General features: G+C 35.8%; 3 protein-coding genes and 1 pseudogene across 3 annotated transcripts; 1 reads left to right on the top strand and 3 right to left on the bottom strand.

Moving 5' to 3' along the window:
- Positions 1–1,923: 1,923 nt before the first annotated feature.
- LOC128871547 (uncharacterized) lies at positions 1,924–3,810 on the bottom strand (annotated as a pseudogene).
- Positions 3,811–9,395: 5,585 nt separating this feature from the next.
- Positions 9,396–11,407, top strand: LOC128858668 (tigger transposable element-derived protein 4-like). Its single transcript, XM_054095121.1, has 2 exons — positions 9,396–11,034; positions 11,092–11,407. Exons 1-2 carry the CDS (start codon positions 9,756–9,758, stop codon positions 11,316–11,318), a joined length of 1,506 nt encoding a protein of 501 aa, XP_053951096.1. The 5' UTR covers positions 9,396–9,755; the 3' UTR covers positions 11,319–11,407.
- Positions 11,408–27,197: 15,790 nt separating this feature from the next.
- Positions 27,198–32,354, bottom strand: LOC128871554 (uncharacterized). The gene is made up of 4 exons (XM_054113404.1): positions 32,312–32,354; positions 31,774–32,113; positions 29,097–29,415; positions 27,198–28,526 (listed from the first exon to the last, which is right to left on the bottom strand). The coding sequence occupies exons 1-4, from the start codon at positions 32,352–32,354 to the stop codon at positions 27,312–27,314; spliced, it is 1,917 nt and encodes a 638-aa protein (XP_053969379.1). The 3' UTR covers positions 27,198–27,311.
- A 9,216-nt stretch (positions 32,355–41,570) lies between these two features.
- On the bottom strand, positions 41,571–48,309 carry LOC128854859 (uncharacterized). The gene is made up of 3 exons (XM_054089288.1): positions 47,815–48,309; positions 45,116–45,434; positions 41,571–44,051 (listed from the first exon to the last, which is right to left on the bottom strand). The coding sequence occupies exons 1-3, from the start codon at positions 48,231–48,233 to the stop codon at positions 42,837–42,839; spliced, it is 1,953 nt and encodes a 650-aa protein (XP_053945263.1). The 5' UTR covers positions 48,234–48,309; the 3' UTR covers positions 41,571–42,836.
- Between the last annotated feature and the right edge of the window lie 23,780 nt (positions 48,310–72,089).

Below are 72,089 nucleotides of genomic sequence, written 5' to 3' on the forward strand. Positions count from 1 at the left end.
TGTTGGCAAGAGAGATTCTACGTTGGATTTCAAGGCTGACATTGTTATCGGTGTTAATGCTGGTTCCTAAATAGACGAAGTCTTTTACAACCTCGAAATTATAACTGTCAACAGTGACGTGGGTGCCGATACGCGAGTGCGCCGACTGTTTGTTTGAAGACAGGAGGTACTTCGTTTTGTCCTCGTTCACCACCAGACCCATTCGCTTTGCCTTTCTATCCAGTTTGGAGAAGGCAGAACTAACAGCGTGGTTGTTAAGGCCGATGATATCGATATCATCGGCATACGCCAACAATTGTACGCTCTTATAAAATATTGTGCCTGAGCGATTAAGTTCTGCGGCTCGTACGATGCTCTCCAACATCAAGTTAAAAAAGTCACACGACAGCGAGTCACCCTGTCTGAAACCTCGTTTGGTATCAAACGGCTCGGAGAGGTCCTTCCCAATTCTGACGGCGCTGCTGGTGTTGAGCAACGTCATCTTACATAGCCGTATTAGTTTTGCGGGGATACCAAATTCAGACATCGCGGCATACAGGTAACTCCTTTCCGTACTGTCGAATCACACTTTCACACAATACGCTTGCTAGAAACTTATAGGCGATATTTAGAAGACTAATCCCGTGGTAATTGGCACAAATTGCAGGATCGCCCTTCTTATGGATTGGGCAGAGCACACTTAAATTCCAATCGGCAGGCATGCTTTCATCCGACCATATTTTGCATAGAAGCTGATGCATGCACCTTACAAGCTCCTCGCCGCCATGTTTGAATAGCTCAGCCGGCAGTCCGTCGGCGCCCGCGGCTTTATTGTTCTTTAGCCGCGTTATCGCTATTCTCACCTCGTCATGATCGGGTAGCGTAACGAAAATTCCGTCGTCAACGATTGGGGTATCGGGATCGGGCACACAAGGAAGGCTTAGGAGAATAAAAAGAATGAACGAATACCAAAACCAAAATCGGAGCCTGTGTTGGTAAAGCCGGTATACTCTCGCTATTGAAAGCCCAGAAAAGCTGCAGAATTGAGAAAAGCTATAAGCCAAAGCAACAAAAAAAAAAAAAACAGATGGGAAGAGCCAAGAAACGATCTAAACAGTAACCCATGGGGGTTGGGCTACAAAATCGTTATGAAAAAGCTAGGAGCCAAATCCCCTGCAGCTGATATGGGAACCGATGTGGTAAGCAAAATAGTAGACGTACTCTTCCCAATATACTGTGTTGAGAGGCAAGAACTCGAATATGAAGCAACGGAAGCTGTCCTATTCACAGAAGAAGAACTAATAGATGCTACAAAAGCAATGAAATGCAATAAAGAGCCAGACCCTAATGACATAGTTGCGGAAATATCGAAACTATTGGCAATCGAAGTCCTCTTTTGCTGCTAGACATCTACAACGGATGCCCAAAAGAACGAATTTTTCCAGAAATATGGAAAAAACAAAAACTAGTAATAATCAGTATGGTAAAGGGAGACCCAACATTAGCGTCCGCTTATAGACCGCTTTGTATGCTGGATAGCGCAGGAAAACTATTTGAGAAATTGATAAAGCGTATGCTTAGCGAAGCTGTAGAGAACAGTGGCGGCCTGTCTGACAGGCAGCATGGTTTTAGAAGTGGTAGACCTACCTTAGGAACCATCCACGATGTAATAGCTAGCGTAGAGCATGCTCAGTCAGGTAATCGATACTTCAAACACTTAGTATTACTTTCCACTCTGGATATTAGAAATGCTTTCAACAGTTTAAGTTGGGTCGACGTAATTGAAGCCCTAAAGGTAAAATTCAAGATCCCGAATAATCTACTGATGATTATTCGTAGCTATCTAAGCAAGAGTCCATGTATATTTTGTGACTTTATTTTATTAGATGTGGATATGTGTATACTACATACGTATGTACACCGCTGGGCTATAAGTTTCATCCCATTAATGGGCGTTCTAACTAATCTTTTAATAAATCATGTTTCGCAAATACAAAATTTCTTCGCCGTTTTCAAATCGATGCAATCGGCGGTGGTAGCATACGAATCAAGACGAGATATATCTTCCACATTTGTAGTGATTGTATTTGAAATCTTATCATAAACAGCTGTTGCTTGAAATTTTGGCTCCTTAGGATTTGCTTCGAAGGTTATTCTGTATGTTGATTGATTCGTTAATTCATACATTTTGATTTCTACCTTCTCCAGGCTCTTTAACTCGAGAAGACTACACTTACTACTGATATTTCTATCATATAAATATTGATTAATTTCATCGACCACCAAAACAGTTACGTAGGTCGCAGTAGCGTCGGTGCTGGGTAACATTTCGTATGGTATGCAAGTACACCAATGTTCGGTGATACCAGCATCAATGCAGGTACGATTCTCTGGTATTTCATGAAGAATACTTAAACCCCTCACTGTGTCATTAAGGTAAGAGAATTCAATTTCTTGGTCGGTCTCTTCGAGTATATGCTTCAGCGTTGCATAGATATCATAGGGTGAAGTTAAACGGTGTTGATTTATTTCCAAAGCGTTCACGAAATCTGGATATTCGTTTCGGTACCATGATGGTAACGATATAAACATCATCGGTAGTCGTTCTTCTAAGAATCCAGATTTTAATGCAAGCAATTCTCCCCACCGCATGCCATGATCAGCAAAGAATATTACAATTGAACGTTCCAGTATGCCACCACTCTCCATTTTCGTGAGATATTCTAACATTTTCATATCCATTGTTGCTGTGGTATCAAAGGAGTTATGACTAAATGAATTTGCCCAGAATAGTCAGAAGAGCGGATCTTCAGGAAAGACATTCGCAAATTGTAATGCGTAATCAAAAATGTATTCGCCTTGATGTGTACGGCCTACGCAATATTCTAAGCCCGCCTTCTTCTTCACTTTCATTTGTATTGTAATTGCCATTATCATGGGCCGTAAATAATAATCCGTTGGTGGTTGCTGGAACCCTTTTTTGAAATAATTAAATGTACTCATTGAGTATATATCTTCGGCATATGCTGTTTTGTATCCAAACTGCTTAAAATTATTCCAAATTAGATTACAAATAGGTTTATTCAGACCACCTACGGATTCGGGGTTACATTTGTCTGTAGCTGTTGTTGAATTATATGATGCCATCAGAGCCATTAAATTTGGAAATGTGTTATCACCAATCTACTTGTAATAAAAGCAAATGAAATAAATAGCAGGAAATTAATAAGAGTATAAATTGAAAGTGAGAAAGTACTATAGGTATATAAAAATAATATTAAAAAAAATGAACAAAACAATTTTTAACGTAAGAAAAAAATTTAATGTTTGTAAAAAATATGATTTTGAGTAATAGAAATGTTTATTTTGACCTTTAGTTGTCTATTGTACTTATAAATTACTGCAGGTGTCTAGTTCACAAGTCGTTTTCCACCTGAACTGCCATTCTTAATATTCGATATAAAGTATAATATATTATTCCAATCACAAACTTACTTTATTATATCCTTGCATTTCGAACCATCGGTTATTTTGCATGTATTTAAATGTCTCCGGCATGGTACGGCGTAAGTTTATACGCGAAACGCTATCAATGCCCAATAGTAATACACTGGGTTTCCTCTTCTTCAAGTGGGATGATGTGGCGGGTACGTTGTTAGAGTTGCTTGAATTAAGTTCTGGTTGTTGTATGAACGGAAAGGCATCTTTCTGGATTATTTGCTCTTTATTGTTGTCCAAATAACATTCTGTTATTATATAGTCTATGTGTTGTGGTATCTTGAAATCCTGGTGAAATATACTGCAAGGAAGGAGGCTAAAATTATAAGACATAATTAATGGTTAATTAAGTATGCTTTTGCAAAAGGCGGCCTTATAAAGTAGTAGATGTTTTTTTGAATATAACTAATTTTTCGTCTTAGGACCAAGATTCCGGTATTTTACTTCCAATCAAATGGCGAAAGAACTGAAAATATCTGACCGTAAAAAATTATCTCAAAGTCAAGCCTTAGAAGATCCAAAAGACGCATGATCTCACACCAAAGCGCAAAACAAGTCAGACTTGAGAAAGCGAAGGAGTTGCCTCGATGGCTGAAAGCTGTCCATTTCCGAACATTGTGTTTTCTGACCCAAAACTATAGGGTTTACTTGACCGACCGTTCATACGAGAATTTGAATCTTCGATTAGCCGCCAGGAGGCAGGACCCGCCACAGGTAATGGTTTGGGCCGCTGTAACAACGGATGGGCGCTCTCCAATCATTTTCAATGAGCCTGGCGTCAAGTTAAATGCGAAATATTATCAGGAAAGTATTTTGGAGGGTGCTTTGAAGCTGTGGGCACCAAAACATTTCCGTGGCAGACCATAGACGTTTCAACAGGAACTCAAATTCACTAGGCGCGCATCCGATCGAGTATTCTCTTTGGTCCATTTGGAGGGCAAGGTGCGAAAAGATTCACCAGTCTCGAGGCGCTGAAAAAAGCCATTGTCCGCGAGTGGGCCAAAATACGTGCAAGTCACGTTCGGGCAGCTTGCGCTTCGTTTCTGGACCATCTCAAGTCCATAGTCACGGCAAAGGGTGATCTTATCGATCAAAAGTAAATTGATTCGTAATTTTGTATTATTTTTACACATTTTTTACTTTGAATTGAATAAAAGTAATTTTCCAAGCTAAATTTGTGGCCTTTTTAATTAATTACACTTCGAGTGTCGGGCCCTATAGGGTTTTGTGCTCAACGTTCAACTCTTAAAATTATTGATATAGTAACAGTTGTTTCGTGCCAAGCAATGTGAGTAACATGAGTGAATGACCATCCAATTCATATCAATATGTAGGGGCATATTGTACATGTATTCATTTCTGACTTCAAACAGCACAAAGCGGAGTTAGTATATCTCTCCTCCGTTCTTAAGTTTTTCTGTATTGAAAACTACGGATTTTATATAGTGTTAGTTTTTTATTACTCTAGCACCAATAAACTTTGTTACTCTGATGTGGGTACCGACACATGAGGGGCACGAAAGGAATGAAATTGAGGACTCTTTAGCGAAAAAGAGTGCAAACACTCCCTTCATAGGTCCTGAAACTTTCTGCGGGGTAAATAATACCTTCAAGAATGCCGTTCTACGTGAGCGGGAACAACGATGCCTAATCGAGTATTGAAGAGCGCAGCCGGGCATTGGGGAATCAAAAAGATTCATTCATCCAGAACATATAAAGGTAGAGGCAATCCTAAACCTGAGCAGAAATAACATAAATCTTTACATTGAACTATTAACAGGACATGAAAAAAATATTGGTGTGGTAGGAAAAGATTCTTGTAAACTCTGTAAAGAGGCATAAGAGAAAACAGAACATGTTCTATGAGACTGCCAGCAGTCGAATGGCATTGAACTTGTTAGAATATCTACAATCTTTCAATTGAAGCTTGTTTAAACACATTTCATTTGATGACTCTACTAATCTTAATATTGAAGTGAAATTTGTGATTAGTTGCTATTTTGTAATAAAATTCAGGTGGCAACGCTATCAATAGATTGTTCTTATAACGTTTTTTTATAACTTTTGTTTTTTTTAATACAAATAAGTGGCACCATCCAGTTAAAATGACTGATAGCTTTTCCACCGGTATATAAAATGCTAAAATCGGGGTAGTAGTTTTTGAGTGATACTCTTTCGAATACATTTTTTATATTTTTATACATATATCGTGTATTAGCTGCAAAAAACAAAAAAATTCAGATATGCATAAATAGGCATTTATTTAGTTAGGTGCATATTTGTTGTATTACTCGGGTTAAGTCACCTGATCGCCTTAAACTGAATTTTCGCACACGTAACCATTAGATGGCTTATGATGTTTCCAATGTGGCCAAGTTATTGGTACACCAAATGCTAAATGTTGAATTTTTCCGTGTCCATTTAAAAATGAAAAAATAAATAATTTATTCAATTTGTGTTGTGATGTTATTCCTTCAAGGCACAGAATGATTTTTTATAACGTTTCAATCCTTTAACGACCTTGGAATTGGCCAAGAAAAAAGCCTAGAAGCTTCCATACATCCAGTAACTGATCTACACAAATTTCCGCCCCAAACTACGTTTTGCTCGTTTGGGGACACTTTTATAAAATCTCACTATCTTTATGATGTCCTCAATCGTCTACCAGGGGTATCAGCCCGATTAAACAATCTGTTACATTCTTGCTTTGGTCCAAAGTAGCTTCTCCGTATGACACAGTCGTACTTAACTTCGTTTTTCACACAAAATTTGATACAGGTTCTTTGATTCATCTTTTTGAATGGGTAAAAATCGAAGACGACCCGAAACACGTGCAAGCAAAGCAGCTGCCAACAATTAACTGAACATTCAAAATGGCCGAACTCGTCGGCATGAGTGAGAGACATGAGTACCAACATATCGCCACAAAAAAATCGAGATTCGAATATACGTAACCTGCGAAAATTCAAAATTCGCGATACTTTTTGAATACACCTCGTACATACATATAAACGCCCAATATTCTGTATTCTTCCATTATATGTGGCTTTCGTTGTTAGTCTACAAGTTAAGGATCAATAACTGCAGTATATTTGCCATGACAACTCCAGCACTTATTTTATTTAAATAAAACTATCAATTCTGATTACACAAATGATGGGGACTATCAAGTTTGAGGAGCATTTACGGATAAATACATAAATACAATGAATTTTTCATATTCAAATATTTATGCTTCCATTTCGTGTTCTCTACACCTTAATTCTCCGATATTCCAATATTACACTGGAGTGGTTACATCAATTCAGTAACCAGAGCGTCGGGAAAAATTCCGCTGATATCCGCTCATTGTATGCTGACATACAATACTCGGACTGAACTACGAAATTTGTGAATGTAAAAGTTCACAAAGAATAAATTAAATAAACATTGATGTGAATTAACAATGATAGTTGTATCTGTAACCAGTTTTTCGAAATTGAAAATAGTTAATTCAGATATTGGTCTTAAATGCCGAACGTAGTTGTTGTTACTATATTTCATCGATTGAAGTAAACTCCCAAAGATCAAAAGCACCAGGTGAGAGATAAAGATTGAGGATGAGAGTTTAAAGTTAAGGGTATAGAGAGCGAGGAGCTACTTTACATTTCTTAAAGAAGAAAGAGGAAAGCCTGCCAAACTCATTTTTCCTTGATAGGCAAATACCATTAATGAAATCCAACTGTAAGCCTCTTCTATTCGCCATTTCCCCGCTCGCTGTCTCTAACTTGACGAAAAATTTGCATGCGAAAGCAGCAACAAAGTTATCGAGTAAGATTCACCGGTAGCGAGTATGGCTATAGCTCGTTAGACCGCACTGCCTTACCAGCACATGTAATTTAAGGCAGCTCTCTTCCCCCGTTGCCGACATATGTTCATTTGCTTCATCTATTCGCTACTTGCTAAGTCTTGGCGAAAAAAGAGGCCTTGTGCCTCTAACACCGCTCTGACGTTGTCAAAAAGCATTACTAATAAAATTGGATTTAAAATCGCTGAAAGATTTAATGAGTTCGATTAGTAAGCAGAACATTTTTCAATGAAATTCATGCACATTAGGACATTTCAACACTCTTTCTTAGACTCTGTATAATTCCAAAGGCTTTGAGGTTAGTCTTCAGCCCTTTCGACGTGGAATTTTTTCCTGTGTCTTGAAACATTTTTGTATGCTCTTATTTATATTGTATTCGTTGAGAAAATATCTGGTTTAAATTTCAAATGAAACCTTTTTAATAACTTAATTTGAAAAATTAAATATGAAAAGGCAAAAACCAATTTGCATCGGAAGTTTCCTATTGCTGCAAATGAAGTTGTTTCCTACAAAACACCCTAGATTTTGTTCTTGTAGCCCATACAAATCAGCTTCCTATGTAATCAAACCTGCGTATCAAAAAAATTGCCGAAATATTTAACCAGTGATAGAATGACATTAACTTGCATGATATTTTCTTCTTTACGAACAATATTACGAGCTCAAAAGGCTTTGAGCTAAATTTGAGTGTCTTCTGACCAATTTTTTTCTAAACACGTGTCAACAGAACTTTAGGAATCTCGACCGCATTCTCCACATTTATGTTAGCGAGCAGCCAATCTTTATGTTTTCTCCTCTTCCTCTGATACCTTCGAAATTCTTCAATAACACTGCATAAATATCTTCCTCCTCATCTCCACTTTCTTCGTCACTAGAGGCATTCCAATGTTCAAAAATCTTCCAATGCTTTCCTTTGTCAAACCCTTATCTTCTGGTCTCATATCTAGACGTAAGTAAATCTATTAGCATAATTGACAAATTATTACAAAGTTGTCTCAAGCAACTTAACAACTTTCACAATTACTCACTCGATATTTATTTGTCAATGTGGAACTTTCATTCAGTAAATATTTTGTTTGCACTTTGCTTTAAACTATTTTATATGGACACTTTTAATTATTGTTGCATAAAAACAAAAAAAAAAAAAAAAATATTAACACACGTTTGGGCAAATGCAAATAACTTTTCTAATTGCCTGATAAATAAGCTTAAAGTAACTATAAGTATATTTTTATAAATGCATAAACTTACTGTTTTCAATACTGCTAGCAAATATCCAAACGAAAAAGCTCTAAGGCAACTTTGGGGTCGAAGGGGTTGATTCAGCTTCATACCAGGTAGTACAGTCGGTTAGATTCTTCGGGCGGAAGTTAACCTTAATTTACACTCTCAAGTACCGAGGCACTTAAGTCGTTTTTTTCAATACCATGAGAACCATTTCGCTGCTGATGCTATGAAATTAATATAAGAGTATCAGTCCCGATTCTCTCCGTTAAGAAAATGATACCATCTTCTCTCAGTAAACGATTGACAGCCCAACGTATACCATGACTAACTTTTTATTCAAATGACGCAGTTTTCCGCAGTGGATAAGTTTTAGATCTCGACGCTTAAAGGCTGCTGTCTTTCTTGGTCCAGCGTCACGTCATGTGGAGTGCGCCCCTCATCTTTTTATAACGGTATTGCTAGATTTGTGCTTTTGTTTTTGACGTGATAACGTCTTATAATTCGATTTAGCCGGCTGCACGCACGAAAAAATGTGTCGTTACCTTGCTCAATCGTCGTTACCTTGCATGAACTGCAAGCGAAAGCGCGGAACGGTATCATCATCATCCTTACCGAATTTATAATTAGTGATGACTAGTTGTTAATAATACCTGTTGTTTTAATGTTATTATTATTCATTTTTTTTATTATATATGAAGGAAAAAATGTATGGCAATATTTACCACATACCTTATAAGATATGTTGTATACTAATATATGTATATAAACATGCATATACATATGCAATTTTCAAACTAAAAGAATAAATCTATATACAGTCGAACTTCTCTACAGTGAACTTCCATATAATGAAGCTCTCCTTATAATGAACTGGTTTCGAAGACACTGCTTTTTCGTTCTACTTTCGGTGTATTTTTGTCTCCTTATAATGAATTTCTATATAGTGAAGTTTTCTATATAATGAACAAATTTTACAGCTGGAAATTCAAGCGTCCTAAGTTTTTGTCTCCATATAGTGAATTTTTTCAAAAGTTTTCTGTTGCAAAAAATTACAGTTAGATGTGGACAAACTGTAATGAGGGGAATCCCGAAATTAAAACAGAAAAAGCTGAGCTATTACAGTTTTATTCAGTGATTGAAGTTAAAATGACGCATCGAAGCAGCATTTCGCTTGAAAAAAAGTTATTAATGATTAACAAAGTTAATGAAGGAAAAAAAAAAAAAAGATATTGCCAATGAATTCGGAGTTCTTCCCAGCACTTTATCAAATATTTTAAAAAATAAGGAAGTGATTTTAAAAAATGCGGCGGATTTGGCAGTAAATACCAAACGCAAAAGACTTCGACCTTGTCATTTTGAGGATATTGACGAAGCAATGCTGAAATGGTTACTCGTTGCACGTGGTAAGAATCTCCCTTTATGTGGACCATTATTGAAGCAAAAGGCCAAAGATTTTGCAGAAGCACTAGGACACCACGAATTTGAGGCAAGTACAGGTTGGTTAGACAAGTTCAAAAGTCGGCATGGCGTTATTCAAAAGACATTATGTGGGGAAAGTGCTGACGCCAACATAGAAAACCGTGATGAATGGGTAACGAACGTCTTACCGAAATTAATTGAAAATTACAACATTAACGACATTTTTAATGCCGACGAGACTGCTTTGTTTTTCAAATGCTTGCCAACTAAAACACTGGCATTCAAAAATGAAAAATGCTTTGGTGGGAAGCAAAGCAAGGAGAGAATAACTGTCCTGGTGGGAAGCAATATGACTGGATCAGAAAAGCTAAAATTGCTGGTAATCGGAAAGGCCAAAAATCCGAGGAGCTTCAAGGGAATAAAATCTTTAGGTGTCGATTATGAGTTTAACAAAAAAGCATGGATGACCAGTGAGATTTTTACGAAACGGATTGTAAAACTCGACAAAAAATTTTGTGATCAAAACAGAAAGGTGTTGTTTTTTGTTGATAACTGCACTGCCCACCCTAAAGATGTAAGAGACAAGTTGAGAAACATTCATCTCGCTTATTTTCCTCCCAACATGACTTCGTTACTGCAACCAATGGATCAAGGCATTCGCTCCAATATGAAACAACATTACAGAAAACGAATTTTAACGAATATATTGACTCAAGTGGATGAGGGAAATTCTGTTATGGCCATAGACTTGCTGCAAGCAGTTCGAAATCTTAGCAATGTATGGAATGTCTATGTTAAACCAGAAACAATTGCCAACTGTTTTAAAAAGGCTGGATTTTCAAAAGATGCTATGCAGATTCCATTTGAGCATTGGGCTGAAGAGGACCTTCTTTCAATATCAGATTTGGCTGCTTTACAGTCTTCATTTAAAAAAGTAGCAAATATCGAAGCATCGTTTGATGACTACGTAAATGTTGATAATGGTGTGCAGACTTCGGACAACCCATCCGAAGAAGATATTCTCAACAGCATTTTTGAAAGTCGCGGAGTTCCAGCTGAACCTGGTAAGCATTTATCTTTTTATAGTCAAACAAAAATTTAATATGTAAATATTATTTCAGATAACGATGAATACGATTTGACCGTTGAAAAATTGGCAGAAACTGAGGAGGCATTACCTACGTTGATACAAGCTGCTTCATCCATTAGCGTAATTAGAACCTTTGTGGAAATGAGGAGTGACGTGTCGATTAATGTTTTCAACTCTCTACATGATTTGGAAGCTTTTATTGAAAATGAAAAATGGAAGGCTGTAATTCAAACCAAACTCACTGATTATTTTAAATAAAATTACATAAAAAATCAATGTTTCTTTATAATGAAGTTTCTATATAGTGAAGTGATTTTCAGGTCCCGTGCGAATTCACTATATGGAAGTTCGACTGTATAAAGATGCATACAAAAAACAAATGGACAAATCAAATGTAAGAATCTATTCTGTACGCAAGCAAATGTAAGCTAAGTGCTTGAACTGCAAGCGTGAAACGAACGACAAAGAGCACAATCGGCCCCCGCGGTTGGCAACGTTCGACATCTGGCTCTGTTCTACTTGATTGAGCATATATATGTATGTATATGCGCATGTGTATATAAATTCACATATTTGTATTTGCATATGCCTTCTTCCTGTGTGCATGGTAATGAACCATTTCTCTGTTGAGAATAGGACGATGATAGAAAAAGTAGGAAATGAAAGCGAGTGTTTCGAGTGTAATTGCAAATAATAAAAAACAATAAATCTGAAATAAAGTAACATAAACACTTTAAATGTACTTAAATAAACTAGACTATTTAAATACTAAATTTTTTTTAATGGAGTTTAGCTTCATTATTTTTCGTAAATCGCTTTGTTATTTTTTTATACTCGTACATTTGATTCGATACCTCAAATTTAGTACAAACTGGAGAAATTTTTTGTTCTTAAAATACCAGAGCATGTTGGAATTTCTAATGTATTTTTTGTATTCAAATTGGTTCTTTCCATATGTGTTATAGCGGTTGAGTGCAAAGGACAGCAAATGAGGAAACGCTGCACCTCCATCGCCTCTTCTTGTCTTAAAAATTTACTATCAAAATATCTCAATACCAGTGGCATAAGGTTATTTTAGACTAGCAAAATTGATGTGTCGTAATTCGCGCCATCCATCACAACTGCCTGTAATTCTTTATTGCTTAAGCGACTATGAATGAAAGATATATTAATTTATTCGTTAAAATTTGAAATTTTGGAAATGTTTTAATATATTTTACAAGGCAATTTAAAACAACTGTAAGCTTGTATAAAAAACTGGAATTTACTACTCAAGTTGTGATTCTGACAACATTGGCTTATAATTAAAAATGACAAACAAACCATCCTGTTTTTTTGAAAAACTCTTCTCTTTATGCACCTGAGATGTTAAATTTACATTGTGATGAGTAGGGGTAGGTAAAAAATGCAAGAGCATGCCTTCCTACCTTGTATTTTAATCATACCCATACAAGGTTAATAAGAAAGTCGTCTTTTATATTTTGTGCCCAGTAATAAAAACATGGTAAAATAATTATGAAAGTGACTTTATTGTTTTTCAAAAAATTCTCCTTGGAAGACATCTCTGCATGAGCAAATTTTCAAAGCTATTTTGCCACTCAGAAGGGGATACCTTCAAAACGAGCGGTATAAAAGGTTCAACAGCTTCTTCAGGCATTAAAAACTTTACCCTCTCATTTTATTTTTGATATTCGGGGACAAAAAGAAACAATTAGGTGCCAAACCAGGCCTGTAAGATGGATTACTCATTAATACGATTCTTAAAGTGTTCAAAAACTCTCTTTTGTGTCTAGATTCGTCCTCGGCGGTTGGTTGTCCTTTATTCTACAAAAACATCTGGCAAACAAATGGTTGTGCATCACTTTGAATTAGCTGTTAAAACTTTTGTTTAATTAAGTTCGTCTTGAAACAACCATAATGTCGATTGCTGTTTTGTTTCCCTCTCATATATATAAATCCAAGATTCGTCACCTTTGACGATGCCATAACAGGGCTTGAACCACCGCGGCTGAATTTCTTGAATATTAAAAATATAGACTAATCGATAGGAGTTATTTTCTGGGCAATTGTCAAATTATGCGGTATCCAACGAGAACAAATTTTCTTGTCGACCAAATGTTCATGCAATTTTGATGCTGATCCCACTAATGCCTAAAGATGCCTCTATCTGGCACGCCATCGAATGCTTCTGGCACAACAACCACGTTTGAACAGCCTTCATGAAATTCATCGTGCAAGGATCTGCAGCCACGTTGGCCACCAGCGTTTCACAGCGGCTAAGTGTAGCACCTCAACTCCAAAAGTTGAAGTAAGTAGATCAATGCATTCTTGTCTCGATAATCCAAGTCGAAAATCGTAAAAATCACCGCACGAAAATGTTCACGAGTTAATTCCATCTTTTGGGCGAGATGAATTTTTCAACTCACTGAAAAAAGAACAAATAAAGCTCTGAAAACGTTATATGTATGTAAGCTTATGCTAAAAAAACACCAAACTTTTCGATAAAAATATTGAATTACAGCTCACCACAGGTAGTGTTGCAAAGGCGCAAAATAAAAGGCGAAGTGAATAAGTCTCATTTGTTAAAGCATATTTTGAGACAAATGCTCGATTTCTCTTATAAAAAAAAGTGGAATCATTTTCACTTTAAAGGCGTTATGTTTCTTTGACATCATTTTTTGCATATTTCTTCATTAAATTTCAAATTTCGTGGTGAATACAATGTTTGATATGGGCAATACCTATTTCTAAAATCCCAATTTATGTTTAAAAAACTGGAAGCGACAGGTCTATAATTAAAAGCTAATTAAAACTTAAATGCAGGTCGAGTCTGCAAAAATTGATTCTCAAGAACTCGTCTCTATTTTACTGAAAAATAAAGGCTTTGATATATTGACAAATATTAAAAATCTGACTGTACTCTTATCATCTTTGAAGCATGCACACGAATGCACATTTTCTATGTATTCGCATGTTTTTCACAATAATTGCCATTCTTTTTCTTTTGGTAAAATGGCGTAATATTTCGTTATGAACACAAAAATTCTATAAATACTAAAAATGTTGCAGACATTTTACGTGGCACAATAATCATCAAATTTTGTTTTTGAATAACTTTCTTATTAAATAAAAAACGACTGGTTTTGAGCGATGGACATCTTTAATTTGACCCGTACGCGTTCTCTTTCTTGCCTCTTTGTATGTTGCAGCTGTCTAGTTCGCAGGTGTCAAATATGATTGACGTACGACGCCATTTGCAAAAACTATAAATCTTCCGATATGATTTATAAATTATAGGACTATGAATAAGTTCGTGCGGTTTTACAACAGATGGCGTAACTTGATTATTATTCCATCGATCCACATTTCCAAACATTCATTGGAGAGCTACTGTCGTAAGGCACAAACGTCAGTATAAGTTTTTTATTTGAAGCGTAAACAACAATATTTTTACCACACTTGAAAATGTCGAATTTCGTGCCAAATAATGTGTTTTTGCGGGGAATTCTTCTTCATTATTTTAATATGAAGAAAAAAGCAGCCGAAAGTCATCGTATCTTGGTGGAAGTTTATGGTGAGCATGCTCTATCTGAGCGAACGTGCCAAAAGTGGTTTGCACGCTTTAAAAGTGGTGATTTTGGCTTGGAAGACGAAGAACGCGAGGGTGCGCCGCCAAAGTTCATGGATACCGAATTGGAGGAATTGCTCGATCAAGATCCGGCTCAAACGCAAGAAGAGGTTGCAAAAACTTTGGGAGTTGATCAATCAACCATTTCCAAACGTTTAAAAGCCATGGGAATGATCCGAAAGGTAGGCCATTGGGTGCCGTATGAATTGAAGCCAAGAGACGTTGAACGCCGTTTTATGGCATGCGAACAACTGCTTCAACGGCACAAAAGAAAGGGTTTTTTGCATCGAATTGTGACTGGCGATGAAAAGTGGGTCCATTACGACAATCCAAAACGTCGGGCAACGTATGGATACCCTGGCCATGCTTCAACATCGACGTCGGCGCAGAATATTCATGGCCTGAAGGTTATGCTGTGTATCTGGTGGGACCAGCTGGGTGTTGTGTATTATGAGCTACTGAAACCGAATGAAACGATTACGGGGGATGTCTACCGACGACAATTGATGCGTTTGAGCCGAGCACTGCGAGAAAAACGGCCGCAATACGCCGATAGACACGACAAAGTTATTTTGCAACATGACAATGCTCGGCCACATGTTGCACAAGTGGTCAAAACATACTTAGAAACGCTCAAATGGGATGTCCTACCCCACCCGCCGTATAGTCCAGACCTTGCGCCATCCGATTACTATCTCTTCCGATCGATGCAACATGGCCTGGCTGACCAGCACTTCCGTAATTACGATGAAGTCAAAAAATGGATCGATTCGTGGATTGCGGCAAAACCGACCGAATTTTTCACAAAGGGAATCCGTGAATTGCCAGAAAGATGGGAAAAAGTAGTAGTAAGCGATGGACAATATTTTGAATATTAAATTTGTAACCATTTTACGTCAATAAAGTTTCAAATTTCGAAAAAAACCGCACGAACTTATTCATAGTCCTATATATATTGAAAAAAATTTGTGTGCTTATAATTTTACACCCCATTGCAATTGAGAGAAAATCGTCGGGCTACGAATTAAGTGGGCTACTGAGACATCTCCAGTAGAGAAGAAACAAGCTGTCAAAGGCTTAAGAGTTTTCAAAGATTTCAAACTTTGAAGACTCTTTTGAAATCCCATTTAACGAAAAAAGACCTCTTACACGATCTTGAAAAATGCTTAGAAGCAAATGTTGGAAAACTTATAAGGCCGATAAATATGGCTTTACATAACGTGGACAAAAACTAAAAAAAAAGTACTTTTTAAATTTTTATTTCACGTATGTTTCGTTCATTTGATAGCATATCAAGCACTAAATAATATATAAACACATATTTAGATAGTGGCTTGCCATTTATTACTTAATTATATATCATCTTTTAATTATTATGCTAAAATCATAGACAGCTTGCTCGAGCAGGAATATTTTTGTAGTATTTACTTATGTATATTGAAAGCCTCTTTTCATAATTTCTATGTGCCTTTAATTAGACTGCCGCCGTAGCCGAATGGTTGGTGCGTGATTACCATTCGGAATTCAGAGAGAACGTTGTTCGTATCTCGGTGAAAGGCCAAAATGAAGAAAAAGTTTTTTCTAATAGCGGTCAACCCTCGGCAGGCAATGGCAAACCTCCAAGTGTATTTCAGCCATGAAAAAGCTCCTCATAAAAAATATCTGTCGATCGAAGTCGGCTGTAGGTCCCTCCATTTGTGGAACAACATCAAGACGCACACCAAAAATAGGAGGAGTTGCTCCGCTAAACACTCAGAAATGGTGTAAGCGCCAATTATGTAAGTTAAGGTGCTCCCTTCAGGGAGCACCAAAAAATTAAAGTTGGGGGCCAACCACTTGGCCCCTTTTCCATACTTACTCCTATTTTGCAGCAAGTGAAAATACGTTGTGCTTTTCTTCAGTCCAGAACTAAGAGTGTCTTGACAATTTATTCTTATGCTTAAGCTAAGCTAATTCTTAATCTAACATATTGCTGACATAGCGGTTCACACGGTGCAGCGGCGGTTATATACTAACGCTGCTGCGCATGTGTCATCTGATACGCATTGCTAGCGAATCGCAGTCAGGTAGCTGCCTTAATTTGCTGACATAGCGGTTCACACGGTGCAGCGGCGGTTATATACTAACGCTGCTGCGCATGTGTCATCTGATACGCATTGCTAGCGTATTGCAGTCAGGTAGCTGCCTTAACTCCTCCCCCTTTAAAGATCTGCGTCCCGCAGATGACAGCGTTGTAGCCGGGGGGCTTCAGTTGTGGCGGAGGAAGCAGGAAATTGGTGAATTTCAGCCACACTAACAATTCTGGGTATATCTACTCCTGAGGTGATTTTCCGCCAGATCATATAGCAGGCTGATGCTAAAATTATAAGGACAATTCCGTCCGTTGCCCAAGAGAGGTGAAAATTCCAGGAAAGCTTCTTAAGTTGATTTATGTTGTCCAGACTGAGTCCATGAATGTAGGATAAGCTAACCTTTAAGCCATCATTTGTGACATTTGACAAAACAGATGGTAGTAGTTGTGAAGTTCTAGCAATCGTGCTCGAAAATGTTTGATTGCCCACATGCACCGTCTCGTTATTAATGCGAATGAGGAAGGTGCCGTTTAGCGTTGCCGTTTGGTTTTTGCCCCACACTATTCCTTGAAAATTAGTCAAGAATATTGTATTTTCCTCGATGAGTTCTATAGTAGTGCCCTTATCGGGCTCGAACTGGCAACGGGCATTGCCTCCTTTGATCAACCTTGGCAAACAACTATTCTCTGGTAGTTTTTCTATTGAACTTCTGTCACAGATAGTGGAATTGTTAATGGAGAAACAGTTTGTCGTCACGCCATAAGTTTCATCTCGGTTGATAAGGACTTTTCTGTACTCAAGAACTACGCGCCTGCCATCCAATGCTGTAGGTCTAGCTAACAGAAGCCGGTATTGTTCAGGTTTGACTTTTGGCACCGAAAGTACATAGAGAAGAAGGGTGCCGTTGGAGTAAAAGGATGGGCTTGCGTATTCTGCGGCTTCAACCAGGTTCTGATATGGTAAGGCATTCTCTTCGAAAAGTATTCTTTCTATTTCCTCTCTATCCAATAGGTTTGTATCAACAATTCCGGATTTCGCCATTTGAGCTGCACGTACGATTTCTGATACTTGCTCTTTTAGAAGTAGAACCTTATTGAATATGATTGCGCCCCAACCTTCTGCATTAATATTTCTGCCAAGGGCGTTCGTGTATTCTACCATGTCGTTTGTCATCTGGATTACTTCTTGCGTCGCATTAAATAACTTTTTGTTTATGACGTATTGGTTATTGTCATTCGTCATCAATTCGTTTTGGTTTTTAACGATATAATCCCAATCTGCGGCATCAGGGGATCCCGCAATCCATTTCCATGCGGATCCAATCCAATTGATGGATCGTGTTTTTCTTGTTTTTTCTCCTGTCAATTCAATGAGGCGCAGACGTGTTTGGTTCAATTGGAAGTCGATGAGTGATTTGGCTGCTTCCTTTCCGATCCTCTTCTTGGACAGAGTTGTTAATTCTGCCAACACGGTGTCGAAATATTTTAGGTCAATAGCGTGGATTAATTTAAAATGACCGCTGATGACATAGCCGCTACCGTGCTCCACCGTAACAATTGGGGATTCATATTGAAAAATGCTGAATCCTATTGAGGCGGGGATTAGCATTAACCTATCTTGCGATGAAATTTAAAGTTTACAGATATTCTTAATAATTTCTTTGTTCTAAAACTATTGTAGTGTTTTAAACTTCTAGGCAATTTTAATATATTCTATTTTGTTTTAAATTTTAGTTTTACTTTATAGTTTTGTGTATTAATAAATTAATTAAAATTTTTGTGTATTAATAATAGTTAAGAAGGAAAACAAAAAAAAATTTCAATTATAATTTTTTCTTTCTTTAAAGTGCCATTCTTTTTCTGAAAAGCTCTCTATTCATTTCATCATTCCCATGAGGAGTCGAACCCCGATATTCAAAGAATATCCACCAATTTTATGGGTTGAGAGAATTATTTTTATTGTATTTATTTTTTATTTCAACGTGGCAAAAAATATTTGTATTTTTTTTTTTTTTTTTTTTTTTTTTTTTTTCATCATTCCCATGAGGAGTGGAACCCCGATATTCAAAGAATATCCACCAATTTTATGGGTTGAGAGAGTTATTTTTATTGTATTTATTTTTTATTTCAACGTGGCAAAAAATATTTGTATTTTGTATTTTGTATTTTTTTTTTTTGTTTTAAAGTGCCATTCGTTTTCTTAAATGCTCTCTATTAATTTCAACATTCCCATGAGGAGTCGAACCCCGATATTCAAAGAATATCCACCAATTTTATGGGTTGAGAGAGTTATTCTTATTGTATTTATTTTTTATTTCAACGTGCCAAAAAATATTTGTATTTTTAATTTTTATGTGCCTTTTAAAGTGCCATTTTTATATATTGTATATATATAGGTATTTTTTTTTTTTTTTGTTTTTTTTTTGTTTTTGTTTATATATATTTTTCACTCATTCACTCTTCCTTATGAGGAGTCGAACCCCGATATTCAAATAATATCCACCAATTTTATGGATTGGAAGAGAGCTGCTTTTCTTTGTACTGTGCCTCCCCCCATAAAAAGAATGAAGAATTCTTATCCTTTGGTCTTTAATTGGCATTTGTGAATCTTTCGCCCCTCGCTTGTTTGTATAGTAACTCTATTATCCTTACTCACGGTTGCTTTTTTATACAAGGGTTTTTGTTTCCCTTTTATCTGTTTATCCCTTATGTACACCTTATCCCCTACTCCATATTTCTTGGGTGGTTTCCTGTTTCTGTTCAGTCTGAGATTTCGCTGCTCTTGGTTTTTCTTAATTTGTGCTCGTATCTCTCTGTGAATCCTTTTTCTAAAGTCAGTAAAGCCCTGATAATTAATTCTAGCAGACCGATTGAAGAATATGTCGCTAGGTTTTCGCTTAGTGACAGAATGAATTGTGGTGTTATACCGATCTACTGCAATATACAGCAATTCCTTTGGGTTAACATTTTTTAATTCCTGTCGCAGACAGCGGTATATTTCGAGGATCGTTGAGTGCAGCTTTTCTACTTGTCCGTTTACTTCACTTCTCTGAATAGGCGTCTGGTAAACGGTTATACCTAGCCCCTTGATATAATTGGTCACCACCGGACTCATGAATCCTCTTTCATTGTCGGTTACCACCATCCTTGGAGCTGTGAAGTAATGAAGTAATTTCGCAAATTTGGTACGAAGAGTGATAGCCGAACGGTCCTTGATATGGAAAAACTTAGCGAATTTACTGAATTTGTCTATGCATGAAAGGAATTTCTCGCCCTGTAACTCAAAGATATCTATATTACGTGAATTATTTCGCAAGGAAATTTCGGCACTGGAGTCTCTTTTAGCGGTGGGACTGGTGGATGCCTGTCGTATTTATTTAATGAGCAGATTTGACACCGAGTAACGTGTGCTCGTAGTAAGCTCCCCATTTTTGGGAAGTAATAATTTTCCAGGATTTGTTCCCTCATTTCCTTGGCATTCCTATGAACTCTACTATGTTCCCCTTCTATGATGCTGACCACTCTATCGTCGTTTGCTACATCCTCAACTATTCTTTGTGTTAGCCTTATTTTGTAATATAAAAAATTTCGTAAGTATAGGTCTTGGAGCAATTGCATGCGAGACTCTGGAATTTTTATTCCATTGATTACCGATGGATTTAAGCGTTCTTTCAGCACTTCGGTGAGTGTATTGCTGTTCAAATTTGGAAGGGTTACGTAGTGCCTGGTATACCCTGGATAGGGATTTTCTGTGCATATCAAATCACCTCCTTCCCTGAGAATTATTTGATTCCTAAATACATTGATTGGAGCTTCTACATGAGGGATGAGGTCTGATGCATCCTGATCTGCACTATGGATGGTGCCTGCTTCGCTTGCTGTAACGGTGGAAGAATCGCCAACACTATCGATTCTCAGGCTACCATTTCCCTCGCTAGCAGTTTCAGTTGTAGAATCATCCTGAGGGCAATTTGTAGCAGTCGTGTGGTTGATTTGTCCTCGTATCCTTGACAAGGCGTCAGCCACGTAATTTGATTTACCCGGAGTGTAAATCAATTCGTGGTTATATTCCTCTATACGAGATTTCCACCGTTTTAGTTTCGCGTTATGGTTCCTATTCCCAAGAGCGAAGGTAAGGGGCTGATGGTCTGTAAAGATTCGAATCTTCATAGCCCCATACAGGTATGAGCGCAAGTTATCCAGCGCCCATACAATAGCCAACATTTCTTTTTCGTTGGTGGCGTAATTTTCCTCGCATTTATTAAGGGATCGGGAAATGTAGGCAATTGGCCTATCTTTGCCGTGTTCCCCTTGAGAGAGGACGGCTCCTATGGCATATTCTGACGCGTCTGTCGTTAAATTGAATGGTTTCTCGAAATCGGGAAATGCAAGAACTTCAGACGAGGTGAGAAGTTCCTTCAGACTATTAAAAGCTCTTAAAGCCGGATTGTCTAGTGTTATTAAAACTTTGCTTGACTGATTCGCTTTTACCTGTGCATTTTCTCCACGGGTTAGGTTGGTAAGTGGCTTAGCTAGTTTGGCATAGTCTTTAATGAATTTGCGGTAATACGAAGTCATACCTAAGAAACTCTTTAATTCCTTCAAGGATTCTGGGGGCGGTAGGTCGATAATTGCTTTGACTTTGGATTGATCCGGGCGAATTCCCTCAGAAGTGATAATGTAACCTAGAAACTCGACCTCGGTTTTTACGAACTTCGTTTTTTCCAAATTTACTCGTAAATTAGATTCATTTAATCTCTCAAATACCTTGGCGACATTTTCGACATGTTCCTTAAGGTCTTTTCCAAATACGACGATGTCGTCAATATAAACGTAACATATCTTTCCAATAAATTCTTTTAGCACGTCGTCGATCATACGTTGAAAAATTGCTGGGGCATTTTTCAGCCCAAAAGGAAGTCGCAAAAACTCGTATTTCCCGTTCATGGTTGAGAAAGCTGTTTTTTGAATATCAGATTCCTTCATCAGGATTTGATGAAAACCCGATGTTAAATCAATTGTGGTGAAGAACTTCGCATTTCCTAAATTTGCCAATGTTGCGTTAATGTCCGGAATTGGATAAGCATCTGAGATTGTCACTGCATTTAATCTCTTAAAGTCCACTACCATCCTATATTGTTTTTCACCATTGGGTTTGGGTTTTTTAGGGACAACCCATATTGGGGAGTTATAGGGGCTTTTGGAAGGGCGGATAATGCCTTCCGCCAGTAATTCGGCTACTTGTTTTTCCACTTCACTTCTCATATTGATAGGATAGGGGTAACTCTTTGTGTAAATGGGGTCATTAGTTGAGGTGTTTATCTCGGCCTTAACCGAAGTCTTTGCACTAATATTGTCGCTTAAGGGCTCAAACAGTTCAGAGTATTTTTCAAGCAAGGAGTTTACTAATTCGATTGCGTTGTCCGGTATGTCCGTTGTCCGCAATAGGTGGAGACTGTTTACTACCTTATTCCTAAGTGTTATTTTTTTCCCCGGCCTAATGGTTAAAATATGATTTTTCCTGTCTATGACTGCGCCAAGTTGTTTCAGGGTATCGTCCCCAATAATGCCGTCAAATGACTCGAGGCCTGGGAGTACATAGAAGGTCAGTATGTCCTCGTTTCCCACACACTTAAATAATTTCGCTCTTACTGCTTTTTTTATTGTCAGAGGTCCTGCTACTGTTTGAACATTAAAAGGCGATTCGATTAATTTGGTGTTGGTTTGCGGATTTTCTTTTATATAGTTCATGTTGGAGCCTGTGTCTATTAAGAAGTTAAGTTGTTTGTTATTTGTGGCCACATACGTAAAATATGGCACACTTGACAGGATTTCCGTCTTCTCACCTATATGAAATAAGCAGGAAGACCCTCTGTTAAAAAATTTTCCTCGGTCTCATCGTGTTGTTCGAGTTTTTCCTCACATTGAGCCCCCCCAGGGCTTGCTTCTAAGTTGAAAAGCTTCTGTTGTTTGGGCAGTCCCCCGGCTGACGAAGATGGTCCCCTTTTATCAGCATTTCATTTCCTCGGGCGGTTCATATAATTGGCCTGTCGTGTCTGAACCGTGCCATCCACTTCCATTTTAACTACCGGATTTTCTGAGTTATTGACTCCGCCAGCTCTCCATTGCATGTTATTATTATTCACCTGGAAATGACCCGAGCCAAATGGTTTGTTTGCCCAATTGTTATAAAAACGTGTCCTGGGTGGAATTGGGGGTCGCTGATTTGAAGCGGACATGGTATTCCTTGGAACCACTACCTTATTAAAGGTGTTAGCGTGGATAAGGGTATTCCTCATTGTCAAATTTTGTATATCGAGGCAGGCTGAGTATGCCTCTGGCAACGATCGCGGCTTTTGTATAATTAACATCTTCGAGAGTTCAGGATTCAGGCCACGAATAAATACGTCCAACGCCCGATTCCTATAAGTTCCTATTAGGACATTTACTGTTTCCTCAGAGTACTCGTCCGTTTTAATTTTATTGACTATGAGTGACAACTGATGGTTAACAGTTGCATAAAACTCGTCAAGTTTCGAACCCTTTTGCGTCAATTGGTTTAATTGATGTTCAAGGGTTCGGATATCCCTCTTGTCAGCGTAATGAAGTGACAGCACTCTTTTTACCTCCAACCAATCGTTATTGAAAATATTGTGTGACACCAGGGCGGCATCGGCCCTACCCCTAATTTTTTGCCTTATATGCTGCACTATTGACCTATACAATGGTTTTCCTTTAATTGTCTCATAATCTCTAAGAATTGACTCTACATTGTTGAGCCAGGAAATGTATTGTGAGGGGTTCCCTTCAAAAACTTGAATTTCCTTTACACAGTCGGGGAGTCTGCCTATTTCTCTAAGCTCTTCCTCCGTCATCGGAGCCCTAGCAATAACCGTGGGCCTTACTTCTTCGGCAGGACTCAATTGGGCAAAGTCAAATATCTTCTCTGCCAGTTTTTGTTCTATGAGCGAGATCGACCGCCCCAATTCACCGTTTGAGCCCTCCAATGCTCCTAATCGATTATGGAAATTTTTTAGTTGATCGAGGATAGCGTTAACCGCCCCATTTAATTCAGTAATTGACTTCTTCAGGTCCTCCATTTTTTAATTCTTTACCTAAACCTTAAGGCACAGTACAATAGAAAAAAGAATGAATAAATTTGAGTGTTACCTTGTTTTTCTTTTTTATTTTTTTCTGTTTTATCGGCACGGCACGGCACGGATTTGTTTTTTGCTTAATATCGACTTTGCTTCCTTACAGAATTTTTTCCATTCGGATTGTTTCGGTTCTTTCTTCCGTTTTGGTTTTCCTTTTGTTTTCTTCTCTCCTATAGATGAGAGTAAATGAGTTTTTATCTTGTATAACTCTCTACTATTGTTTTAGTTGTTCAATATTCTTGTTAATGAATAAAATGTTTTTTTATTTTTTTATGTTTTTATTATAATTTTTTTTTTTTTTTTTTTTTTTTTTTTTTTTTTTTTTAGGAAAGCAAAGTCTTATGTTTTGTTTTTTGTTTTTTTTTTTTTTTATTATTAGGTCACGGAAGGGCTATGTTATCCTTTTTAGTCACCCGCAATCAGATTGCGGACAACCTACTAAGGCACAGCTTGCTTCACCCAGCTTGGCCCCATTGCAATCTCCAATGTGGAAGGTGTAGCATGACTACTATTGCGGGCACACAAGACTGTAACCGATCGACATTATAGTCGCAGGAGTCCGTCCTAGTAGGCGTAGGCATACGGCCTCCTGTGGCAATTCTAATGTCACCGAGCGCAGACGAAAAATCGCTGTGGTGCAGTAACAAGTAATACTTTATTTATTTTCTTTTTACCTCGTGAGTAAATTGCCAGGAGGGTCCCCCCGCGGGTGGTGAATCGCTGAGCAATATTACTCCGAGTTTTATATTTATTTATTTGTTTTATTTCATTGACAATTTTAGCAATTTTCCTTTCGTCGTCGTGAGTAAATTGCCAGGAGGGTCCCCCCGTAGGTGGTGAATCGCTGAGCAATATACTCCGAGTTTCACATTTATTTATCGCAGTAGTGCAGTTATAAGTAATATTTTCTTTTATTTAATTCACAAATTTTAGCAGTTCCCTTTCATCCTCGTAAGTAAATTGCCAGGAGGGTCCCCCCGTAGGTGGTGAATCGCTGAGCAATATACTTCGAGTTTTATATTTATTTTATAATTATTTTTTTTATTCGAAAGAGAAAGAAACCTACTTTCACCAAGCATTCACCCTTCACTGCACCTCACAAAATTATCGTCGCACTCCGCTCCATTTTGCCGGATATTCCCTTATTAAACAGGGGAATCCTTTGTGAAGCCCGCATTGCGGCTGTTATTTTGCACAAGTGCGGCTTCACATTGCGGAAGGGCATTTTCAAGTGTTCGTGATTTTTCGTTTTGCGCCGTGAATCGTCGAAGTTTTTTGTTTAACACTTAATTTGATTTAATTTGAATTTATTTCAATTCAGTTTTAATTTCCATTTAGTTATCTTCTATTATTGTTTAATTTTCACTCGAGTTGTTTTTTTTTATTTTTACCATAGTTTTAATTTTAGTTATATTTACTTTATTTGTTTAATTCTATTCAATTCTAATTTTAAATTTATATTCACTTTTTATTTCATATCATTATATTTTATTTTAGTTTATTTAACTTTAATTTCATTTTTTAATTTATCTGAACTTAATTTATTTTGTGTTAATTTACATTAAAAAATTTACTTTAGCTAGGATCCCAATTTTAGTTTCCTGTCTAATTTCAATTTGGTTTTAATTATAATTTGATTTATTTTATTTTATAAGATTTAATTTTATTTTCCATTTTATTTTATTTCATCATATTTTTTTTATAACACGGCGCACTCACTTTTTCAATTTCACTTTTTGCCACTTCCTTTACACCACAAGGATTCCTTTGCGGATCCTTTACACTACAAGGATTCCTTTGCGGAGATCCTTGTTAGGTACCCCATCTTTTGAAAAAAAGAGGGGTCCCTGCTCGGGCGCCAGTTAAGGTGCTCCCTTCAGGGAGCACCAAAAAATTAAAGTTGGGGGCCAACCACTTGGCCCCTTTTCCATACTTACTCCTATTTTGCAGCAAGTGAAAATACGTTGTGCTTTTCTTCAGTCCAGAACTAAGAGTGTCTTGACAATTTATTCTTATGCTTAAGCTAAGCTAATTCTTAATCTAACATATTGCTGACATAGCGGTTCACACGGTGCAGCGGCGGTTATATACTAACGCTGCTGCGCATGTGTCATCTGATACGCATTGCTAGCGTATTGCAGTCAGGTAGCTGCCTTAACTTGTATATAAAGAGTTTTCCAATAACAGGTGTTATCTATCGCTATCGAGAGATGATTGATTTTTTATGGCCGGAATTGGATGGTATTTATCTGAACGTTTATTTCCAAAAATACGGCGCTACCTGCCGTACAAGCAATGAAACCATTGATCTTTTACGGGAAAAGTTTCCGGACCGTGTTATTTCTCGAAGAGGTGATCACAATTGTCCACCGAGATCTTGTGATTTAACACCTTGTGACTTTTTTCTTTGGGGCCACGTGAAAGAGGAGGTCTACGCCAACAGCCCAGGGTCAATTCAAGACCTCGAAGATGGAATTCGTGAGCCTATCGTGAGCCTATAAAGGGTACTGTCCTGTAAGCGTGGTCGTGGTGGTCGTTTGCCTGATGTTATTTGACACTATTAACAGCATACCTTCCTCTTTAATGAACTAAACATCCGATCATTTATATTAAAAAATAGCAATTTTCTTTGAATATCAAAATAACACCTATTATTGGAAAACCCTTTATATATATGTGTCTTTAACTTCGTTGTCGTTAGGTAAAAAGTGGCATTGCGACTCTTCTTATTTCTACTGCTCTCGATATACTCGTATAAATAGCGGCAGCCAAGTGATATTTTTTCATTGGTGGAAGTTGTGAGTATAAAGACAATAATTTCCATGCAGCCAATTCATACTAAATGCAACAAAAAGTGGTGACTTCGTGATCTCGATTTCGTTTAAATTTTGTATATGCGCTAATTTCATGCTCAAATTGGCAGAAATGGAATTACAAAATTTTCAGAGATGTTATTGAGATTAAAAAAATCAGAAAATAGTAAAACATTTGAAAACAAATCCTTTCCGAACCTTCGATCGAGCTCATCCTTTGGCATCTAATACTATCGTTATTAGGGATGTCTGTTTTCTCAAAACCAGATTTGTTTAAACAATTTTTCACTGTCTGTGAACTCAATGTGAGTGAAAACTAAGCAGTTTTGAGACAATTTCTAGGTGCAAGTTGAATCCTGATTTAAAGCTTAATTTAGTTTAAGCGTCCAATCTTACAGAGTTAGCTTAAAAATTCGCCTTAGCTAAACTTACAGTGAAAAACTAGCTTAAGAAGCGCCTTTGACCCAACCCAAAAGTCAATCATTTCATGAAATCATAATCTGGTGTCCGGCGAAAGATCGTTGCCTCGATTTCTTTATTAGTCCATTCCACTAATGGGTGCTCAAATTACTAACTAATCTTTTAAGATTTCATATTTGCACAAATGCAAAATTTCTTCGCCTCTTTCGAATCGATGCAGTCGGCGGTGGTAGCATACGAATCCAGACGGGATATTTCTCCCACATTTGTAGTGATTGTATTTGAAGTCTTATCATAAACAGCTGTTGCTTGAAATTTTGGCTTCTTCGGATTCGCTTCGAAGGTTATTCTGTATGCTGATTGATTCGATAATTCATACATTTTGATTTCTACCTTCTTGAGGCTCTTTAACTCTAGAAGACTACACTTACTACTGATATTTATATCATCTAAATATTGATTAATTTCATCGATCACCAAAACAGTTACGTAGGTCGCAGTAGCGTCGGTGCTGGGTAAAACTTCGTATGGTATGCAAGTACACCAGTGTTCGGTGATACCAGAATCAATGCAGGAACGATTCTCTGGTATTTCATGAAGAATACTTAAACCCCTCACTGTGTCATTAAGGTAAGAGAATTCAATTTCTGGGTCGGACTCTTCGAGTACATGCTTCAGCGTCGCATATATATCATAGGGTGAAGTTAAACGGTGTTGATTTATTTCCAAAGCGTTCACGAAATCTGGATATTCATTTCGGTACCATGATGGTAATGATATAAACATCATCGGTAGTCGTTCTTCTAAGAATCCAGATTTTAATTTAAGCAATGAACCCCAGCGTATACCATGATCAGCGAAGAATATTACAATTGAACGTTCCAGTATGCCACCACTCTCCATTTTCGTGAGATATTCTAACATTTTCATATCCATTGTTGCTGTTGTACCAAAGGAGTTATGACTAAATGAATTTGCCCGGAATAGTCCGAACAGCGGATCTTCAGGAAAGGCATTCGCAAATTGTAATGCGTAATCAAAAATGTATTCGGCTTGATGTTTACGGCCTATGCAATATGCTAAGCCTGCCATCTTCTTCACTTTCATTTGCTTTGGAATTGCCATCATCATGGGCCGTAAATAATAATCCGTTGGTGGTTGCTGGAACCCTGTTTTTAGATAATTAAATGTGCTCATCCAGGATGTATCTTCGGCATATGCTGTTTTGTATCCAAACTGCTTAAAATTATTCCAAATTAAATTACAAATAGGTTTATTCAGACCACCTACAGATTCAGGTTTACATTTGTCTGTTGCTGTTGTTAGATTATATGATGTCATCAGAGCCATTAAATTTGGAAATGTGTTATCACCAACCTACTTGTAATAAAAACAAATGAAATAAATAGCAGGAAATTAATAAGAATATATATTAAAAGTGAGAAAGTTCTATAGGTATATAAAAATAATATAAAAAAAATAAAAAAAAATAATTTTTAACGCAACAAAAAAAATGTAATGCTTGTAAGTTAGGTTTAAATGAAGAAGGCTTAGTTAGAAGCACAATAGGCAGTCATTAATATTTTGAAAGTGGACCTTGCTATATTAGTGGGCAGACCACCCACCACATACCCTTAAACGAAAACCAAAAATGTTAGTCTAATAAGGTTTAGCGCTGATTTTTTACTAAAAACAATATGATTTTAAGTGATAGAAATGTTTATTTTGACCTTTACTTGCCTATTGTACTTATACATATGCTGCAGGTGTCTAGTTCACATGTGTCAAATATGACTGTTCGGTCGGATAAAAGCACATTCCAGTTTATGCTTATTGCAAGAAAACGCGAGCGTCGTTTTCCACCTGAACTGTGTGCAAAAGCAAGTCCAAGAGGGTAGACATTCTTAATATTTGATATAAAGTATATTATTCCAATCACAAACTTACTTTATTATATCCTTCCATTTCGAACCATCGGTTATTTTGCATGTATTTAAATGTCTCCGGCATGGTACGGCGTAAGTTTATACGCGAAACGCTATCAATGCCCAATAGCAATACACTGGGCTTCCTCTTCTTCAAGTGGGATGATGTGGGGGGTAAGTTGTTAGAGTTGTTTGAATTAAATTCTGGTTGTTGTATGAACGAAAACGCATCTTTTTGGACTATTTGCTCTTTATTGTTGTCCAAATAACATTCTGTTATTATATAGTCTATGTGCTGTGGTATCTTGAAATCCTGGTGAAATATACTGCAAGGAAGGAGGCTAAAATTATAAGAAATAATTAATGGTTATTTATCAAGTAGTAGATTTTTTTAAATATAACTAATTCTTCGTCTTAAGACCACGTTCGGTCTCTCTGGGTAAGGGTTGCGATTACCACATCTGCATATTCCGCTTAATGCACTGATATTAAAATTGTGAGACCAGATCCAGCTAATAGTTTTGAAGATGTGAACAAGATTTACTTCCAAGATACTAATGCTACATAAAAATTATACTCGCACTAGAGTCGTAAAAAAAATGAGAGACTGAAAGATGTGTCTGCGGCAAGCAGGCTTTAAAAATGTTTCAAAAAGTTCAATGGAAGATTTACAAAATATTAAGAAGCGGTGCGTGATATCCAAATGTCGAATTAGTATGAAGTAATTCTTAGAAATGGTTGTTCATGCGTGACTACCATTTGGAAGTGCGTAGGTTCTAATCTCCGTGCATGAAACACCAAAGCTCCGCGTATATTTCTGCCATAAAAATGCTTCTCATAACAAATATCTCTTGTGTTTGCTCAAGTAATATTAAACTAACAAGACTGAACGACCATCCACTTCAGTTATGCACGAATTGTGTGTATGTATTTATAAGAATAATAAAATTAAATTCTGTCTTTATTCAGTTCTGACTTCAAACCGTACAAAGCAGAGTCAGAAGATGTCTCCTCCGTCCTGAAGTAACATGTACAAATTTTGATTCTTTCAAGTTGCACTATTTTTATTCAAAATACGGCTCTTAACAATTATATGTGAAAAATTAAATAATTGAAATCCCCACCATGAACATGGCTGCAGGTAAAATTCGCCAAACAGTCGATTCATGAATGTCTAACTGTTGAGAACGTCGAAATATTGAGTCGATGTTGAAAGTTGTTGAGCAATTCTTTCCGCTACAGCAGCAATATTCTCAACAGAATGTCCAATTTTTTGTCTGCTAGTCCTTTTACTATCCTTGACACACCAAGTTTCTTTTTCACCAACCTTTGAATTATTGACATACATTTCAAAAAAATCATGAATTTTCAGACATGTTGTTCTCAAAGACAAACCATTTTCATAATAATTATTCAATTATTAAAGGTTTGCTCACTAGTGACATTTGATTTTTGACACTCCCTTACAAAAGGTTGTATTTAAAAATGTGAATAAAGTGGAACAAATTAAATCCATTTTGGTAAAAATGGTAGCAAAAAAGTATTTTCTTGCTTAAATGGAAACAAATTGCGAACGCTTTAAAAAATTAATTTTAATTAATATTTGAATGTAAATAACGGTACAAACAGAAGTTATAAGCGGAAATTGCGTCAAATATTAAAACAAGAAATTATTTCACTTAATCCAAGATTTTATTTTGTGAATTTATTATTAAATTTAAAAGCGATCGCGAAGTTGCGAAGCTTCGCCAATATGAAACTATTTTGTTAAAAATAAATAAGTAATTGGCACGTACAATTATGTTAGGTGTTTGGCCGAAATCCTTCTCCTATTTGAAGAGCTTGTCTTGATGTTGTTCCACAAATGGAAGGACCTACAATTTTAAGACGGTTCTGGCAGATGGTTTTTTATAAGTAGCTTTTTCATTCTGGTACTGTGCTCTGCTAAGCCTCCTCTGGACACTTCATTCATTCATGGTAAGGTGGGCTCTTTGGAAACAAGCTCCGTCAATCCTAACTTTTTATAATGAAGTATGCAATGCTATCGGTCGCGTCGGGACTATCCAATTACTCTCCCTGTCGTAATTCTCTGGGAAATGCTAGCAAAACATGAATTCCTTCTAAATCAACATATCACAAGAAATAAAGCTTTGTAAATTCTCCACTCATCGATCTTGGATTATGTGAAATAGTCTAGAGCTAGCAACCCAATGTCTTGCTAAGGGAGCCGATTTGTCAAGAGAGAACGAGAAAGCTGCTTACTGAGCAAACCTTTTATCATTGAATCATGATAATTATTAATAATTAAAAGATGATAAGAAAAAATGTAGTGTGTAGGAATTATTCACTACTGACAACTTGGTGTCACTTTTGAAAAACCCCTTACTTCAAGTCACCCAAAGGACAAAGCATCCCGAAATATTATATTTATTTAAAAAAATGACTGGAAAAATTGTTAAATTCAAGTCCTCTCTACTTAATACTGCGGTTTACTTACTTAAATTAGCATCATCGTTGCAAACTAAGAGTTTTTCCCACAATTTCAATAAATTACACAAATGCCCATGTATGAGCAACCAGATGGGCTTGTTAGTGTAGATATACCTGGCGGCATTGTACCTAGATACAATGTCCGAAAGATATTTTTTTATACAACACGTAATTAATAAAGTTAATTAGCAATACTTATTTATACTCACTTGTAAGCGTTGTCAGCCGATTCATCACTCCCTGCTCGAACAATTTGTCGATAACAACAACGAACATTTGTAACACTGGCATTTAGAACCTTTACCGCTCGTCCAATAGCCGGAAAATTCATATGTAAAAAGTATTGCCGTGCATTTAGCTGATAGTTGGTCGTAATGAATGCCTCATCATCAGTGCAATTTGTGTATTTATATTCTTTTGGGTTAAATATTTTCAGGGTTTCATTAGAGAACGGATCCACATATGGCACACGACATTGAGATGTATGTATAAAATATTTCGACGCTTCGACATCTTTTGCGATTTTTAAATGTGATTTGGTTTTTGTTGCTGTTGAGATATAAAGGTTTTTTGGGTCACTCTATTAAAACCATTGTAGTTTTGTACATACATATGCCTTGTAAGAACAATTGTTTAGATAGATTTTTAAAATATGCATTAGCAAATAAGTTTTAAATTATTAACATTTCGTCGAATGCCTCTTTGACGACTGCTGCTGCGCATCTACGAGTCATAAACTCAACTTACCGAGTACACTTCGTGACGAGATAACATTCCACGTTTTTTTCATAGACTTTCGAGTTTTTTGATTTTTGTCGAATTCTTTTTGGCTACATCTTCTTGCCAACCTGCTGTTATGGTTTGGGCCGATTTCTTGTATGTACACTAATATTAGAAGCATTTTCCACTCCTTATATGGTAGCATGATTGAATGTATTATCTCCAGACACGGCTTGCCATCTGTGATTTCTTTTCAATATTTTGGACCAGTACCCTAGTAGGAGCACCTCCGTGCTTTACTGCCCTTGTGGTATGTTATCAGAGACTTTTAGAACTAAATAATACATTTTAGTTTAATCGGACCGTTAAAAGATTAGCTGTTATGACATTGTTTCTGATTTTAGACGAGTCCACGTTAAGATTTAGCTCATCTCTAATTGTTTGGTGGTAAAAGAGAGATTTCTCGCGCCAAAGCCTTACTCTTCTTAGCACTTGACCTCGGAAAAGCTTCTTTGCGACCTGTCGTTTCGCGTTTTGGAATTCATTTCTTCCCATTAGCAATCATTTTCGTTGAAAAGCCAAGTGAATCCTGGATGAACTTTTAGGATTTCCCCCTTCGATTGCAATTTCTTAATGTGCTTTCATTTTTCACAAGTAAAATGTATAAGCCGACCGTATTTTTGAAAAAAAAAAATCGTACTAGTGCTTTGCCATCAATTATTGTTATAAAAAAAGTTGCATGACTGAAAGTATTAAAAAAATCTCAATTCCGCTGCCAATGTAAATGCCATGACTACTTCATTTACACAGCTATTTTTAGGCACAGACAAAATAACGGAAATTTTTGAACGTAGCAGCTAGATCATAAACGATCATGATTCAATTATAGAAGGTTAGGTAAATAAGTAGCTTTCTCGCTCCCTTATTTGAAAAGGTGTTGCTTATAAAAAAATACATGTTTCACAAAAAAACTTTTGAATAGTAGTAAAAACTAAACTTTTGGTGCAAATTATATGGGCGGCAACACTGTTTCCATTTTGACACATTGTTTAATCATATTCGTTGAAAACCGTTTATTTAATTGGAAACATTCGAGTAAGTATTGTATTAAAAACAAATTATTTTGCAAATTAATAATGTTTTTCATTATTTAGATCGATCATGTCCTGATTCTGGTTATAGTCGGTCGTTTGAAGCTGTCTCTGCTACAGGCAGCACTCGTTTGTGAATACTCATGCATGTAAATCTCGATCAGGCATTTGTAAAAATTCTTATTAAATCTTTTCCTTCATAGGTTGTTAGAACTGCAAATACAATCGCGGTCACCTAACATGTACCAGAGTTAGTAAATTATGTTAAAATATTCGTAAATATATTGTATTTAAGAGTTTTTATTTGCAGGAGTTCACAGGCGCGAGGTGTGTTGAAGAGCTAAGTGGTATAACTGTAGTGCTTTTTAGAAACGAAGGCAAAAATGCGTGTGTTTCTACCATTGTCATATCATATGTGGTTCTTCGGACAATTTCATGGATGACATTGAGCGTGCTGTGGTGATGGTGTAAATAACTTCAAGTGTTTGGCATGTGACGGTCGTTATGTGTCTGGTGCTGGTGCCACTGAAATCGATTTGGCTTCCGAACTGACTGTCTCCGCCGATACCATACCTGGTCTAGAACAGTAGGCTGTACGTAGATCTACGATCAAGTCCTTGCACTTTCCGTCTACATGGAACGTAAGTCGTAGTTATATATTTGAAGTTAACAATTTTTAAGACTTCTGGTTTGCAGGTTTTTGGTTTCTGCGCAAGTTCAATGTCCCTACATCTGCTCGAATCAGTGCAGCTTTCCAACACCCATACGAGCCACTTTCCGCAATTTTTCTCATTGCATTTGAATAACGGAAATTTCTGAATTATATTAGCAATATATGAAATATTTGTTTTAGACCATATGAATACATTTTCCCAACACTTACTAATATTAGGTCCATTAAGGTAAACAAACTTTAAACTATAAACTACTAAACTTGTATATAAAAAATATACTTGCAAATCTACATAAAAGCTTATTTTGTTTACTAGCACCATTTCCGTTTTAATGTAATGAAAATACTCCGTTAGAGACTCCATGTTTTTATTTTTTCTCGTTTCACATCTAACTAATATTTGTTTTACAACTACGAACTAACTTAAAACACATACTTAAGTTACAAAACATAGTTCTGCGTGCTCTTGTGTTTTTAGATAAACATCGAAAATATTCTAAATAAATATTAAATTTTTCTTTAAAAGAAAACAATATTTTTTTTGTTGTTTTGTTTTAATGTAGTTTAAATAACCAATATACTTAGTTTTTCTCTAATTACAGGACTAATTAACTACTTTACGTATTTTTTTTACTACCTTTAGGCAAGAAGGGGAAAACATTTTTCCTCTTTCTTCATCCTTCGTAAATACTGCCCGAAAAATAAAGGAGTGCCAAAGCGCCCTTGTCATTACTTACCTAACCTTCTATAATTAAATCATGCGTAGCAACTAAATAGATCATAAACGATTATATAAGTATATTCAGTGGTGCGATATTTAGGGTTACCTTCCGGCTCTGAAAGGTTTCATTAGCAGCTGTTGTTTAAGTTAAAAAATTAAAATATTTTTGTTATAAGCCACTTTTTTTCAACAGTGTGCTTATAAAGTGATTTCTAGAATCGATTGTGCAACGCCATATAAAAACATTATTTGAAAAAAACTAGCTTTATCTTTACACTGATATGCAACATGGCGCAAAATTAAACATCAAATTTTGTTTTTGAAACACTTGTTTACTAAATTAAAAGGAACATGATTTTAAATGATGGAAATCTTTATTTTGACCTTTAGGAAATCCATTGCTTGTTTGATGGTGTATAGTACTGCAGCTGTGTAGTTCACAAGTGTTATTGACGTAAGACACCATTTACAATACAAAAATTATACATCTTCCGACAGGGTGATTCATTTGCGCCGCTTTGTATCTTTAGATATATGTTTTTGCAGTTAATATGTTTCAATTAAAGCTTGTTTAAACACGTTTCATTTGATACCTATGCCAATCTTAATATTCAAGTGAAAATTGTGATTAGTTGCTATTTTGTAATAAAATTCAGGTGGCAACGATATAATTAAATTGTTCTTATAAGGTTTTTTCATAACTTTTGTTTTTTTTTAATACAAATAAGTAGCACCGTCCAGTTAAAATGACTGATAGGTTTTCCACCGGTATATAAAATGCTAAAATCGGGGTAGTAGTTTTTGAGTTATACTCTTTCGAATACATTTTTTATATTTGTATATATCGTGTATTAGCTGCAAGAGTGCCATAATCCAAACAAAATATTTCAGATATGCATTAAAAGGCATTTATTTAGTTCGGTATTTTAAGTTATGTGTATAAGTACGAGTATATTGGTTCTTTTACTCGTGTTAAGTGGCCTGATTGGTTTCAACTGAACTTTTGCACGCTTAATGATTAGATGGCTTATGATGTGTCCAATGTGACCAAATCGTTGGTACATTAAGTGCTAAATGTTGAATTATTCCAATTATCCAACTGAAATGGTTACCTTAGCAAATCACCTTCGGTACCACAATGGGCTGGTTGGAATATTTCTCGTCCTGTAAATCAAACTCTTCACTAAAAAACCATGTTTAGCCTGGTGTGGTATGGCCATAACAGAAATTATTTATATTGCACACCATTTTAAGTTTTGAAGTATTATTTAAATGCTAACCTAAATGCCGAAACTACTCATTGAACAAACGAAACGTTAATGAAAAAGTTATATAAAGAGTTTTCCAATAACAGGTGCTACATGTGAATGGATTGCGCTATCGAGAGATGATTAATGGTGTTTTATGGCTGGAATTGGATGGTATTGATCTGGACAACGTTTATTTTCAACAAGACAGAGCTACGTGCCACACAAGAAACGAAACCATTGATCTTTTACGGGAAAAGTTTCCGGACCGTTTTATTTCTCGAAGAGGTGAACACAATTGTCCACCGAGATCTTGTGATTTAACACCTTGTGACTTTTTTCATTTGGCCACGTGATAGAGAAGGTCTACGTCAACAGCCAAGGGTCGATTTAAGACCTCAAAGATGGAATTCGTGAGGCTATCGAGGACATAGGGCAGCCACTTTGTAATTCGGTTATGGAAAATTTCATGAAAAGGATATTGTCCTGTAAGCGTGGTCGTGGTGGTCATTTGCCTAATGCTATTTTCCAATATTAACAGCATACCTTCCTCTTTATAATGAACTAAACATCCGATCATTTATGTTAAAAATAGCAATTTTCTATGAATATCAAAATAACACCTCTTATTAGATAACCCTATAGTAAACTGATAGCTTTCAATTATCAATTATCGGCCTACATTTTTTTGGGGTTACAGTTATATATATTTGGGGTGGAAGTGTAGAGTTATCGTGTAGAATTTGTGGTAATTTCGGTACCCAAAAAAAATGATTAAAAAGAATGATTTTTTATAACATTTCATTCCTCTAACGACCTTAAAATTGGTTTTTGAGTGGCTTCTTAAAGTGAGGGTCAAAAGCACTCTTTCAGGTAGGAGCTAATGGGTTAAAATTGGTTGCGAAAACAATTTTCGTGATTTTTTTCTATGTGTGAAGTATTAACCATTTTTTCCACTTTTTTGAAAATAACTAAGGATGGGACAAACTTTAATCTAGTTCACTTTTGCGAATTTTTAGAAGAATTTGTTAATTGGGAAAACTTTCAAAAAATATGTATTTACAAAATCCGCGCTAGTTTTGGTTGTTGCACAGTATGGGCTTGTTCGAGGCACGTAATAAAAGCGGCAATACTGCTGCACTGATGACAATTTGCAACACTGCTGCTCTGATGTTCGGCAAACAAAAAAATTTTGATGCCGATTTATTTATATTTGGGCGCAACATTTGCCGAATTTTTGACACTTGGAACGCGACGCTTTTGATAATGTTGTCAGAATCTTACATCGAACGTGATACTTTCACAAATCATGCAACACGGCGGTTGTGATTGAAGCTCGAACAAGCCCTGTAATGGGATAAATTCCCATTTTTTATAATACTATTTAAGCAGAATAAGTAAAAATTTTATTTGCATAAGTAAATTCGTGAAAATATAAGCAAGTTTTTAAAAATTTTTGCTGTGGTTGGTATTATGTCCTTATATGCCCACATATGTTATGTATAAGTATGTATGTATAAAAAAAATATAAAGCAAATCTTACTACCAATAAAATATTCTTTCGCTTCGGTTGGTTCACTACTGTATTTAAATATTTTTGTAAAATTATAAGATGGTTGTTTATAAAGCAGAATAGAAAAAAACAAACAAAAAAATAAAAAATGCACAAAACGTATATGTTTAGGATTAGCTTGATCTTTAATATCAGCAGTTGAATTCTTGATTAACACGTATTTGCCTCTTGACATTTTATAATTTTAAATTGTGAATACACTATGCGGTTTGTTTAGTCAATGCACGAGTGAGTGTGCTTTTCACGGATTAAGCGTTTGTCGCGAGTTAACTTATCCTACTGACTTCGAAATCTCACAAAACTTACCTTAATAACTACGAATATGAATACTTTTAAATGTATACGTGCATATGTATTTATGTATGTATGTATAAGTATGATTAATGTGAAATGTAATATATAAACATAGAATATCAAATATAAACATATGTATATATTTATGTATGTGTCTAACATATGCATTAGTTTTACACTATGCGGTTTGTTTAGTCAATGCACGAGTGAGTGTGCTTTTCACGGATTAAGCGTTTGTCGCGAGTTAACTTATCCTACTGACTTCGAAATCTCACAAAACTTACCTTAATAACTACGAATATGAATACTTTTAAATGTATACGTGCATATGTATTTATGTATGTATGTATAAGTATGATTAATGTGAAATGTAATATATAAACATAGAATATCAAATATAAACATATGTATATATTTATGTATGTGTCTAACATATGCATTAGTTTTACACATTTTCATATTGCAAATATAAGGCCCTGCAGAGAAACCCGTCCAATAGTCTGAATACCTGGAGTGCGCTCTCTTTTTGCTGCCCTAGAAACTAGTAATCTAGAGGGCGATATCCTAGGAAGTGTCAATTCAAATCTCATCTCTTCATTTCAGCTCCAAACAGCAGCTTACTGCTTGTGCTTTTATTTTGTATAAACGAAGTGGCTTGAGAAACATGCAGTAGTTAAAGAGTGTCATAATTAAAAAATAAAATTCGAGTTGAGTAAATGAAATTACTACTTGTTTTATTTTAGGCTGTGTAAAAATGCATGGCGATATCTGTTAACAATAGCCGTGTTTTTATTTATGTGCATATGTATCTGACCTTATAGAAAATAAAAAAACGTACATCGGCAATTGTCTGTTATCCGTAAAAACATTTGGTATCACTGTCCAATAAATATAAAATCCATATTTGTTGAAGTAAATAATGCTTCTTGTTCTTGATTGACGCGGTAATCGGTTAGCGCTTTTGGCCGAGTTTAACAAAACGCGCCAATCGTTTCTTTCTCGTGCTAACCGGTGTCATTTGGACACACCAAGAAAAGCCAAGTCCTCCTGCAACTGATCTTTCTATTGCAAAGGAGGCTTTTATCTTCCTCTGCTACGACCATTGAATATTTGCAGAGCTGGAGTGTTTCTATCCGTCGCCGTCGCCAAAGGTGCAAATACACAAAAAATTCTGCAGAATGTTTCTCTCCAAGGGACTTCTCATCGTTGAAGTAAATTACGAACTGAAAAATGAAAGCGGTAAGAAACGTTGTTCTAAAAATTCTGAAAATATGTTGCATACGTTGATATTTCATTTTAATTTGCGGTCGATAAAGGTTAAGTTAGTTGTCCTGGCTGGCTCTACGGTCTGACCAGTTGATAAAACAGATTACAAAAAACTGCATAACGAAACCCGGAAGCACCTATTCCATCCACATATGCGCGTGAGAAATACAACTATAAGTAATATCTCATTAGAGAAAGTATAACGAGTATATCGTTACTTTTGCTTAAGAAGGCCTAGTAAATTAAAAACTTTAATCCCATTTTTGTCGCTTTTTTGATTTTCTGAATTATGACGTTCTTTCAACAAACGACCGCTATGTATAGTTTGTAATTATATATGATATATATGTGCATATATGTATATATATTTTAGAGATAGTGCTTAACTGGGATCGGCTTTTAGATTAATGAGCTCTGTATTGTGGGAAACGAATGCAAACGAAAACAATTTAGAAAGCATTCGATTTTTCTGCAGGGAATATCTGAAAATATTAAAATTGTTAGTTAATGTTTGTTCATTTGTTTTTAGATTTGAATGCATATCTTAAATCCATAAAGTATTCAATTATATGTAAATATACATTCGCACGATGTGCAAATATGTACATATTAATATTTGGGGATATTTCCGCTGCCGACATCAGGGAGCATTTGTGTCGTGCAATTTCTCGCAATTAGATAGGATCTATCAAGTAGACAGGTTAGCTTAAAAATGATAGAATACAAGATTTCGCAGATTAAAGTGGAAATTGGAGAACAATTTTGCTGAAAACGTCACTTAATTTTTGCTGTGAGAGCGTACTCCAAAATTTCAACAACAATGCAACATTTGGTTAGGTTGATGTATACAATATTTATATCATCGGCCTTAATAACCGCGTTGTCAGTTCTGCCTTTTCCAAATTGGATAAAAAGGCAAAGCGAATGGGTTTGGTGGTGAACGAGAACAAAACGAAGTACCCCCTGTCATCAAACACACGGTTGGTGCACTCGCGTATCAGCACCTACGTCACTGCTGACAGTTATGATTTCGCGGTTGTAAGAGACTTCGTTTATCTAGGGACGAACATTAACACCGATACTAATTTCAGCCTTGACTTCCAACGTATGATCTCTAGCGAACAAGTGCTACTTTGGACTAAGTAGGCAATTGAGTAGTAAAGTCCTGTCTCGATGAACAAAACTAACACTCTACAAGGCTCTCTCATGCCCATCCTAAGATACGGCGCAGGAGCTTAGGCAATGACAACATCCGATGAGACATCCCTTGGAGTGTTTGAGAGAAAGATTCTGCGGAAGATTTTCGGACCTTAGCATGTTGGCGACTGCGAGTATCGCAGGCGATGGAATGATGAACTGTATGAGCTTTACGACGACAAAGACATAGCGCAGCGAATATAGACCCAGTGGCTTCGTTGGCGTGCTTTGTTAAACTCGGCAATAACCACGTAAGTGGTTTCGCTCCAGTCGAGAAGAAGAATTTTTCTAAAACACCAATTTATATTTAAAAAACTCAAGCTAATTAAAACTAAAATACAGGTCGAAGCTGCAAATGTTGATAAGCATTTTTTTAAGACTCTATTTTACTGAAAAAATGCATTGAAATATTGGAAAATATTAAAAATTCCTTTAGAGAACCCAACTCAAAAACACGCGACATTGACTATACTCTTATCATCATGCTTTTCACAATAATTGCCACTCTTTTTCTTTTGGTAATACGGCGTAATATTTCGTTATGAACACAAAAACTCTATAAATACCAAATATTTTGCAGACATTTTTCGTGGAATAAAATTAATCATCCAATTTTCTTATTAAATACAAAGAGAATGGTTTTGAGTGATGGACATCTTTAATTTGACCCTTACGCGCTCTCTTCCTTGCCTCTTTGACCGCAGCTGCGTTGTTCACAAGCTTCAAATATGATTGACGTACGACGCCATTTGCAAAAACTATAAATCTCCCGATAAGGTGATTAATTAGTTTTACACAAAAACAAAAAAAAAAAAAAACAAAAGAGCAGTGGGTTAATAATTTTACACCCCTTTACATTTGAAAAGAAATCATAGGGATACGAATTAACAGTGGAAACATCTTCAGTAGGGAAGAAACAACCTTTCAAAGGCTTAAGAGTTTTCTAGTTTTGTCAGCTTTGAAGACTACTTACCCCTCTTTTGTAATCCCATATATCGAAATTCAGCCTTTTACACGGTCTTGAAAAATGTTTAAAAGCAATGCAAGCATCAGACCGATAAATACAGCTTTACATAACGTGGACAAAAACTAAAAACAAGTACATTTTAAACTTTTATTTCACGTATGTTTCGTTCATCTGATAGCACATCAAGCACTAAATAATAGATGTACACAAACTTAGATAGTGGTATTAACATTTATTACTTAAATATATTATATATCATCTTTTAATCATTATGCTAAAATCACAGACAGCTTGCTCGAGCAAGAATATTTTTGTAATATGTACTTATGTATATTGAAAGCCTCTTTTAATAATTTCTATGTACCTTTAATTCCGTTATCACATTAGGTAGAAAGTGCCATTGCGACTCTACTTATTCCTACTGCCCTCGATATGCCCGTATATACCTGTATGTATCGGTAGCCAAGTGATATTTTTTCATTGGTGGAAGTTGAGTATGAAGACAATAACTTGACTGTAACAACTTGATTTTTTCCGAAAACGATACATTCCTTGATTAAATACAATTTTTTTCTAGGAGGCTGTTCTTCAACGCTGCTGTTCTGTTCTGAAATTCATTTCCTACTGCTACGTGTATTAGCATCAAAACCAATGGGAGCAACTTTTAAAATATTTAGTGTTATTATATTTTTTAAAATTGATGAATCTTCTAAGCTGTAAATTTAGTTTACTCTATAATTGTTGCTTAGTTTAGTATTATTTATTTTTGGTTTTATATGCGTGAATTTTTTGTATATGTTTTACCAAAATATACTCGATCTTATTGTACTAATGTTTTTCAAAAATAACTAATTGCAAACGGAAAATGTTCCCATACAGCCAATTCATATTAAATGCAACAAAAAGTGGTGACTTCATGATCTCGATTTCTTCTTCTTGTGGTAATTTTGTATATCAGCTAATTTCATGCTCAAATTGGCAGAAAAGGACTTACAAAATTTGAGATTATAAAAATCAGAAAGTAGTAAAATATTTGAAAAAAAATTCTTTCCGAACCCTCGATCAATCGATAGTAGAAACTCATCCTTTCGCATCTAACTGCTATTGTTATTAAGGATGTCTGTTTTCTCAAAACCAACTTTCTCGAAACAATTTTTCACTGTCTGTGAACTCACTCACTTGCTCCCACGCTTTGTGTATAAAATAAAGAGCAAATCAAATTGTTTTCTTGTAAGCTGTCCGCTTAAGATTGAACTGAACTGCCTTTGGTGGAGCAAAAAATTATTCGCGTCCGGTTATGGAAGAGTTGCTAAATTTAGTATGAGCGTCCAATCTTGCAGAGTTAGTTTAAAAATTCGCCTCAGCTAAACTTACAGTGAAAAACTAGCTTATGAAGCGCTTTTTACACAACCCAAAAGTCAATCATTCCATGAAATCATAATCTGCTGTCCGGCGAAAGATGGTGCCTCGATTTCTTTACTAGTCCATTCCACTAATGGGTGCTCAAATTACTAACTAATCTTTTAAGATTTCATATTTGCACAAATGCAAAATTTCTTCGCCTCTTTCAAATCGATGCAGTCAGCGGTGGTAGCATACGAATCCAGACGGGATATATCTTCCACATTTGTAGTGATTGTATTTGAAGTCTTATCATAAACAGCTGTTGCTTGAAATTTTGGCTTCTTCGGATTCGCTTCGAAGGTTATTCTGTATGTTGATTGATTCGATAATTCATACATTTTGATTTCTACCTTCTTGAGGCTCTTCAACTCCAGAAGACTACACTTACTACTGATATTTCTATCATCTATATATTGATTAATTTCGTCGATCACCAAAACAGTTACGTTGGTCGCAGTAGCGTCGGTGCTGGGTAAACCTTCGTATGGTATGCAAGTACACCAATGTTCGGTGATACCAGCCTCAATGCAGGAACGATTCTCTGGTATTTCATGAAGAATACTTAAACCCGTCACTGTGTCATTAAGGTAAGAGAATTCAATTTCTTGGTCGGTCTCTTCGAGTATATGCTTCAGGGTCGCATAGATATCATAGGGTGAAGTTAAACGGTGTTGATTTATTTCCAAAGCTTTCACAAAATCTGGATATTCGTTTCGGTACCATGATGGTAACGATATAAACATCATCGGTAGTCGTTCTTCTAAGAATCCAGATTTTAATTTAAGCAAAGGACCCCACCGCATGCCATGATCAGCAAAGAATATTACAATTGAACGTTCCAGTATGCCACCACTCTCCATTTTCGTGAGATATTCTATCATTTTCTTATCCATTGTTGCTGTTGTATCAAAGGAGTTATGACTAAATGAATTTGCCCAGAATAGTCCGAACAGCGGATCTTCAGGAAAGGCATTCGCAAATTGTAATGCGTAATCAAAAATGTATTCGCCTTGGTGTTTACGGCCTATGCAATATGCTAAGCCTGCCATCTTCTTCACTTTCATTTGCTTTGGAATTGCCAACATCATAGGCCGTAAATAATAATCCGTTGGTGATTGCTGGAACCCTTTTTTGAAATAATTAAATGTACTCATTGCGTATATATCTTCGGCATATGCTGTTTTGTATCCAAACTGCTTAAAATTATTCCATATTAGATTACAAATAGGTTTATTTAGACCGCCTACAGATTTGGGTTTACATTTGTCTGTAGCTGTTGTTGAGTTATATGATGCCATCAGAGCCATTAAATTAGGAAATGTGTTATCCCCAACCTACTTGTAATAAAAACAAATGAAATAAATAGCAGGAAATTAATAAGAATATATATTGAAATAGAGAAAGTACTACAATATATAAAAATAATATAAAGAAATGAAAAAAAATAATAATTTTTAACGTAAGAAAAAAATTTAATGTTTGTAAGTTGGGTTTAAATGAAAAAGGCTTAATTAAAAGCACAATGGGAATTTTGACAGTTATTAATATTTCGAAAGTGGACTTTGCTATATTTAGTGGGCAGAACAGCCATCACGTATCTTTAAACAAATACAAAAAATGTTGCTCAAACGAAGTTTAATGCTGACTGCAATAATAGTAATATTATTTGAAAGAAGTGCAAAGCTTAGATCGTATCAGAAGTAAAATATTCAAATGTTAACACAAGAACTATCAACAGTTGTTACATATTTATTCCTACTAAACCAGTAATTTTGACTGGTGCGATATTTAGTTGTTAAAATATAAAAATTAATTAGAATAAGTAAAATAAAATATCTACAGTATTATTATTATTTTTTTATTTAGGTTTGGTTATTATGTGTATTTTTTATGAGAGATTTTACCTTTTCATAAATAAGTACAATAAATTATCACATACCTATATGTTTTTTATAACCAACACATTTGTCCATAGTTTTATTTTCATTGCGAAAACCTATTTATTTATTTCTTACTATATATTAGAACTTTTAAGTTGTTTCGCGATATATTTTCGCCGGTTGTTTCGTTGTGCAAAACCCTATTTCAAAGTGTTTTTCTGTATTGATCACATGTTCTGGTAAAGAAATGCCCAATGGGCACCTTTGAAAGCCCTTTGGGACATGTAGGAAAAATTTTATCTTACGACTACTCGAGTACCGTCACTGAAAATATAGTCAATGGAAGCGGATAAAAGCCCATTCCAGTTTATGCTTAATGCAAGAAAACGCGAGGGTTGTTTTCCACCAGAACTGTGTGCAAAACCAAGTCTAAGAGGGTAACACATTGTGGACTCCATCTCTCCCTAAGTTTCAATATTCGATATAAAATATACATATTATTCTAATCACAAACTTACTTTATTATATCCTTGCATTTCGAACCATCGGTTATTTTGCAGATATTTAAATGTCTCCGGCATGGTACGACGTAAGTTAATGCGCGAAACGCTATCAATGCCCAATAGCAATACACTGGGCTTCCTTTTCTTTAAGTGGAATGAAGTGGCGGGTACGTTGTTTGAATTGTTCGATTTAAGCTTTGGCTGTTGTATGAATGAAAACGCATCTTTTTGGATTACATGCTTCGTATTGTTGCCTATATAACATTCTGTTATTATATAGTCTATGTGCTGTGGCACCATGAAGTTCTGGTGAAATATGGAGCAAGGAAGTAATCTAAAAGAGGTAAAAAAGTAAGTGTGGGTTAGTTGTTAATTATGAAAAAGTACGACGTTTTTTGATAAGCATCTAGAGATGTGGCACCTCTATCTACTCAGCTTATACTGCATTTTCAAAAATATTTTTGTATCCAAAACAATAATTTTAAATCAGTAATGTTTTTATTTATTGAAAACTCGGGTCAATACATTTTTGTTTCAGTCGTAACAGATAGCAGACAGATTTGACAACATGACGAAATAGTGGGTTTCAACGATCTGTATTTAACACCATAAATTGTAGGAAGAGAGTTTTTCGGTTACCCATGCGCAGACAATAGAAAGTAACCGCCTGCATTTCTACTTCAAAAAATCCTATCCGTTCGGAGGCCGTATTATTTGTACATCGCTTCATTTGTACTAAATGATAACATCAAGACGCGCATCGCAAATCGAAGAAGAATGTCGCGCAGACATCCAAGAAAGGATGATGATGCGCCAATTAAACTTACGCGTATATGTAGGTGTATTTGGGAGATTTGAAGGATATGGCAAGCACTAAAAAAACTTTTTTTTTATGAGAATGCGAAAATGTCAAATCTTGGTCGCGTTTAGTTAGGCATAGGTGAACTGTTACTGGCTAGCATTGTTCAGCCCTCCAATTTAGGAATATGTTACATAGGTCTAAATGAAGTAAGTGGGACTGAAAAACTCGAAAAAATTTAGAAAGTGGGGCCAAAGGCGAATTGCCACATATAGAACAGATAGAAAACACGACATATGCATAGACATATACAGTTCGGTTCACTTGATTAGAAGCAATAATTTTTATGGTTTAAAATAGCTATTAAAGCAACCGTATTTGATCTAATAACGCAATGATTGCCTACATTATTTGCGCATTAAATCAATATCTTAACCTTAACCAAATTGCTAAAAAGATCGGTCGAAGTACAAACGTTGTTGATCTTTACGAGAGGCAAGGTATCTCCTATGGCAAGAAATACAAAGGCAGAACTGCAATGGCTTTTGCATCGAAGAATACCTGCAAAATCCTTACGATTGCATCAAATTCCGCCTTGTAACAGTAAAAAGTAAAGAAATTGCAAATGTTGCAGCCAACAGATCAACTCTTCGAAGAGCTATTCTAAAAGCGCCACATCTGAAGCATACAAAAATTCACAAAAAAAAAATAAAAAATAAAAACACCATTGAATTAATTAAAGAACTCACATAGCTTGGAGTTTTGTTATAAATAACGCTCTCGGCGAATGGAAAAATGTGGAGACGAAAAGAAGTTGAATCTGGATGGGCCGGTGGATACAATTACTATTTCCTTGACCTATTTATATAATATTTAATAAATTGCTATTATATTGACTGATTTTAATAATATTCTTACATTTTAGTGAATCGCAGCAACCTACTTAAAATTATGATCTTTAGTATACTTCACAATTTCATTAAGTTCTAGAGCTTACATTGGTTTAATCTTTAATCGAATAGAGCACCCAGATCTTTGCTTTCAAAAACAAGTTTACCTCCTGTGAAACATTAAATGATAGAAACGGGTTTTTTAATAGCGCCCACTCCTCCGCAGGCAATGGCAAAGCTTCGAGTGAATTTCCTAGTGCTACTTCACGAAAGAACATTTGGATTTGATTACCCTGAAGTAGTTTAATTAATATGTACACCTCATCTGAATGCTACTTCAACAACAACGCTTCACTTATACACCCAAATTTCGATATATGTCCGCTCTTCATACGGTTTTTGTGTTGATGGCCGTGCTCAACAACAACACTTTTTCGTATGCGGTTATCAAGCGGGGAGCTCGAAAATTACGTTTTGGGAAATAATTATGTGGAACCAAAGGAGCTAGCAACAAAATCTTGACGAATGAGCTTTTTTATTTCAAAATGATTCCGACGATATTAGCTGTGCAAAACATTGCATAAAAAAGCAGAAAAGAGAGCAAACAAGCGAAATTGTACGAATATTTTAAGTTGAGTCAATCAACAACAACGGAAGTTGTCTACGACAGCATTTTATCAGAGTAACTGTAATTATTTTTTGATAGCTAGCGCTGCATTTGCTTCAGTGTACCTAATTTTTTATCTATAAGCTATTAAAAATAAAAAAATAAATGTTTGTATGTGGATATGGTTATGTTATGTTTTAACTTTTTATAGTTTTGTTTGTTGGGTAAGTAAATACAAAGAATAGCCTGTCTGATGAACACATATCTATTTTTTAATTTAAATCAATCTGATTGAATTCGTATGGATTTTAATGAAAATAACGGATATATTAAATGACCTTTGGCTTTACGAGCAACTTTTTCGGAACGTATCTAGGCCGCTTGGTTTGGATGCACACCACAATTGTCAATTACTCACTTGTACTTGTCGTCAGCTGATCCACCACTTCCTGCTCGAACGATTTGTCGATAACAGCAACTAACATTTGTAACACTGGCATTTAGAACCTTTACCGCTCGTTCAATAGCCGGAAAATTCATATGCAAAAAGTATTGCCGTGCATTTAGCTGATAGTTGGTCGTAATGAATGCCTCATCCTTAGTGCAGTCGGTGTATTTGAATTTTTTTGGGTTAAAGAGTTTGAGCACTCCCTCTCCGAAGGGATCCACATATGGCACATGACATTGAGAAGTGTATATAAAATATTTCGCTGGCGGTTGCACAACCTTTGTTTTCATAAAGCGTGACTGCGATTGCGTTGAATTAGTGAAGTTTAATGGGGATGCTGATAAACGTTGTGCTTCTGTGGAAGTATGCAAACACATATGTACATGCATTTATAGTTACTTATTTATGAATTTGTTAAAACAAACATTAATAATGTAGTTAAATGCGTATTTATTTAGTCCAGATATGTACACTTGTGTTCACAATAATAGCAGCGCAACATATTGGAAGGTTTTGGCTATTTATTTATTTTTTATTAATTTTTTTAGTTTTTTTTATTTATTTCTTTTGTTATTTTTTTTTTATAAATATATAGTTTCTACTACAACAAAAATTATATTACTGAAAGTATCAAACTTTGCATAAACTATTAAACCAATTGAGACCCATATGCTAACTAATAACTGTGGCCTAAAAGTTTATCAAGACATTCGAGCACCAGTTTTGATGTAACCTGAAAATAGCCTTGATTGCTGCGTGGTCATCGGTAAGGAAGGCTATGCTACTGTTATCAGAGTTGAGTTCGAGGTTAATGTGAGCGTATCTTTCCATTGCGCATACTTATGCTAGAAAAATAGTTATATTCTTGTCTGGCGCTTCCGAATATCTTTCCCCCGATTCGCAGACACCAGCCCCTGCATCTTCCTCGGTGAGGACTCCGTCCGTGTAGGCTTTTTTTATCTTGCAGGTTTTAGGGTTTTTTTATCTTGCAGCTCAGTCTTGAAGCATTGAGCTCTCAGGGATTAGTTCAGCCAGAATATCAAACTACTTGCGACGTTGATGAATGGCTGATGGTCGTTTTGGTAGTTCTTAGGTAGTATATGAATACGAAGAGGTGAAGAGAGAAAATTCATTGATGCCGTGGAACATATATAAGTACGCATACCCACGCAAGCCTTTGTAACTTTGTTAATGTGTTTATTACTGTTACTAAGTTTCCCCGCAATCGATTTAGACATGATGAATATTATAATGGACTTTCTTGCCATCTCTTCTATGTCTGCCTTTCGTAGTAATTTTTTGTCAAATGTTAACCCAAAAATGTTACTTCCTTTTGTATTTTCATCTCAATTCCATCTAAGTAAATTGATTTGATATGTTTCGAGTTTGTATTTCATTGTGAATGCAACAATAGTCGATTTTGCTGGATTTATGAACAGTCCCACCTTAACACACCACCTTTTAGTTAGTTTCGACCCTGGTTGAATCCTGTTACATAGAGTTTCTTCAAATTTCCCTCTACCTACTGTCGTTTTGTCTATGTCGTCAGCATAGGCTACTATGATCCACATTAGCGGTGATACTACCTCACCTTACGGGCATGCTCTGGCTGTATTCACCGTTATACTACCCATCCAATGAGCGAGAGTATTATTAATATACATATCTCTCAACTAGAGCCCTATTTATGACTTCATACGAGTATGTGGTGTTATGGTCTTTTGTTGCGTCCCTTTGAAAAACATTCCTCGCAGATTGCTTTCTCATTTTTTGAATCATTTCAAATAAAATACAAAATTTTTAAATAAACTGATAAACTTATAAATACCAAAATATAAATCTTAAAATGATTAATTAAAAAAAACTAAACGTCTTTGGCAGTGTTTACATATGCATTAAAAATAGCCTTATTAATACTTTCCACAGTGGTTCCAACTGTATTGTGTTCTCATCCAAACCTAGTTGGCCTAAGTAATTTTTTAGATTTCGTAAGTTATTATCCTAATCTGTTTTTCTTGGGTTCGTAAGGATTCTACTGGTGAGCGCCCAATGCTTAATCTTATTATTTATGAGCGGATATCGAGCGGATATCGGGCATAGGAAACCATCAATTACTTACTACAGGGTCAGGCACTCGAAGTGTAACCAACTTCAGACCGCTCGCGCAGCTGATGCCCAACACTTTGTTTGTTAGTTGGCTAAATGGCAGTCCAAAGTATTGTTTACAACCGGGAGTAAACGTAAAAAAAATCAGTAATGGATTTCAAACGGAATAGTGTGATTGCATTATATTTGGCTGGAAAACCACAGCCAGCGTGAGCTTCTGCACTTTAAAGTAAATAATGTTTTCTTTATCGCACCATTACTCGTTACAATGACACTGGTAACATCGTCAAACGTCATGGAAATGGTCATCACAAGACTGCAACGTCACGTGAAATGGTTAAAAAAGTGAATATGCGACTTGAGCGAAATCCCCGAAAATTGATATTGAGCAATTCGTTAATTCCCAAAAAGATAGGGTTTATTGGACCGACCGTTTATACGACAACTTGAGTCATCGACAGTACACCAGCAGGTAGCACCCGCCACATATAATGGCTTGGGCTGCTATGGGCGCTCTCCAATAGTTTTCATCAAGTCTGGCGTCAAGGTTAATACGAAATATTAGCGAGAAAGTATTTTGGAGGCTGCTTTGAAGCCGTGGGCGGACAAATATTTCGCTGGTAGACCATGGACATTTCAACAGGACTCGGCACCGTCTCTCAAAGCTCGAGTGAACCAAGAATGGGTAAAAAACTCCGTTGCGAACTTCATTACGTCCACACAATGGCTCTCAAACTCACCAGAAGCGAATCCGACGAATTATTCTCTTTGGACCATTTTGGAGAACAAAGTCCGAACTAAAAGATTCACCAGTCACGGGGCGCTGAAAAAAGCCGTTGCCCGCGAGTGGACCAAACTACCTGAAAGTTACATTCGGGCAGCTTGAGATTCGTTTCTGAGCCTCCTCAAGGCAAAGTCAAGGCAAAAGGTGGTCATATCGAGCAAAAGTAAATTGATTCTTAATTTTGTATCATTTTCACACATTTTTTAATTTGAATTGAATACAAGAAATTTTCCAAACTAAATTGATGGCCTTCTTAATTGGTTAGATTTCGAGTGCCGGACCCTGTAGCTCCCTGCTCGGAGTACGATAGTTACAAACGTTGGTGTATTACTCATATTAACAATTTTGATTGATTTGAAATTTTGGGTTATACGGCTTTTGTTGTGGTAGAAACTATTTTTTTTAAGAAATGAAAATTAAATTGAAGTTAAAGTAAATGAATAGTGACAACTTTGCTTTATGTCGCGCTACTATTATTTTGAACTCAAGTGTACATTTCTGTATGTGTATACGTGTACACATACAGTTTATGAATGAAATCGGAAAGTTGAACTGGTCGCTGTTTTCAATGGCGAATAACTTTATTTATCAGAAATAGAATAGAGGGCATGTTTTGATGGTGATTATAAGAAAAATAAAATTGCTGTACCCATTGGCTTTTGGAAAATCAAAGGTTTACAATAACATATACTATTTTTTTTTATGCATCAATATTTTTGTTGGAGTTTTTAGCTTTTGAAATAATTTCCGTTACATTTTATGTTCGAGCTTTAATTACACTAGTTTACGAATTTTCACTTTAAAACATGGTCCTCGACCAAAAAGCGTTTTTTAAACTAATTTGATCCCGCTGAAACCAAAAAGGATTTTTTTTTTTCAAAGAACGGTTTCTGAGATATTCCCAAAAAACCTGTTTTTTGGACAACAATGCAGTTATCACCTGCAATCTCGACATCTACAATTTTTCGTCGATTCAGACAAACTTAGGCTTAAAATGTAGGTGACAAAATTGTCTTTCAGAAAACCTATCTTATGTCGATATAAAAAAATGTTTATGTTCCAGAAAAAAGTTAATAAACTTTGATAATTTAGTAAAAAACGTCAAAAATGCCTTTTTTTAACTTTCAACAGCTGTTTTGTGAAAATTACGACTTCCATTGACACGAATTATATATTGCCATGTATGGTCATATATGTGCCTTTCGAAATTGATGCACTTAAAGGAAATGGAACAGGTTTTTTGGGAATATCTCAGAAACCGTTCTTTGAAAAAAAAAATAAAATTCATTTTTGGTTTCAGCGACCTCAAATTAGTTTAAAAAACGCCTTTTGGTCGAGGACCATTTTTGGTGTAAACTAGTGTTATTTCTCACAATTGAGGGATATGACAAACCTTTTCAACTGAGAGATGAGAGATCGCCATAACATATACTACTATTGTTAAGTTATAAGTTATTTACCAAATGGCAACTAAATTCTCACTTTCCTTCAAATTAATTACTATTTTTGTGTCTTTATCTGTAATGAAATATGAAATATCAAGTTTTTGTCTGTCATGATTGTCGAGTGTCCCCTATACCGTAAATTAATCTCTAAATATGAATCCGTATTGTTATGAAATTTTTCATTATAAAAGTCATATAATATGCCTTTAGGTACATATGCCAAGTTTAGATACGACTTTTCAACTTTTGATGGTATGAAAACTTAATTTTTCCATATAAATAGCATTTTTAATAAAACCGTAAGAGTTGAGCTGAACAAAGGTCTTAGTGGTGCGGAACAAGAATATTCAAGTGGTTAATTTTCAAAGTTTTCAACACAACCTCATACTGCCATTAAGTCCAGACAACTACTCACCATTTTTTCATACTATGTATTTGGGCACCTAAACAAAAATTGACTATTTTATTTTTCTGCGGTTGCTTTTTAGCTTTCTCGTACGTGCTTTTTATACATAAAATATAATACTAAATAATATACATAAAAGACATAAAACTACTACAATACATACAATGCAATGCATTAAATAACATATAATAATAAAAAAATCTTAATGTCTTTTTCAAGGTATTTGTGAAAAACATATAATTGTTTATTAAATGCATTTCTTTAACTTTCCAATGATGCTCTGTATGAATAATTTGTGAGACTTAAAAAAAGTTCTGACAAACAATAAACAAAATAAGCACCGCTCAATATACTCGAGCTAACGCAGGTGTGTGAGTACACGTTGCTCATACGCCACGGCTGTTCGAGAGTGTGCGAACGAAATTGAGACCTCTACTTTGGAAAAATTTTATAATTTACGTATGCTACTCAACCGAGATTTGGCATCAGTGACTGAATAGTAAACAACTCATATGACAGATGACGCCAACACGATAAGGTCGCCACAGTCTTTCAACATCGATCCATAAATATAAGGACATCTTGCACATAAAAGAGAAAAATTTATTTGATTGACTAAAATTGAATTTAATTAAAATTTGATTGATTGAAAATTTTCTCAAATCAAGAGATGATAGATGTCACAAAAAATTTTACGAAAGTTGGAAAATTATGCTCCACCCGTCCAATTTTAATTAAAGTGTACATTTCTAAAACTCAAGCAAACTTTATTGCATATACATTATATGCATTGCATTTAATCTCCTTCATTTTGATCCAAGCACAATTTTAAAAATTAAAATCGGACAAATTTCTTCATTTAGTTGCCTATGATACAATCATGTCCATCTCCCATGCAGTTGTAATAAGGTAGGCGCGCTTTCTTCAATTTATCCAACTGTAAGATTTGTCGTCTGAAGAAAGCACTGGAAACCATAACGTCCGGAATGTTTCATATGAAGTTCAAGATGGACTGAATAGGGTGGATTGTCTAATGCTGGCATGACGTATTTTCATAGATATCTATTTATAAAATATAAGGAACTGGACGGCGTATTGATTTGCTCTACTGTTGCATCTAAAATCTATTCGGCGAAACACAACAAAAAGAAAATGAAAAATACTTGAAAACTTGCTGTATTGTAAAAAAAGCTTACTTCCTCTATAGCAAGCAGCGTCACAAGGAAAATACTTGTCGGAGGAATAAAAAATTTAAATTAACATTTATGACAAATATTCAAATCTTCATTATACTGAGTTTGTTGTTTGCAACTTAGGTTAGGGTTAGGTTGGCCTGGTTAACTTGCAGTTATGCATAGACACCGGTTCGGTTCATAGCGATACTAGATGGAGTTCTTTAGTTAGTTGAAGTTCTTCAGCGTTTTGAAATAGTCTATCCACATGGTGCCTGTTTCTATTGCGAAATTAAGAACACATTTCCAGCCCACTGGTGACATGTATTCCAATCTGTCAAACTGTGGTGCCCCCACATATTTTAAGCATGGTTGGAGTAACGCAGGACATTCGCGAAGGAGATGCTCTACAGTTTCTCTTGAGTCCTGCTCCCAACATTTCTTGCATTCCTCGCTGTCCGAGATTTCTATCTTATAAGCCTACTCTGCTACTGCGCTATGTATCGTCAGCACTCTATCTTGTCCTGAATTTTCTGATCATGTTTTCGTCTAGTTTCTTGTATAATATTTATATTGTCTTTGGTAATTCGTTAACAAGATCCGATGATAGAGATATGCCGTTTTTCGCTATATCGTCTAATCAATACCTTATTCCTCATCTCATTCCTTTCAATGCCTTTATGGTCAGGAACCCAATAGAAATGGTGCTTCCAAATCGCTTCCAACCTTTTGAACGTTACACTAAGCGATGCAATTGCTTCAACGGCTGCCTGACCATCTATTATATGTAAAAGTTAACCTTGGAGTTGGGTGCAGTAGTAACAGAGGCTAGGTCTGCGGCCTTTCCAACTGCAGCGTGAAATACATTGCAGTAGTCTGGAAGCTTATAGGCCTTCCTTAGATCTAACTCTGGATGGTACATCCCAGCGCATTTGCAACTTAAAAAAAGAGTAAAATATACTATCAAAAAACTGGCGAAAGGCAATCAAAAATAGTCAAATGGACAAACTGAGACGATTAGAAACAAGGAAACCACAAATAAATTCAATGCTACTGAAATACAAAGACAGCATGATCTGCCAGTGTAAAAAAAATGAAGTGTCCCATATTTTGTAATCGACTGCCTCCATTAAATGGAAGAAGCTATTTTGTAAACCTTCGCAGACACATGCCTTGGAAATGGGAAAAAATTGTTTTCACAAATGAGAAGAAATTCAATTCAGACCGATCTGACTCCGTAAGTTGTTATTGGCATGATCTTCGAAGTAATAATATTGAGATGATGAAAATAAACTTTCACGGTGGGATCATTATGGTGTTTGCGGCATTATTTGCAATTGCAAAAGCTCAGATTTTTTTGTTCCCCCAAAAATTTATTCTGTCATTTCCCATTAAATTCTAGAAGTTTTAGTTAGTTTAGTCAGTTTTATGAGAGAAAACGAGTAATGACGGCAATGACCGTGTGTATTGTTGCGTTGCTCCACAACGGCTTCAAAGCAGTAATGAGTCTAAGTTTAAACGAATATGTGCCACTGTATATCTTTTCAAATTGCTTGGTTGTAAAATTTTATATTATCATACTGTACGCCACCAGCACTGTAAGATTGCAATCTTGCAATTTAAACATTTTCAAATTTCATTCAATATTCATTTTCATTAGTAAATTATTTATAGTCATATTTTCACATTATTATAAGCTTTAAACACTTTTTTTACGAACTCTGATCTTTCCACTTCACAGACTTTCAAAGATTTACTCTACTCTATGTAGAGGAGGAAGCTGAAACTTATGTACAAAAATTTACAATCGCGATCACCAAACAAATTGACTCCATTTAAATTCCTATTTGAACCAAATGAGTTGCAACTAAGCGATTCCATGTCAAGTGATCTAAGCATTTTCTTCTTCTTCCTAATTGGCATGATAATCGCTTAAACTAGTTTGGCCGAGTTGAACAATAGTTGGTCACACCAAGTCAAGCCAAGACCTTCTCCACATCATATTTTTCTTATATTTCCTATTCCTCTTTCTCTGCTACCAAAAGCTCGCACCGCATCGAGTACTTTCGGAGACGGAGCGTTTGTACTATATTTTGAGCACTGTCAAAAAATTTTTTGAAAATTGGTTTATTTTTAGGCTTGAGTATAATAAGAAGTAAATAAATTTTGTTTTAGTTAATAATTTTAAATATATTTTAGTATTTATTAGTTTGTAAGTTTATTTAAAAAATGATTTTTTTGTTTAAAATGCTTAAAAAAATGAGAAAACAATCTGCGAAGGACGCAAAAATTTTTTTTTTCCAAAAATTTTCAACAAAAAATTTTTATGTTTTTCTAAAACAAAGTACTTGTATGCAAAAAAAATTAAAAAAAAATATATTTAAATGTTGAAAAAAGTAGATATTTCACTTTAAAAATTCTATACTAAAATTTAAAACATTGAATAAATCTCAAAAATTTGTCCGTTTATTTCTTATTATTTAAAGATTATACACAATTTTTCCATTCATTTCACTTTTGCAATTTTCTTCTTACTTTTGTAATTTTCTTCTCTACAAATAAACTTATTTTCGAAAAAATTTACGGCAATATCTAAAATACTTGGGCCTCCGCTCTCATTCTCTGTTTGACGTTTTCCACGTGTTATTTATTCTATGTTCGCCGCATCCCGAGACAATTGTACTAAATATACTACGTGCATACATATACATGCATATTATAATCTTCCATACACATTCATATTTATCCGCTTACTTTCTTTCAAAGTTTCACTCACTTCCGTTGCATTCTCATTTTCATATGCGACATTTGTTAAAGCGAGACACGACTGTTTGTAAATCAGATGTATTGTTAGAAATAGCAAACAAACAATTATAAAATGACTTGTCTGTAAGTACTTTTCAAGGGAATATCCAGTTTTATCAGCATCCCTAGTCACAGTATCGCTATTATTATTATTACTAATTAATTTATACTTCGGTTGGGGCATATTTTAAGTAGGGTTTTAATTAAACACACTTTTAAAGTTATTTTTTTGATTTTTTTTATATAAATATTAAAATTGCTTGTTGGCTATTTGTTTAATGTGTTTTTGTTGCGAACTTGCTTTTTGTACTGAACCCCTACTGATGCCCACATAGTTAAATAATGTCGAAATTACAGCTTCTGTGTTCACACTTGTTCTCCGACTCGAATCGGGTATTCGGGCCGAATCGACTGTGATTGGCTGTTCTTCGTTTTTGAACCATTAGAATTTTAATATTTCTTATCACTTTACAATTTTGTGTTTCTACATTGGTTGACTACTGAATTGCCGCAGTAAAGGCTACTCCATGCGTTGATTTCTTTTTAAATCGCATATACTACCATATGCTATTTCTACACAAATAAGTTTTTGCGCTCAAATAAGCGATAGAATCCTTGTATCTTATCTCCGCGGTGCGAAATGTTTGAAAACGTACTTTCGGTTTTAATGATGTTGCCGAGCCTGTGCATTTTTTGAAAACAATTTTCAAACAAGATGCATTTTCATCAACAAATTTGCATCTTTTTTTCAGAAATGCTGCTGGCATATTTATAAAGTTTTTATGGTCGGAAAATGAAGTTTTGTATTTGGTTAATATTTTGTTTCAGCAAAATTGATCTTTTCGATCTTTTACACCCTATGTTTGGTAGTCGTGCTATTAGACCCTTTGGCGATGCTAATTGGGCGCCTCGGAACTGCGATTAAACCCCATTAGACGTTTTTGTGAGTTGTCGTTAAATATCGATATTACAAATGTAAATAATTCAGAAATAATGCCGACCTTGATACGAATATCAGGTCCCTTTAAACCTACTCACGTAACATCCCTACCCCTTCGAAGCGTCCCCGGCGTAATTACATGCTTCTTGAATATACCCTTAGATGAGATTAACGATTACTTCAATGACTACACTGTACCGGTGCTTAACGAAGTGCTACTCGTACAACAACAACAATGAATACCGGCTAAGTCATTTGTGGGATGGAGTCAAAAATCGTGTTTTAGTTGACTGAATAAATGACTAAGCCGAGGCAGCCATTTATTGAAAAATATTTAAAGAAGAAAGCATGCGTTCATTACGGTATACGAGGTCGTATATGGTCGTATTCAAGGTTATTTGGGCTCCGTTCACAGAGATATTGAGGAAAATTGTAAAGCCGACGAGCTGGCCAGGAAAGGTACTATTTAACTATTTAACTGCCTAGTGATAGAAATACCATTGGAATACCCATGGCCACAATTAAATTAGCAGTTCCGAACAACTTTATCCAAAGGGCCAATAGGGCATGGAGAGAGGAAGATACATGCGTAACAGCTAAATTTATATGGCCGCAAATAAAGAACAAAAAGGCAAAGGAACTGCTTAGCCTTTCAAGAGAGGATTTCTCGAAGGCCGTGGTTTGCATAGCTGGTCACTGGCTATTTGGCAGCCATTCCTTGAGGTTTCTATGGGGAGAGATAGTGAAATAGTGTGGAGGTGTTTAGCAGTACTCATGAGAGTTTCGCCTTCACGAGCGTCATCTCAGAAAAACAAAAAAAAAAGACATTCCTTCGGACTAATAATTTTCTCCCACGAATATTGTATGTAGAAGTTAAAGAGAAGAGGAAGAAACAGTTAAGCACTTCCCTTGCAATTGTCCAGTCACAACTAAAATCAGAGCAGGTTTCCTTAGGCAGATTTTTTCAATTCTCATACGGAACTGTCTATTGTGGGAAATGGACCAATCCTGCGCTTCAGAAGAGCCACAAAATGGCTTCACGAAGATAAATAAATGAGACTCTCGTGTCACACAGTGTTATCACAAATATGTAACTCTTGGCGTGGGTAGTCGACATTTTAAATGAATTGATCTATATTACTCGTCAAAAATATTATGTTCCATGAAACTTGGGATACATATTATTCTTTATTCAAGGTAGTTTCGCTGGGAAAATGGGTCAATAACCATGTCAATTTCATATATAACGGTAATTTTCAAAAAATAAACCAATGCGATATCTCTGTTGTAAGTAATGCAAAATTACTCAAATTTGGTGCAAATTATAAACCTAAGAAAATAAATACGTCCAAGAAAGATTTTGAAAAAATGGGATGTGCCATACCCACTTTTGAATAAATGCATGTATTTCGAAAACGACTTAATAAAACTCGCCCAAACTTGGTTGACTTCACCTTTTTTACATTCAACATTAATATTATTGATATCCCTCACGCTCACTTTTTATAAATAAAGACGGAATTTGCGTGCGTCCGTATGATGTTGCAAGCTATAAATCCTATTTTTTGTGACTTAATCTGATTTCAACAATTATCAGCGAGCCAAAATAAAATTTTATTTTAAGCGGGTATATAAAGTAAGCCTAGTTATAGCCTTCAGCCTTCCTTACTTGTTTTGTTGGGGAGTAGGGCAGATCACCTCCTCCCTGGATAACTCCAAATGATATGCGGCCTTAACGACTTTCAAACCTGAACGGTATCGACCCTGCATTCTCTTTGGCTGCGCTTTCATTATCCGCATTTGATCGTTGATCCCTAAGCTGGTGATTGCGGCATTATGCCACCTGAGTACATTGGGGTGAACTCAGCCGAAATGGCTGGTGGGCCAATGCCGTGACTGCTCCCGTCCCATTGAAACCCTGGCAGGCGATTGGGTTAGTGTTGTAGATGCGGTTGAGATGACTCCCGCTTTGCGTCCGATTTGACTCTGAACGCATGCCTCATAAGGGCATGCGCCAAGCCTAGCACGGCCTCCCTGCCTTGGCACAGATAACCGTGGAATCACTTAGGGACGACTTCTCGTTCGAGTCTTCGATAGCGAGTGGGAACCCTTATAAATAAAAAAAAAAAAAATACATTTTTTGTTCCAGATGATTCTAATTCGAGTTAGATATACACCACAAATAGGATGAGGAGCTCTGTTAAACACATAAGAAGGAAGTAAGAATCCATTATAAATATATTTGTATACATGTGTACTATGTATCAGAAATAAATATGTATCGACAAAAAAAAAAAAAAATCTAAAAACATGTCCTTTTTCATCGAACTAAATTTTTAAGCAGCTTTCTTCTGATATCGTAGTACCTATTTTCCCTACGTTCATATTATTTTTTACCTTTGAATAAGGAGTCTTTTTTTCAATAATTTCTTTGGGTATAGTTGTCACTTTTTAACTTTGAGAATCATTTCCATGCTATAGACTCGCCTATGACACCTTCTCCATACACATTGCAAATGAACCGGGCTGCTTCCTGGGCATTCCATTTCTAAGCCTCAAAACTAATAAAAAATGAAATAACTCAAAAATACAATTAACATAGTTTTGTAGAGCAGAAAGAGTTCTATCGAATGAATACTTATCCTTATCCAAGCAGCAAACTAATCGTTGTAAAATAAAAGAAAATATATGAACTTATTTCCAGCCCAATATATCTAGGAACTGTTACAGATACCAAAATGGGAAAAATCGGCCAAGTATCGGCGGAGTCTATAAGTAACATACAAGTCACGTACAAACCCCCTCGTCAATATCGGTCACTCTAAGTTATTGTATGATAATTTAATATAATATAATATAAATAACTCAGCGGTACAAAAAAAGTGTATTGCGATAAAATTAACAATGTAGGCAATGTAACGGAATTCAAAATTACGATTCGCTTTGACTGGCCGACTGGCTTGTGTGTGCCAGATGCAATCATATCATATAACTGGTGACCTCACTGGTAAACAGCGTGTTTTCAGATATCATACTCAATATTTCTTATATTTCTTATAATGGCTAGCGAGTTAAGAGATTGCATCAATTCCGCGAAGTTTTGTTATGTACTCAGCAACAGTTCGTATAAATAATAAAACACAAATAAGACTTTTCAAAAGTGTTTGTCTTTTTTATGTATTTAGCTAATTAAAAAATCCATAAACACCTGCTTCAATCAAAAAACGCAAATTAATATTTTTATCACCACTATTTACTAAATAACATCTGGATGAGGTGTAGGTTTGCACATATGCACTTATATAGATATACCAGTGAATGTCGACAGTGCATGGCTTCGTCTTATAAATAATTTCCCCATCTGGATAAGATATACAAACATACACATATGCATATATTGGAGATATGCATTGGAGACCAAACATCTTTCTAACTAACAAGTTGGATCCCTCCTTTTGCTTACGTAGCTTCTCAATCATTTGACAGACTCTACTTTGCGAAGTTGAGTTGAGTTTGGCCTATCTATTGTGCTCGAAGATCCTTTTTGGTGGAAGATAATGGATCAACCGAGTATATATTTATCCCAACCGTTATTAATTTATACCCCTATGATGAAAAGAATCTTATAAACATCCCTGTTTAAAATTGTTAATACTTCACTATTTTGTTATAAAGTTAATTTAGAGACATCGAATTTTAAATTGAAATAAAAAATGATAATTCAAGCTGTTTGGGCAATCTTTAATACCTTTGTGTAGAACCATTCATGACATTTATTTTTTTAAGATAATTCATTTCAAACGTTAGCCGCAACTCCGCCGTAATTTGGCCATCCGTAAACACCAATTTTGAATGACCCGCTCGAGGGGATCGGTCCGTATCTCGTGAATAATCTTAGTAATGTTGACTTTAAATGCCTCAATCGCAGCTGGTTTACCCACAAAGCATTCAGGCTTTACATACTCACACAAATACATAAATGTTTAAACGTGTGATATCACACGACGCCGTAAGTCCATTGTTTCATTAGCTTATGGCAAGTAGCGCCATCTTGTTGGAACCAAACGTTGTGGAGATTATGGGCTTCTATTTCTAGTATATAAAAGTCGATTATCATGGCGAGATAGCGTTCGCCATTCACTGTTACATTGGCGCCAGCCATTTTGAAGAAATATGGGCCGCACCAAACGATTATTTTCAATGAATGTAATGACTGTTCTTGAATGGCTTCAGGTTGCTCTTCAGCCTAAATACGACGATTTGGCTTATTGACGCAGCCATTAAGCAAAAAATGGGCCTAATCAGTGAACACCATTAGTTGGGCTAAGCATGCGATGAACATTTTTTACAGAGCGCCGATTCTCGTAATACAATTGTACGATTTGTAAACGTTGTTGAGGTGTACGTCTTTACATGATGAAATATCAATGAATACTGAAAAAAAATGTGTATTTAGTTTGACAGTAGTCACATGTGATCTGTCAAAAAACCCTATTGGAAAAAGTATCTCCAATCCAACCCTTTAAAAACATAGTTCATGTTATTGCTGCTCGCATTTCTGCTGATTGAATGATTCAAAATGTTTGCTAAGAATATAGGCGGTGTAATTTCTGCACATTCTAAATCATCACTGCTGTCGTCATTCAACACTGTTGAAAAGAATGCCCACCAAATCTCAAGTGAAGCATAAAATACTGATGGCAGATTTTTGTATTTCTGCCTCTACCTTCTCGGTACCGTTTGATTATAAATCGCATGGAAATCTACTGCGGTATACATATCATATACTTAGTCGGGCCATAAGCTCTGTTACATGTAAAGTCCGTTGTAGATATGAAATTAAAATACTTTGATTCATGAAGTTAGTTTTATTAAACCAACCCTTGCGGGCTGAAGCGGAATCTTGCTGGAAGATCCGACGCTCTCCATTGAAGAGAGTATTGCTCAACTGCTTTACCACGCATTCTAAGACATGCTCCTGATACACTTTTATCCTGGTCTTAACTCCTTTTTCGCAGAAATGAACAGATGTAACGCCTTTATAAGACACTCCCCACCAAACCATTACGGAGGCTGGATGGTGGCCACGCTGTACCCTTGAAACAACATTTTTTGTGTATTTTGGTTAAAAAAAGTTCTTCAAGAATGAAAAGAATTGCCGTTGACCGCGTGCCAACCGAGTTTAATTTTCTTCAAGCGCATTGTCAAAAGATGACCAGTTGAGCGACGGAAGGTTTTCATGTGGAGATCATCTCTAATAAGTCTTCACATTGATCTGGTCGATTCATTCATTTCCCTGGACTGATTTTCTGCTTTTAAGGGGATTTCTGTGAATTTTTTCTCGTACGGCTTTTATCGCTGCATGGGTTCACGCGCGGACGATTACTTATTTTTCTGTCAGTCGCTTCAGACGTCCGGGAAAAGCGATTGATCATGCGGTAAACAAACATTCTGGATATATTAACTTTTTCCAGCAATTCGTAAACCTCACTTGCACTTTTAACACACTTACTCGTATGCAATGTAATCACTGCAATGCGATTTCCCTTAGCCATTCCTTTAGCTCCATTGTTAACAAGCGAAATTTGTCATTTGAGTATAATTTATGAGTAGACTAAAGTAAACATAATGGAACTTTTTTTGCGATGTGTTACTGTCGTATTCTCTGTAAAATATGTCATAGAATTTATTACAAGACTAAGTATATATGTATATTGTAACTATACACACATTCTTGCCTATTGTATGGTTGACCGAGCTCCTTCTCTAATTTGTAGTGCGCTTCTAATGTTTTTCCACAAAATGGGGAGACTTACAGTTTTATGCCTCCTCCAAACGGCAAATTGTTTTTTGTGATTGCTATTAGAAAAAATCTTTTGTATTAGTTGGTGTTTCGTGCCCGAGGTTTTGAGCCCCTGTCACATAACAACCCATTCGGCTACTACCGAAGCCCTTTAAGTCGCATTTAGTTTTACAGATATGTAATTCTTAAAACCCGCTGCGTGTTCCATTTTGCAAGCTTTTAAAGATAGAACGAAAGAAGTAATTTGGAATATTTGGCTACAGCTGAGATTAACTGTTAAACACTCGTTTCCTTCAATCACAATTAATAATTAATTAATTTCAAATTGAGATGCATTTATAGTGTTACGGTGTAGTGCTTATCAACTACGATCAACGTTTACGACACATGTTTGCATTTGCAAAAAAAACACAATTTTTTGAAGGATGAAAAATTTGCTGAAAATAAAATTACTCAAGACAGTTTTTTGTGACTTCCATTCAAAATTGTATCTAGATGTCAACCCTGGGAACGTCTGTGCACCAAGTGTATTGATGTACGCCATAAAAAAATTTCTCATAGCAACTGTCTGCCCTTCCGTACAAGTGTTGGAATGTCAATTTGTAGAAAGTGTTAAGATTCACACCATAAATTAGGAGCGACGCTCATGACGGCTATTTGTAAAACCGGGCCTGGCGGTTAGATATAATTCAAGTATGTGATAATAAATGGTGGAAATTTGTAAAATTTGCTTTACTGTGGTTGCAAGACAAAAAACTTTAAAGCGCTTCAAGTGCGGGAAACAAAACTGCCTCTTGGTCTACATTCATATATTTCAATATCATAATATATTCCAATCATTTTTTGACAGTTGTCGAGGAAAAGCAAGCGTTTATTGAGCCAGCACCTTTAGACTTTGAATTGTTATACGAGTAAGTAAACTCTCCTCTCCCAGAAAAGCAATTGCTTTAATCGAAAGAGTTGGTGCTTTGGTCTTTGCTCAGGATATATTGAAATGGGTGGTTGAGGCCATGAGAGCTTACTTTATATCCAGAATGAAGGTAGGGATTGTTGTGATCTACATATTCTATCTATTGGGAATAAAATATAATTAAAAACACATAGTGCGGTTTGTGAAAAAACATTATACATAAATATGTATTTTTTTGGAAGAAATTGCTTAAATACTTTACTTTTAATATGCAGGTGAAGTTTTTGTACAGATAGCAATACGATGTGAAAAAATTTGCTTTAGCATTTTAAACAGCTTTATTTACAAAGACATTTCTTTAAGACCAAAGAGATAGCAAATATATCTGTATCTGTGACTTTGTTGTTGCTACTAAAATGCTATTGCTATGAGAGTGCTTTTTTACTGATTGAAACGTAATTAAATAGTATTATAAATAAAAAGCTGTATGTCTTACCAACTTAACAATTATAATATAATATACGATTTTCTCACTATTAAAAAAGGGTGTTAAGACACGCTAATTGATATTCTAGTAAAAGTTAATGGCTGACCCCATCACTTACCATGGCATGCATTCAGCGTGGCACGTCAAGATGAACATGTTACCAGTTCTACTCACATTTTTCATTTGATTTTGAAACCTTTTATCATTTTACCGATAGTCTGGAAATACTATCGATACTGTCGCGATAGTATCATTGCAATAGTTAGTGTCAGACTATCAATTTTTTAGCAATTTTCCGGAAAACAATCGATTGTATTATTAGAAAAATTAGCCGAATGAAAAGTACTCGTATGATATGATAATTCGTTTTGAATGATTCTAAAAGCATTTTATTCTATTCAGCTAAAATGTTTTTGTTATATTCAGTCCTTGCAAATATGAGTTTCTTTCATTTAAAATGTTAACAAAAATTATTAACATAGTTTGCACTTTAATACAAATTATTTAATTCTACATGCCAATATATGTACTTGTATATGAAATATGTTTTTTTTTTCAATATTCAACATATTTTTCATTATAATTTTGTTTCGTTAATTTTTGTTTAAAATATAGCTCAATCTATAACAAATACTATATTTCAATTGGTTCAAATACATCAGTAAGACATCCTCTTTTGAAATTTGAAAAGAAAACAGTGCTTATTTGGAACAGTTCTAATATTTTTATTCAATATAAAATGTGTAGACATGGATATTAGGTTTATAATACAATACAGTTAGGTCTTTTTTTGCGGTATATATAAGTATGTGTTCAATGGAAAGCCATATAAAAAACATCCGCACAAAACAGTTCTTTACTTTCATATAAAAGCATTAAAGGATTTGAAAAACCACCCATATATACTTATATATAAGTATATACCTATATATTTCCGCTAACACTGTTTTTGAGTGCTTGCTCGAGCTCTCCTCCTATTTGTGGCGTGCGTCTTACTTTTCACCTCAACGCATGGAATGGAATATTAATTTAAAACTATTCAAAATTATTTTAATTTATGGTTAAAATAAAATTGTATCCGTATTTTAACCGAAAACGAAAAAAATAATACAATAAACTCATTATCTATGTTTGTTAGTGCAGGCAGTCCTATGGGTTTAGAATTAATTATCATTATTGAAAGAAAATAAACGTTCAGCCTGCACCGATAAGAGACACCGTCCACAAAAATTGCTTCCCCTTGACGGTTTTCAAAAAAATATGCCCCATGCAATCTCCTGCTTTACAACGCACATCAAACCGTCACTTTGGGACTGTGAAGAGGCTGTTGAAGTTTTAATAGGGGATTCTGTCCTTTTGGGGACCAATAACGGCAATTTCGCTTATTTACACTCCCCTTTAAATGAAAAGGATCCTCATCACTCTAAAAGATAGTGTTTGCCGTATAAAATAGCTCCTACATTGTCTTGAAGAAATTTTTATGCAAATTTTAATCATTAGGCTTAAGCACTTGTACGATTTGAATTTTGAAGGGGTGAAGTCTAAGTTCCTTCCTATACATTTTATGCAATCTACTTTTTGGAAGTCCTAGGGCAGCCGCTCTCTTTGCTTACGGATTGGCGCGGATTATGTTGCGAACTTGTAGCGACGAGTTCAATATTTTCATTTGCTCTCAATGTCCAGCTAGGCCCCGGCCACGGCCCGTTTTGCCCCCGAACTTGTTGGCTGGAACCTTCGTACCTATGAACGAATCAAATCTTGACTTGAGGCATCACGTAAAGGACAAATGTTGTAACGCGAACATAATCTACAAAGAGCAGTTGCACATGAATCATTTGTTTTGAAATACTCTTCGATTGTGAATGCATATTGTTCACCCGCTCACTGCGACATCGTGTCTAAATACCCTCACGACTAACAAAACTAACATGGTCCCCTCCCCGCCCATACACTCAGCGGATACCGGGCCACTTTAAATTCAAAACCTAATTCTGGCACACCCTGTATATACAAGAGACGAATTTGTTATCAGAATTACTCGCTCAGTTATTGGAAAACTGCAGACATCACTTATGGACCTTGCACATTCACATCAACAGCCTTGTCTACTTTTGTAAAAAATTATGTGAAATTCTTTTAAGCAACTAAATTTTTCAACAGTATCTGCTGATCTCGAGAACCAAACTTGAAACCGTTTTTAGCTAAAAGCGAAAAAATGGTTTGAAGAATCGGATAAATTCAAATCTGCATAAAGAAAAACATACATAAGTGTCTTTTAAGGTCAAGGAGACCCGGTGGTTTAGAAGTTTCAAAAAATCAATTTTTTGTTTTTTCGATATTTCGAAAGTATAGTACTTTAAGAATATACCTTCTGCTCAAATATGAACGAGACTGATTTAATAAAACACAAACGGTTAATTTTTGTTCAATTTTTATTTTATCTCCTTCAAAGTAATCATTGGAGGAGATACACATATGCCAACGTTTTTTCCAATCATCATAGCATTTCTGGAAGGCCGATTTCGGTATGGATTTCAGTTCCTTCTTCGAATTCTCTTTTATGACTTCAATTGTCTCAAAATGTTTTCCACGGAGCGGCAACTTGAGCTTGGGAAACAGGAAAAAGTCACATGAAGCCATATCAGGCGAATACGGTGCTTGCGGAACGATATTAACATTATTTTTGTTCAAATAATCGCGAACAAGACGTGATGTGTGAGCTGGTGCATTATCGTGTTGCAAGAACCATGACTTGTTGTCCCACAATTCCTTCCTTTTAAGACGAATGTTCTCGCGCAAACGCTTTAAAACGTCTAAATAATATTCAGCGTTAACCGATCGGCCTTGCGGAAGGAACTCCGAGTGCACCACACCTTCGTAATCGAAAAAAACAGTCAGCATAACCTTAATTTTTGAGCGACTTTGGCGTGGTTTTTTTGGGTTGATATACGGCCCTCTTTGAACGATTTGTACCACTGGAAAACACGTGCACGCGATAGAGCAGAGCCCCATAGGTTGTCTGCAACATTTTTAAGGCGTCTGAAGCCGAAATTTTGTTGAAATAACAAAATTTCAAACAAATTCTTTGTTCAACTTGAATTTCCATCGTTAAATTCGAAAAACACACTCGAGCTTGACTTGTTTACAGTAGCACAGAAAACAAACTATGTGACATATCACCCTGAAATTTGCCATGTAAGCTTATAACAGTCCTACCATCCAACAAAAAATTTATTTTTGCCATATGTCATCCGCGGACCGTTTTATTGATAAAGTCTCGTTCACATTTGACCCGAAGGTACTGTGAAATTTTGATGCGGAAATTCCCAATATTATAGCTTCTGCAGCCCATTTACTAGCGCACCTGTACCTCAAACTTTAAACTCATTTATCTCGAAACGACTTTTTTCGGCCTGGTGTTGTCAATTATTTCAATTACTTCGTATTTTTTTAAATTAAAAACTGGAAAAAATCCCGTTTTTTTGGAGTGTCAAAGCGCCATTTTGCGTTTTTTTTAATTCTAGTAGCGGGACATAACTACAACGACTAACCAAAAACAAAGCGTTATATTAAAAATAGGCTATCTAACGGAAACATTCCCAACAACACCGATAACAATGTCAGCCTTGAAATCCAACGTAGAATCTCTCTTTCCAACAGTGCTACTTTGGACTAAGTAGGCAATTGAGTAGTAAAGTCCTCTCTCGACGAACAAAACTAACACTCTACAAGACTCTCATCATGCCCGTCCTAACGTATGGCGCAGAAGCTTGGACGATGACAACATCCGATGAAGCGACGCTTGGAGTGTTCGAGAGGAAGATTCTGCGTAAGATTTTTGGACCTTTGCACGTTGGCAACAGCGAATATCGCAGACGATGGAACGATGAGCTGTATGAGCTTTACGACGACATTGACATAGCGCAGCGAATAAAGATCCAGCGGCTACGTTGGCTGGGTCATGTCGTCCGAATGGATACAAACGCTCCGGCTTTGAAAGTATTCGAGCTGGTGTAGCAGAGGAAGGCCTCCTTTGCGTTGGAAAAATCAGGTGGAGAAGGACTTGGCTTCACTTGGTGTGTGCAACTGGCGCCGGTTAGCACGAGAAAGAAACGACTGGCGCACTTTGTTAAACTCGGTCGAAATCGCGTAAGCGGTTATCGCGCCAATTAAGAAGAAGAACAGAAGCATTCATTATTCGAAAGCAAAATACCATTTTTGACTTGTTTCATACTTACATAATATGTATGTATAAATACTAATTCAATTTCTACAAGTTATACTAAGTATATCAAGTGAGATACATATGTATGTATAACTCCGTGATAGATGTTGATAATAAATACATCATAAGACATGCACGCTCCCAAACCCAGATTTCACCACTTAAAGACATACACATATCAATTGAATTGCATAGCTAAATAAGAAAAAAGGGTAAATTGTTGGTTGCAACCTATAACAACTGATATTGTTACGAAACGTAAAAGAAGACAAATAATACTAACATAGTTACTTAAAACTCGAAGATTTTTATTTTCTTCAGCTGCAAATGTCATAAATACGATAATGGATGCGGTTAATTATATATATGTATATACAATATATATTTATGTATAAGTAAACACAAACCAACTCGTCATAGATAATGAATAGCAGACCACAAATGCAACTTATCACGGTTGACAATCTGCAAAAACAAAAACAACAAAAAATTACTTGAGCTAAAAATTAGTTTGTACACAATTGCCGGCGTCCGACTGATTCATCTAAAGGGGATGGACTGCCGAAAGGATCCTAATTGCCACATATTTTACATCCATATACATGTATATATATATATATATATGTATTAAACAAATTTAGCGCTTGCTTGCGGTGGCAGATGCTAGTAGTGTCAACTTTTTCTGGTCCTTTTGTGGCATGCGCACTAAATAGATAATTAGCTTAAATATCCGTATAACAGTACTTGGGTTTATTTGTAAACAATTATATGGATAGATCGATAACTTCTGCTGAGGTAATTAAGATAAGAACTTCGTAATTAATAGTGGTTTTGCTTATGGATTTGGATAATAATTTTTACTCATGTAATTGACTGTAAAATAAGATTTTCTTTTGACGACTTGCTTATGCATATGTATATCCATCCTTCACTAGTTTCACTTTTGAATCCCTTAATATGCGACAGAGTATGTTTGCAATACCCTTAAAATACATACATATACCAATGTTTGAGTGTAAATTACGTAGTATTTGTTGGACAGTCTTATAAACCAGTTGGACAAATTCTATTCTACTTCTTAGCTACTATTTCAACTGTGCAAGTTGCATCACTCATAATATTATTATTATGAGGGGATCTATTGTGCCCTTTAATGGATTCAGGTTATTCTCTGATCCAACTTCCACAATAAAATTTCGTATTTCTCCTTACAGGACCTGCAATTTCCATTAGAGAATATTCCCAGATTAGTATTCAATCTACAACATATAGATACATATTTTCCCTTAGCTCCTAGATAAAACCTGAGGCTTCAAGAAATAGATTATATTATAATTTGATGTTTTCAAGCTTTCAGCGCCTCTGTTTCAATTTGTCGTCTCCAATTATTGGCTGGTCTCCCGCGCATACAGCTTCCTTGGAGATTCCAGTCTAACGCAGCTTTAGTAATTTCGTTCTAGGGTTTAGATAAAATTTAGACTTATTGGAGGTTTGCTCTTCGACCTCATGAACTTTTATGCTTCTGGGGGTTACGCAATGTATGACCGATCCCAATCCATATGCGACGAAGTACTTCGAGTTGGACAGGTGTTTGTTTAGTTGCAGCCCAAAGCTTATGGCATGGGACCAGTATCCTCATGATCTTGCGAAGCCAATGATTGAAGAAGGATTGTAACGTTTGCAGGTTTCACGTTTCACAACCCTATATAATAGTAATACTCATTTCATGTTTGCGACGAAAATCCTCAACTTCGTCCAATTGGATATGTACGTCGATCTTCAGACTTTATCCAGCATGCCGAAGGCAGCTCTTTTTTTTTTGCTATACGATTGTGTATGTCTATTGCTGACCCGCCATTCTTCATAATTAGCTGCAAAGATAACAGAACTCGTCTACTTTGTCTAAGGTGGTGCCGGCAATATGGATAGCTTGCGTTTCGGTGGTGTTGATGCACATTAGCTTTGTCTTGGCAATGTTGATTTTCAGCCCTGTTTGTATTGCAAAATCACTAACCAAATGTATCTTCACTGATGTATGCCAGAGTATGTGCACGATCAAACAAATATCGTCCGCATAGTCTAGGCCTGGGGTCAAGCTGACCGTTCAGACCCACGGATATACCTCTATTTTCCGCACAAATAATGTGAGGATACTTAGTCCAGGACCAAACTGAATAGTACACAGCCCTGTCTCACCCCGGTTTGTATTTTAATGCTGGCACTCAGAGCATTTTCGTGCTTTACACGCCAGGTAGCTATCGAGTATAATTATTTTATGAGGCTAATGATTTTATCAAGCACTCCTTAGCACGCAAGGGTATTCTAAATTGCGTCATCTCTAAGAGTGTCAAACGTGGTTTCAAAATCAATGAGCCAACTTGTTCATTGCGTAGCTCTGGCATCAACGAATTGGAAAGTCTTTTGTGAATTATATGGGCTAACCATAATAACAGCGTTGTTTTTGCACTCTGATAGATTGAAGAGTAATACCTCCTTCTTCTTACTCAGATGGTATCTTTCCTGAGATTCAGGTGTCTTTTAGTAAATGTATTAAAACTCGAGCGCTTATCTCAGGATTAGCTTTAAGCAGCTCTGGTTGATATTATCTGGTCCGGGAGCTTTGTTGTTTTTAGCGATCGGTTATTATTTCGCTTTCATTAGGGCAGGCGGTGGGCATAACGCATCTTGTTTGGTGGCGTTGGCAGCCATACGATTGTCTTTGCCAGCGAGCTTATCACTACATACTCTTTTATCAGTTCTGGCTGATTTTTTTACAATTTCCTGTTAGAATTCTTGTGATGATTCTAAAAGTATTATTTTTTAATTCCATACAGTCTTTAAATCGGTTTGGGTTAAAGCTAACTATAGATTTTGATTGCGGTAAACCCGGTCGGTTAGTAGCTGCCCTAGACTTCTCTTCAATTTGAGAAAACAAGAAAAACTCATGCTTGAAATGTATCCCGAAGCTATGCAAAAATTAACAGTATGCTATTGGAAAGATAGTTAGAGATGTTCGAAATTCTTTAACACTATGAGCCAAACTATTTTTTCGGGATCCCCGAGACAGACAGTTAGCAATATGTCGCCGTTTGTGAGCATTCCGTCCCAAAACTGGGAGTATTTAAACTATAGTTGGTAGGTTTTGGATATATTAATAAATAT

Source organism: Anastrepha ludens, chromosome 2 (assembly GCF_028408465.1).
Source record: "Anastrepha ludens isolate Willacy chromosome 2, idAnaLude1.1, whole genome shotgun sequence".
In the NCBI taxonomy this organism is placed as follows: Eukaryota; Metazoa; Arthropoda; class Insecta; order Diptera; family Tephritidae; genus Anastrepha; species Anastrepha ludens.

Coding starts and splice junctions, on each gene's coding strand:
- LOC128871554 (XM_054113404.1), bottom strand. CDS start 32,354: ATGAAAAAAACGTGGAATGTTATCTCGTCACGAAGTGTACTCG. Junction 32,114..32,311: donor CTCGTCACGAAGTGTACTCG/GTAAGTTGAGTT, acceptor ATATCTCAACAG/CAACAAAAACCAAATCACAT. Junction 29,416..31,773: donor TCGGCTGACAACGCTTACAA/GTGAGTATAAAT, acceptor TTATAATTTTAG/CCTCCTTCCTTGCAGTATAT.
- LOC128858668 (XM_054095121.1), top strand. CDS start 9,756: ATGAAGGAAAAAAAAAAAAAAGATATTGCCAATGAATTCGGAGTTCTT. Junction 11,035..11,091: donor CGGAGTTCCAGCTGAACCTG/GTAAGCATTTAT, acceptor ATATTATTTCAG/ATAACGATGAATACGATTTG.
- LOC128854859 (XM_054089288.1), bottom strand. CDS start 48,233: ATGCATGTACATATGTGTTTGCATACTTCCACAGAAGCACAACGTTTA. Junction 45,435..47,814: donor TCAGCTGACGACAAGTACAA/GTGAGTAATTGA, acceptor TACCTCTTTTAG/ATTACTTCCTTGCTCCATAT. Junction 44,052..45,115: donor AAATGCAAGGATATAATAAA/GTAAGTTTGTGA, acceptor TATTACAAGTAG/GTTGGGGATAACACATTTCC.